The 72,089-nt window shown below is 41.6% G+C and overlaps 1 protein-coding gene across 1 annotated transcript; it reads left to right on the forward strand.

Annotated features, from left to right (window-relative positions):
* The first annotated feature begins 5,150 nt into the window (after positions 1 to 5,150).
* On the forward strand, positions 5,151 to 50,718 carry LOC145409614 (uncharacterized). The gene is made up of 14 exons (XM_080279967.1): positions 5,151 to 5,163; positions 5,731 to 5,954; positions 8,167 to 8,338; positions 9,493 to 9,606; positions 13,601 to 13,744; positions 16,845 to 16,966; positions 19,434 to 19,675; positions 24,701 to 24,862; positions 31,268 to 31,424; positions 33,320 to 33,514; positions 43,990 to 44,045; positions 45,478 to 45,697; positions 49,471 to 49,723; positions 50,493 to 50,718. The coding sequence occupies exons 1-14, from the start codon at positions 5,151 to 5,153 to the stop codon at positions 50,693 to 50,695; spliced, it is 2,277 nt and encodes a 758-aa protein (XP_080136093.1). The 3' UTR covers positions 50,696 to 50,718.
* Positions 50,719 to 72,089: the final 21,371 nt, after the last annotated feature.

Below are 72,089 nucleotides of genomic sequence, written 5' to 3' on the forward strand. Positions count from 1 at the left end.
TTTTTTTTCAATAACAGAACGGAGGAAGGGAGAACACATAAATAAAAATAAATATATACACCATTACTGGTGTCCTTCATTATAAAAAATCTAATGGATTTGAACAGCTGTAGGTTGAAGTTTGGGGTGATACAACTTTGGGGAAGTGAGTTCCAAAGAGATGCAGTTCGGAGAATAAAAGAATTCTGATAAGCAGTTGAAATACCCACCCCAAGGGGAGGCCAAGGACATGGTGACGAAACACCCACCGCAAGGATGGACCACGGACGGGGTGGTGAAACACCAACCCCAAGGAGTGACCACGGGGAGGCGCGCAGAGCACGTAGAGGGTCCGGACCAGACGGTCCTATGTCCCCTGCCACCATGCACCCCTCTTCCCATCAAGCAGACCAAACGAGAGGTATGCCGTGCTGGTACACTACTCTCCAGCCAGACCAGCACTTGCCAGGATCGGGGGTAGGACTTGTACTCATACAGTCCCAGGTAGCACCGTGACGACGGCCACCGTCCACGTTGGGGAGAAGTCAGCCACTGTACGCTTCTCAGTTACTACCTCCTGCAGGACTGCGGTGACAGCCACCATCCGCGCTGGAGAAGGGTCGGCCACCATACGTCCTTCACCTGTAGCCTCCACTGGGAACAGCACCGTGGTGATGGCCACTGTCTGCACCAGGGGGAGATTGGCCACCGTACGTCTCTCCGCTGTGACCCCAGAGAAGGCAGAACCACGGCGACGGCCACCATCCGCACCAGGGAAGAATCGGCCACTTTACGCCCTTCACCTGCAGCCTCCGCTGGGAACAGCACCGCGGTGACGGTCACTGTCCACACCGGGGAGAGATTGGCCACCGTCCGTCTCTGCTGTGATCCCAGAGAAGGGCAGAACCACGGCGACGGCCACCGTCCGCACTGGAGGAAGGATCAGCCACCATACATCCTTCACCTGCAGCCTCCGCTGGGAACAGCACTGCGGTGACGGCCACCGTCCACACCGGGGAGAGATTGGCCACCGTACATCTCTTTGCTGTGACCCCAGAGAAGGGCAGAACCGCGACAGTGGCCACCGGCTGAGCCGGGGAAGGATCGACCACCGTCCATCCTTCGTCTGCCACCTCCGCAGGGAGTAGGACCGTGGAGACAGCCACTGTCCGCGATGGGGAGGGTCAGCCACTGTATGCCCTTCACCCGCTGTCCCAGGGGTTAGTGGAACCGCAGTGACCACCACCGTCCGCGCCGGGGAGGGATCGGCCACTGTACGTCCCTCGTCTGCTATCGTGATGTCCCTCACGGAGGACGTCCCTTGCTTGCCTCACCCATCCAGAGGCTGAGTGAGACACTATTCTCTCTCTCCCCACAGAGGCAGTTCCCCGGCGGAGTTGCAGCTGGAGGAGATCTGGCGAGGCCCCATGGTGAGTCTGGGGATCCGTGCCCTGCAGCCAGCACCCTGATGATGCCCCTCACTGTTGGACTCCTGGAGGAAGGGACACCTCAGGCAGCCCCTGACGGCGGCTCAGCCCAAGTGAGACCGTAGCCCTCAGTCACTCAGGGGTGCCCCGAGGACTCTGGGGCATGACCTTTCCAGCCCCATCAGCAAGCAGTCCTCCTCCAGGAGCAGGTGCAGACAAGCGCGCCTGCTCATCCTGTTCGGCCCCAGTCCCGAGGGCCGACCTTCGCAATGAGGCCCCACCAGGAAAGGGCCCCCCTCCACACCGCCCAGCAGCCCACTCTAGATGACCTGGCCCCTGGCAGTAGTCCCGTGTCTCCTGCAGGAAGGCATACCTGACAGGACCCCTCCCACACCTTGACAACACCTGAGATAAGCCCAATTCCCCCAGCAGCCCAACCAAAGTCCTCCTGTCTTATTGTGTGGTTAATCTGTACAGTGTGTTTTATTGATATTGTATTAAGTACAGTATCAACTTTAAGGCATTATATGTATAAGGTTGGTCTACCTGAGTTTTTATGCCCTGTTCCTCTAGTTGCATGCTCTAGACCTGGTCTCGAAGGGAACCCCAGATCAGTCGCTCATGTTCAGAGGACAAAAAGTTGACCTCTGAACACGGAGTGGGCTGCTGAGAGGCGTGGAGGGAGGCCCTTCCCTAGTGGGGCCTTATTGGGGAGGGCGGGCCTCGGGTCTGGGACCGAGCAGGCATGCTTGCTTGCGTCTGCTCCTGGAGGAGGACTGCTTGCCGATGGGGCTGGGGAGGTCATGCCCCGGGGTCGTGGGGGCGCCCCTGGGTGACTGGGGGCTGCGTTCTCGCTCGGGTTGAATCGTTGTCAGGAGCTGCCTGCAGCGTCCCTTCCTCTTGGAGTCCGACAGCGAGGGGCGTCGTCAGGGCGTTAGCTGCAGGGCATGGATCCCCATGCTCACCACGGGGCCTTGCCAGATTTCCTCCAGTTGCAACTCTGTTGGGGAACTGCCTCTGTGGGGAGAGAGAGAGAAGGGTGTCCCACTCGGCCTCTGGATGGGTGAGGCAAGCAAGGGACATCCTCTGTGAGGGATCTCACAGGGGTAGCAGGTGAGGGACCTACAGTGGCTGATCCCTCCCCGGCGCAGACGGTGGCCATCACTGCAGTTCCACTAATCCCTGGGACAGCAGATGAAGGACGTACAGTGGCCGACCCTTCCCCGGTGCAGACGGTGGCCATCACCCGCAGTCCTGCAGGAGGTAGTAACTGAGAAGCATACGGTGGCCGACTTCTCCCCAATACAGATGGTGGCAGATGGTGGCTGTTGTCACAGTTCTACCTGGGACTGTATTGCTTCAAGTCCTATCCCGATCCTGGCGAGTGCCGGTCTGGCTGGAGAGTAGTGTACCAGCATGGCGTACCTCTTATTGGGTCTGCTTCAGGGGAAGAGGGGCGCAAGGTGGCAGGGGACATAGAACTGTCCGGCCTGGCCCATCTAAGTGCTCTATGCGCCTCCCCATGGTCTCTCCTTGGGGTTGGTGTTTCACCATCCTGTCCATGGTCCCTCCTTGGGGTGAGCGTTTCATCACCCTGTCCGTGGCCTCCCTTTGGTGTGGGTATTTCAGCAGTAGTTCTGCTATATGGTTGTGTGACATTCCAGTCATGAGATGCCTGTGTAGCACGGGGGAAGGCATGAAGAGATGGCACAGTGGATGCAACTTCATCCAAGCATTTGTCATAAAAGTATCTGTAAAATAATGTAAGGGAGGCAACATTCCTTCTTACTTGTAGGGGTGGTAGTTTATTTGTAATAGTAGGGTTATTGATAATTCTGACAGATTTGTTCTAAGTTTTGTCTTGTTGTTTTAGTGCAACCTCACCAGTCACCACATCCTTTCCACAAGGATGAGCAATACTATATTCCAGCTGAGAGCGCACATGACTCTTAGAGCTAACCACCCGCCAGTGAAGTACAGACTGTGTACAATAATCCAAGTATCTTTGAGGCAGTTTAGACAATCATTCCCTTGACATAACCGTTTCCTGTAGTTACAGTCATGCTCCCACATCTTCTGGGCTGGTCAGTTTACAACTTTACACAAGGTTTTATGTGGCCAGGTCAGGGTAATCAGCAGCCAGCCAACTACATAGTCAAGCGGTCAGTCAGCCTGGTTGTTTTGCACTTAGTCGGTTGTCATGCTGTTAATCTGTAGTTCATTCTTTCAGCCTATTTCTTTAGCTCACTGGCAGAATAAGACATTGCTATGACCTTACTGCATCCTTTCCATAGTATTTCTTCATGACTGGCACCATTTTTTAGTATTAATGTCTTTAGCTCAGCATTTAAGATGGTGAGATAGCAATTTCATGCCTAGTTAAAGCTAGCAGGATGTAGTAATAGCCAGACTCTCAACCAGATCCTAAATGTTTATATGATGATGATTTACAATCTGCCAAGTGCTTTCATGTATGTACTGTACTCAGTTTATCAGAGGATACGTCAGCAGCGTTCCTTGGTTTATGTACTTCGTCTAAGGCAAAATTGGAAGTGCCTAACTCCAGCAAACAAGAGCAGCACACACACACACATATACAGTGTGTGTGTGTGTGTGTGTGTGTGTGTGTGTGTGTGTGTGTGTGTGTGTGTGAGTGAGTGAATAACTGTTTGGTGACAACAACCATAATGTACAGTCCAATATGCACAAGAAAATACCACAGCCCTGTTGCGCTGTCCGTTAATAAACCAACATAAAGTCTACTGAATGCTGAAGGAAAATATGAGATGATAATATGTAAATAGATACTGTAAATAAATATAAGTAGATAAATAAATAAAGGTTCACAGTGCAGTATGCCATGCATAAATCAAAATGAAGTAATAAATTTTAAGAAAATAAAAGCAATCGACATTGGCACTGAAGCATTTTAATTAAATTGTATGGTACTGTGTAACTTCAGTTGGGTGACAGACTCCCATATTTCCCAGTCTTTTAAAATTATTTGTGCATATAGAGTAGTTAATGTAATTTCTTTGGTAGGAGGGCTTATGTCTTTGGTAGTACAGTTACCGTGGCAGTGTTTTCCTATACCCTAGCATATGTGCTTGTCAGTTACTTCAGCCCACAGTGGTGTTCTCAGGGCTGGAAAATATCACATGCCTTGATGCAACATAAAGTATGTATAATGTATCCATTACCATACAGTCTTCAGCTGTTACCACTGTTGTTTATGCCTATTTTTCTTACTTCCTTGGGATTAGGGTTATTACTGTAGGTTAGGTATTTTACCATTTTCATGCAAAAAATTACTGTCATTCAAATCTGCATCCAAAAGGGTTTATCATTTACTGTAGTCTCCATAAGGATTGGATTATGTCAGTTCTGTGGGAGGTCATTTGATATTGAAGTCGAGGGTCATATTTTCAGCAAGAGAAGGGTCAGTGCTCCCAGAGATGGCCTAGATTTTTTTAATGTAATGTTAATTTTCTCAGAGTTTCTCTAGATTAGATATCAATTAATGTTTTAAAATGAATAGCACTGGTATATTAAGTATACAAAGAAGCATATTTCCCATAGCTTAATGGCAGAAAAAGACAATGCTTTGGATCTGCATCCATTCTATAGCTCTCCCACCTGACTAGCATCATAATGTGGTGTTGATTTCTTTCAATAGCTCAGCATTCAAAATGGAGAGCCAGCAGTTTTACACGTATACTCATTTTTTTTTTTATCGGGGCGAAGATGGACTTGGCAGGTTGGTGATGATTGGCTGAATGCAACCTGTCTGAATAACATCATTGTATTTCAGATAATTACCAGTAATTATCAGTAATTATTTGAAATTCAGTGATGTTATTCTGGCATGTTGCATTCAGCCAGTCATCACCAACCTGTCAAATGGATCTTTGCCTTGATAAAAAAAAACTTAGTGTTAAAATGAAGAGTATACATAAAAGTGTTTGTAGTGGCTGAGTACAGCATCCATTATGGGGTCTATAAAAAATGAAAGCACATAGTGACATCAGCAGCAATTCCTCAAGCACAGGTCACCTACACTTGTACGCTCTGCATTACGTTAGCTTAGCCATGGTTTGAGACAGTTATAGAAAGATAATGTAGGGAAAAACGAGGTAGGGACAAGTATTCATTATTAGTGATAGGGTTTACCAATGCATTCTTCAGAGGAATGAGTCTCCAAAGTAACTAACTGACAAAAACTGGTTAGATATTAAAATTAAATGTCCATAACCTAAGCTTCCTTACACCATTCATCTAAAATTAGAGTTTGTACAGGGCTTCTCATTGTGCTTGTCCTTTCCAGGTGCCACCATTACCACCACTGCATCAATAAATAACAGAGAAATGGGAGTGTTGGCATATGAAGATGACCCTGTGACCTCCCCCTTGTGTGGGGAGCCAAGCCTTCCTCTTGGCACTATAGTTGAAGCAAGAGAAGGCTCCACAGGGGATGAAAGTGAAACAGAGACGCTTCCAGATCCATCTGTGTCACATACCTCTGTGCCATGCAACTCCATGTTGAAAAAGGTAAAATCTAGTGGTAAAGCAATAAGGAAATAATGAAGCGTAAAACAAAGGATAGATTGAAGTAACTGCTACCACTGAACAGAGAATATTGTAGCTGGAAAATTGCAGACGTGGTATATTATCCTTTTGAATATGAGATCATCATTCTTTTGATATTCCTGTTAGCTTTCCTTAATCCTTCCACTGAAAGGTCATTCCAAACTTATTAAACTTGTGTGAAAGCAGCAAGAATAAAATACAAAAATATTTTGTTGTGTTAAAGACATAAAGATAATTGTAATACTGCTACAACATATGATTTGTTACATTTGATATGGTAGTATTCAGTATCCCACTTTCCTTCTTCTGAACTACGGTATTGTATATGGCAGTTCATAGTGAAAAAGGAATGTTGCCAGCATTGTAACTAAGAAAGTAACTTTGGGAAGTGAAATATAGGCTGAAGGCAGGGTGCAGCCAGGATTTTGTTATGTGGGGGGGGGGGGGACTGGTCATTATTCTTTAGATTTTGCTGCTTGCAGAGTATTATAACAGTATCTAGATTAATTTTAAAACACATATCTAGTATTAATAGTAAAGGACAGAACCCAGGATGCAGTGATTACTGGAATGAATTATTAAATACATAAATAAATTACTGAATGACTACCTTGCCATTCAGTTTATTCTGTTAGGAAGGGGGACCTCTCCTTCCCCACACCCCCATAGCTGCAGGGTGGCTGTAGTCCATGGCTACAATGTCTTGTTACCACCCAAGCAACTTATCCTGTTACAAGAATGAAGGACCACATTATAGCCACTCATCCATTGGACAGGCAACAGTTTTAGTACGGATGCTGTTTTATGCATTGCATCATATTAAAGCATGCAGTACATTGCAGTATATTATGTCATATGAATCATTGACTGGTATGAGCCCCCCCTGCCCTCTCCTTTTCTTGTATTGTGTAGGGCAGTAGGGGTAAAGCCATGGTAATGTATAATTATATAAGTCTTTTATCATCCACTTAGGGCAACCGATGTTACCATTCTCTCTCTCTCTCTCTCTCTCTCTCTCTCTCAGAAACAATGTGGTTGTTTTGTTCTGTGTTTCTTATTGTTGTTTTGGTTCTTTCCAGTGCTTTTTGCCACCATCTTGCACCTTTAATTATGATCCAGCTGGCCTAGTGAATCTGAGTGCCTGGTGTGATTGTATCGTCAGGACATAGAGAATGTGAGTGCCTTGAAATATTGGGCAGTGTGATGAGCAAGGATGTGCAAGAAATGGCACTGAATGGAAGGAAGGTTGCAGATACACCAAAACCAATGATAAGGAATAGGGAGGTGAACATGGAAGTAAAGAAGCCATTGCACAACAGTATTATGTTTGTGATCCCTGAATAATTCTAACATATGACCAGGTTGGACTTTGTTGGAAGGACACAAGTCAAAAGTGAGTGGAGTGGAAATCAGTTATCTGAGAGTTAAATGGAAAGACAGACTGAAAAATTAGGAAGTTAAGGAGCATTATGATGATGTGGATGTGCTGGTAGGTGTTAGGAGAAATATCCTGAAAAAGATTCAGAAATACAAGCAGATACATGCACAGTATTTATGTATAAGAAGCAGATTGGAAAATTTTAGCATTTGCTCACAGATGATGCCTTTCTTTTGTATTTTTTCTGCCACACTCACAGAGGTGGCCAAATACAAATTTTGTCCATAACTGTGTCACTCACTCACTGAGAGAGTTACTGTACCATTTTACAGGATGGGATCCAGGCCGTATGGGAGGATGTTGCTCTAGCTAGGAAAATTATTTCTTTTTTCACAGTGGGAGACCTCTTCCCAGACCAGGTTCCACTCACGCTGTGATCTGAATTATATGGTTACCATCCTGCATTGAAACTGATTTCTTGAGCTACAGGAAGTCATTAGACTTGTCACTTAGTGTAGAGCCACCTGAAATGGAAAGAAGATTAATAGAAAATGGCAGGAAGGAAAAGGAGAATCAGGAAGAGAGGTGGTCAGAGACAGAAATAGAATGATAAAGGCAAAGAAAGAAGTAAGCAGCACTGCATCAAGTGAGTGGATGATGGTCATCACCACCTACCACTATAGTCATAAAACTTGAACAGGATAAAAGAGCTGTGACCTTTGACACCCACATCTGGGTTAGGATGATGATGGTGATGATGATGTACTGTACTGCATACACTGCTCTTTATTTCAGGATAAGACTGTGGAAATAAACTTGGGTGGATTAGACGAGAGGGATGAGGATGATGAAGAAACTGATAAGGATGGAGAAGTGGAGGATATTTGGAAAAATCACCCTGATGTGGATGGAGGCTGGGCATGGATTGTGCTAATTTCTAGTTTTTGCATCTTCATCATTAGTTCAGGTATTGTATCACCACCAAGATGTGATGTTTAGCCAGTCTTTACATAAAATTTGGGTTCTGTATGTACTAAATGTTACTTTCACAGAATTAGATGTAAGGGAGAGAGGTTTCTGCTTTATGATCAAAGAGTTTAAAGCAGGAAAAAAAAAAATCTAATTCAGAGTGTACTGTATAGTAACTTTACGTTTAATCATGAACAAGTTTAAGTGAAAAAGCAGTGTTAATTCATCAGTGACTTGATTATGAAGCAGTCTGTTGCAGCCTAAGCATCTGGAATACTTTTTTCTTCATTGTTTTTGTTACCATAACTATAACTGCATACCATGGGTGCCAGGGAGACACCTGTATCTGGTGGTGCTGATATACCTGAGTGTTTGTGTCGCTTCATTGTACAAATGTCTCTCAGTTCCCTCCCAGTCCCCTGAAAGGACAATAGTGAACTGCAGAAGGGTAACTTCAGCCTGTAGTCAAGTGGGTTCTCATTCAAGTGAGTCGGATGTCATAGCAGCAACAATGGGGATATTGTGAAATCCTCATCTCTGCCTTCCTTTATGTCCATTCACATCACCACCAAGCACAACACTGTACTCATTATTCACTCCAGCCACAACACCCACAGGTTTATCTCCTCACTCAGTCCACACTGAAGAGTACAGTATATGCAGAGGTCATAACCACAGTATTCCCAACACCCACCTTCAACAGCATCAACTTTGGATTGCATCTGAAGAGTATATGCAGAGGTCATAACCACAGTGTTCCCAACACCCATCTTCAACAGCATCATCCTTGGATTGTATCTCTTCCCTTCACGGACACCCCATCCACTCATTTCTCAGCCAATAACAATCCCACACCACCAGTATTTGTATCATTCCCACTTTAGAAAAGATTATATAATTCCTCTGTGTCCTTAAATACTTACTGTTCTGTGACTGGCAGTTCAAAACATTCTGTTTGATAAACATACATCAGAATCATAGCAATGATGAATGTTAAAATGATTGTTTTACAGTCCTGTAGAGTAAAACATGCTTTGCAAATTTCAAAAGTTTTATTCATGATTTTCTTGCATTTGACATGTTAGGCTAACTTGCAAAAGTTTATCAGTCCTACTTGGCATATATTTATCCCATGCCCTGTTGATATTGCAGGTATGTTGTCAACAAATGGGATGTACTATGCACAAATGCTGGAAGAATACAAACATTCACGCTCCTACACTGCATGGATGGGTTCACTTCTTAATGCATTTTATATGCTTGGAGGTAAGTATCATCATCATCTCATCATCTTGCAAATGGAAATATAGCACCATAACTGAATCGCAAAGTAGTGGATACTGTACACAAATGGACTTCAATAATCTAGATGTCATCATTCTAGTATTTTCTACATTTGCATGGTTTCAAGACATCAGGGTTTATAAGATTTCAATGTGTATGCAAGGTTTTTGGTAAGCAGATACTGTTTACTTTCCATGGTTTTGTAATACACCACAGTTGTTTTTGGTTTTGGTGTTGCTTAACCCCAAGTTGTCTGACCAAGCAGACCCTTCAACCACAAGTAAGAAACTACATCTGTGGGGCCATCCTGGTGGAACAGTACAGTACATACTCAATGGAGGGATCCAGTACCCCATATATGGTAGACAGCATCTCTTCAGGGTCAGACCAGGGTCCTTCCTACAGCAAGGTGCTGGGAAATATGAGGAGATTTGGCTCTAGGCTTGATGCCACAGCTGCTCCTACCGGGGTGAACAGCACCACCTTATGTAGCCTGCTATGGTTTCCAGAATAGTGAATAATTATTTTTTAGATTAAGAAACAGTGGGATAAATATTTTTTACTATTGTGGTCTTCACCAGATGTCTTACTATGTTAAGGATGGTTTTCAGTGTCTCTCTTTATATGATATAAATATCGTGACTTATGTCGCAACGTTGGGTTTGAAGTATGTCCAGGGTAGGTTTGAAGGATGTCAGGGTTAAATTTTTACATTAGTCTCTCTCTCTCTCTCTCTCTCTCTCTCTCTCTCTCGTGTCAAGGATACCCTATTATATACAAAGGATAATAAATGTTAGGGGTAATGAGCACTGAGGTTTGGTCGGAAAGATGCTAAGGTTGGGGCTGGAGGCAGTATATTGTGCTTTGAGGTAAACAACTTACTAAAAAGATGAACAAGAAGCCTCAGACAAGGACTGACCAAAAGATGACGACCAAGGACCAGACAAAGGACATTGTAATCGCAACATGGAATGTAAGAGGTGCGAATGATGAGGTGAAAGAGAGATTGTCCAGGTGCTTGAGGGTGCGAAAGTTGATGTATGTGGAGTAACTGAAACTAAATGGAGAGGTGAGAGTGTGAGAGAATGGGAGTAAGGATGGGGTATATGTGCAGGAGTAGGTGAGAATGAGAGGGCAAAAGAAGGAGTGTGTATAGTTGTGACTAAAAGATAGAAGAAGAATGCAAGAGAGTATGGATCAGTTGGGTCAAGGATTGTGTGGGTAAGATTGAAAGTTGGAATACAAATGTGGGCGAGTGTGTGCATGTATGCGCGAACACAAGATCGTGCAAGCAGAGTGAGGGAAGAGTTCTGGACAAATATGGAAGTGTGCATGGAAAAGTTTGGAAGGAATGAGAGAGTGTTTTTGATTGGTGATATGAATGGTAAAGTAGGGGATGTGAAGGTGGATGGAATAGTTGATGAGTGGAGTGTGCCTGCTGAAATAGATGAGAATGGCAGTGTGTTACTGGACATTTGTGCTGGGAGGGGGTTGGTGATAGTCAGTACGCTCTTCAGGCACAAAATGATCCACAGGTATACATGGCGAGTGATGAGAAAGGTGGGTGGTGAACTGAATGAAAGGAAGGCAATGATTGATTATGTGTGTGTGGATGAAAGGATGCGAAGATGTGTAATGGATGCAAGAGCTTATAGAGGTTGGGGGAGTGTACTTTCTGACCACTACTTGGTGGTGGCCAGAATAAAGATCCAAATAAGATGGAGAAATAGAAGAAGGGAAGGACTGGAAGAAGGAGTATTTGCAAGGGGAGTGGAAAGGTTACAAGAGGATGAGAAAAAGGCAGAATATAAGAGAGAAGTGGAAGAACGATTGGGCAAATATGAACTGGAGCGGATGGGGGACGTGGAAGGTGTGTGCAGGATATTCACAGAAGAAATATGTGCATCATGTGATGTGGTATGTGGGATGAAGAGAAGACGGAGGGTGGTGCAAGGAACAGCGTGGTGAAATGAAGAGGTGAGACAGACTGTGGCACAAAAGAAGAAAGCATGCAATGAATGGATGAGAAATAGGGGCGTGGAGGAAGTTGAGAGGCGGAAGAGAGAGTTATATGTAGAAAGGAAGAGAGAGGTGAAAAGATTAGTAAGAGAGAGTAAGAAGAGAGTGGATGAGGAATTTGGAAGGAATTTGAGTGTAAAGTGGAGGGACTGTAAGAAAATGTTCTGGAAAGAGGTGAAGAGAGTAAGACAGGGTGGAAGTGAAGTTAGCAGGGGAGTGAAAGATAAAAATGGTAGATTACTAGTGGAGAAGGAAGAAAAAGTGAGCAGATGGAGAGAACACTTTAAGGAATTGTTGAACATAGAGGATGGAAGTAATGTGAGTATAAGTGGCTGGGGAATGGCTGGGAGAAGAAGGGAGGTGAGAAGACAGGAAGAAATCAGTAGGATAGAAGTTGTGGAAGCAATGAAGAAAGTTAAATTGGGGAAAGCCTCAGGAATTGACGGAGTGTGTGGTGAAATGCTGAAACATGGGGGAGAGATAGTAGTAGAATGGATGTGGAAGATGTGCAGATTGGCCGGGAGGAAGATAGAGTCGCGGAGGATTGGAAGTCAGGTATAAATATTCCCTTGTACAAAGGAAAAGGGGAAAAAGAAGTGTGTGGTAATCATAGGGGCATTTGTCTTCTTAGTATAACAGGAAAAGTGTATGGTAGGATACTTATTGACAGAGTTAGAGAAAGAACAGAGGAATTAGTTGGAGAAGAACAGGAAAGCTTTAGGAAGGGAAGAGGTTGTGTAGATCAGATATTCATTCTTAGATCTTTAGTGGAAAAGTTTCTAGAGAAGGGAAAGAAGTTGTTTGCGGCTTTCATGGATTTGGAGAAAGCATATGACAGGATCGATAGACAAGGATTGTGGAAAGTATTAAGAATATGTGGAGTAGATGGGAAGTTGTTGAATGCTGTGAAGAATATGTATGATGGTGCTAAGGCTGCAGTGCATGTGGATGGTGAACTGAGTGAATTTTTCTCTTTGATGGTTGGGTTGAAAGAGGGATGTGTCATGTCTCCATGGTTGTTCAATCTGTACATGGATGGGGTAATAAAAGAGGTACAAGGTAGGGTAGCGGATGTTGGAGTGGCCCTGGTTTGGAAACTCCCTGTATTGTTGTTTGCAGATGATACTGTGTTGTTGAGTGAAGACGAAGGGGAGCTGCAAGGCTTGGTGGATGAGTTTGGGAGAGTGTGTAAGAAATGGAATCTAAAGGTGAATGTAGGGAAGAGTAAAGTGATGGTCTTTGAGAGAGGTGAAGTCAGTGAATGTACAGCGAGGTTGGATGGTGAGGAATTGGAAAATGTGAGTACGTTTAAGTTCTTGGGTAGTGTGATGAGTAAGGATGGAGGTTTGGAGGGTGAAGTGCTTGAAAGGGTACAGCAGGGAAGAAAGGTTGCTTGTTCCTTGAAAGCAGTGATAAGAAACAGGGAAGTGACATGGAAGTGAAAAAGTTACTATATGACAGTATTGTGATACCAACTCTAACGGATGGAAGTGAAGCTTGGACGTTGTTGGAAGGACACACGTCAAGAGTGAGAGCAGTGGAAATGAATTATTTAAGAGGAGCCTGTGGAGTCACATGGAGAGACAGGCTGACAAATGAGGATATAAAGGAGTGTTGTGGTGTGGATGTAGATGTGATAGGAAGCATTAGGAGGAACACACTGAGGTGGTTTGGCCATGTGGAGAGGATGGAGGGTGAAAGACTGACGAAGAGAGTGTATATGAGTGAGGTGGAGGGGGGGAGAGGGAGGGGGAGGCCGAGGATGAGATGGAGGGATGGGGTGGAGAGGTATATGAGAGAGGGGGGTGTGAGTTGGGAGCAGGGCAGTGAAATGGCGGGGGACAGGACGACATGGAGGTGATTTGTTTGTGGCCACCCCGAACGGGATTGAGGCGTCTGGCAATAGATAGATAGATAGATAGATTTCTATTTCTCCTTATCATGTTGTTATTTCCAGGACCTATCAGTGCGGCATTCATCAAACGATATGGATGCCGTCCTGCACTTGTGGTTGGTGCTGTCCTCATGTCCATTGGCTACCTCCTTTCTGCCTTCACCACATCATTAGAGGCTTTGTTCTTCACCTATGGTGTCATTGTGGGTAAGGCAAACTTTATTTTTTTTTATTCCAAGGAAAAAACAGCAGTGGGCAGAGGACAGAGCAGATTGGGCAGGATGAAGTACCAAACTTTTAGTTATTCATTGTGGGTTTGTTTCTTGTCTGGTTCATATATTGTGCTTGTTCAACCCTGTCCTCTGCCCAGTCCCCTCATTCTGTCACCTTCCTGCTTGTTTTTCCCCTATGTATCATGTGCTCTTGTTTGTTTGTGTTATGCCATTTTTGTACCATACATGTGCAATAGGCATGGATAAGTGACTTATGTAATAACAGATCCGCTTCCTCCCCACTGTATGAATTATCCGTTCTTTCCATTTTTTTTGACGCTTGCCCCCCTGCAGTCTTTCGTTGCAGAGGCCAAAAATGGTTGAAGACTTTGACGTAGAAACCCTGGCAGGCAGAACAGCTAACGGGTTGTGTGAGAGTGGAGGCTGAGGCGACACCCACGAAAACAAATTATATTTACTTCGGAGGGACACCCATTTGCACTGCAGCACAGCATCTGAAGCACCTGCACTCCTTGCAGCTTATTTCTTCCCTTCCCCATTTTTTGTTTTCTACCCATGATATTACAGCAGACCAGCAGCCCAAAGGAAGATGTGAAGCAGTGAGACAGGCAACAGCAGTGGCAGTGGCAGTAGAGAAGGGTAAACAAAGGACCTGGGAGAAGAAAATGATGTGCCTCTCCCTGGTTGGTGATGCTAGTGATATGATATTGATGATGGGAATGAGAAGCGAGAAGTAATGATGATGATTCTCCCACACCTCCCTTTCTACTTCCACTCCCTCACACATCTTCACGGGGTAATGAGTGACTTTCAGGAGAGGAAAGGCGAACGTGGTTGCCTCTAGGTACGTATTTACCTGCCAGTTGAAACAAACGGCTCAAGGGAGCAAGAGAGTTATAAGGACTCTCCTTCCCCTGTTTACCTTAATTTTTATTTTCCTGTGATAGTGGCATATATGCTATAATATTTCACGATATATATGTATATTATGTTCCCAATTATCATTTCTGTGATATACGGTTATATTGTTTATATACAACGTGTTGTGGAATTACCCTTGTGGTGTATACTCTTGACACTGAATATAAACCAATTATTTATCATTATAGTATTTACCTTTCATCCTCTACTTTCTTTCCCCATTTTCACTCGCCCAATACACTGTACAGTTTTCTCTAAGGGAATTTACAAAGAAAACATCATAAATCATCTCAGCAACACATTCCCTTCTCCATTCCTTCATATACTATCCAAATCAAGTATCTGAGTCATATTTCCTATGCTGATGAGCCACGTGACAAAATATAGAGAAAATGATGTTTCATAATCCCATGGCTCTGATGTTTCATAATCTCATGGCTTTAATATTTCATAATCTCATGGCCCTTTTACTTTGGAGAACATAGGTAATACTGTACATTATATTGTACTTTAATTCACCAGAGTTGTGGAAATATGGTTGTTACTGGTTTGAATTATAATAAGATGAAAATATTTCTTAGTGTTATGTTACCTGTGTGATGGTAGACAGTTTAGTGTGCCGGCATTCTTAAATGATGTTTTCAGTGTTCTCAGCTCTTTCCACAGCCATATATTATGAAGGTTATCTAGTTTATGTGTACAGTACCGAATATTATGTATCACCTGTAGACATATAATGGTCAAATTTTAAAAAGAAAATAGAAGTACTGTAGATTAAGAATGCAGAAAATGCAGATTTATTGGAATGTGTACAGTATTATAATGATAGTATCAACATTGGTTTTCAGCTGTTTATATTTTATGTTGGGGAAATTTCTTGTTAATATATGAATTGTATTTCCTTACACAAGATAACTGAGTGTGTATGTTACCATGTGTAACATTTTTTCATGCATAATTACAGCATCTCGTGTTCAAATATTTGTACACAGTCACTTTGTATTATATACTAAATTTACCCCTTACTAAAAGTCTGATTTAAACTATTAACATAATGACTAAGTACACTGTCATCCTCATGGTCACTTACCATCTGTTTTTTTTTTTTTTTTTTTTTTTTTCCACATTTTGTCCCATGTTTTTTCATGTATCTTTATACCATACCTCTTCTGTCCTTGTTATCTTTGTGGATGTTTGATCTGTCCTTTGTCTTCAGTAGCATGATATGTTTGTAACTGGTCTTCATCTTTTATTCTTGTAATGGATCATCTCTGCTATCCTATGGCTGTGTTCCTTTCCTGCTTGAGTTTGGTTATTCCAAGGCACTTTTGCATTCAGCACTACTCAACACTTGTATTTGACAACTTTCATGAATGTATTAAATGTACATATAGTACATAATTCTTTTAATATATTTCATAATGGTAACTGTGTTGTGTTCAGATACAGCATTATGTTTCTTTTTTCTCCCTCACTTTCCATTTACTTAATTCTACAGTTGTCGTGCATCAGTTTTTCTTAAAACAGTTTTGCCGAGGCATATTTTACTAATGCATTAACATTGATAATTCCAGTTTCCCCGCTCAATTTTGATCCTCAGTCATAAATGTTTCTGTACACATTATCTGTTGTCTTAAGCATTACCTTATACCTGCTTTCCATTAATAAATCTCTTCTCATTTAGCATGTGCAATTATTGACTGTACGTTTATATATATCTACAATCTGTAGACATATATATATATATATATATATATATATATATATATATACATATATATATATATACTGTATATATATATATATATATATATATATATATATATATATATATATATATATATATATATATATATATACATATATATATATATATATATGTATATATATATATATATATATATATATATATATATATATATATATATGGATCATCCTCTCCATATACAATACCTCTAGTTACATCTCTTTTGTTTCTAGAATATAAAATCTTTCCATCTCATAACCATTTAGCTACATCTTCATATATTCACTAAGCCCACCCCATTCTCTCTTATTATCTGTTTCACAAATCTTTATGAACTCTTTCCTTTCTTTGGCTTTTTCGGCTCCTTTAATGCCCACTGTTTGACACTGGATTGTTTACATTGCAGCATGTGGGATGAACTTTTCGTACTCTGGCCAGATAATTGCCTTGGCCCAGTACTTTGACCGCAAACACTCCATTGTCACTTCTGTAGCCATGATTGGAATTGGAGTTGGCATGCTGTTATTGGTAATTCTTCCATGTTTCAGTGTTTTACATTGATGATTATATTGAGAAATAGACAGGAGGAAATATACACACACACTGTGTACTTACTCCTCTGTAATTATATATACGTTGCTTGCGTAACTTACATCCTAACATCTGTAGACCTGAGAATAAAGCTAGCATCCAACAGTGGTGATATCATCATAACGTCCATCCACATAAACACTGTCTTCAGACATGCTTGAACACAATACAGCTGTGGATTACAAATAATATTACCTCTCATTGTATCAGCAGTTCCATTTCACACCAGTCAGAGCAGTGAACACCAAATATTACTTCAGAAACACACTAATGTGGTGTGGGCATGTGGAAATTATACAGAGATAAATAAAGTAAGGTGAGATTTTGTTGCTTTGTCATTGGTGATATTGCAGGAGGATGACTTCTACTTGTGTGGGAGAAACAAATTGAACAGTTTATTGGTGAAAGAGTTGTCAAAGGAAGAAGTACTGAATGGTTGAAAGAGCAGAGAAGATGTGTAATGACTGACCAGGATTCACTTATGTTATAGTTCCTGGGACGGAATGAGGCATCAGGAATATTAATTAGAAATATACCTGTATAATAGCAAATGCCCTCCAAGACTCTTTGATCTTGACACATTCACAGACACTAACTTTGGACATGAGAGAATAACAACCCTGGTACAGTATATATACAAAAAGTACATGGGATCAGTAAAACTACAGTATACCAGCCCCACATGGTCACCAAACTTGTCCAACACAAATCACAATATTTCCCGAGCCATATGGAACAAGATATTGTACTGTATATCATCCTTGGAGGCACAGAGAATATACATGAAAATTCTGATAATCAAGGACCTTAGTTAATTGCACCAGTACATATCTGCCAACACCCGTACCACCATAATAGTCTGCACAACTAATCACACCCCAATAAATATACTCTACCCCAGCAAATTACTACAACACCTCCTGCATATGAAAGGACTTACAAACAACAGATATACATATCACCAATCAGGCAGTTAACACCTTCAGTATAGGGATGTTTTTAGTATATTCATGCTACCTCCAGATTATTTTATTCAACTTTAGAATGATCTTTTGTTTTGAAGTGTTATGTAATGCTGTGTTTAAACCCTCCATTTCCTAAAGTCTCTTCTAAGCTGAATAGTCATTTGATGTCTTTGTAGCAGGAATGAAATAAATAATATGTCCTTGGGTTAAAGAGGTTAACAGCCGGGGTTCCAACTCCAAGTCCCTACCAGAGTAATTACAGATAGGAATTACAGCATATCCATGTTTTACTATTGGGGTGTATCTTTGAAAACCGATAGTATAATGATTGATCGGGGGAAGGATCATTTAATGAGAAATCTGGCATCAGATATTGTTTAAGCAAAATATCATAACAAATGGTCCCAGGTTCTTATTGACCTTATAAGTGATTGATTGTTTACTGAGCAGTCGTATAATGCAATCCCTTTGACTGCTTAGAGATCTCCCATCTCAACAAGATCACCTGGTGCTAGTTTGAATAAGGTACCTACACATGCCCATAGTCATGAAAGGATCAGTTGAGATAGTTTGTAACTATTTGACAGCTAAGAGTTATCACAAGTGAATACCTGTCTGATATTAGCCAGAAGACTGGATGATGATGATGAAAAAAATGAAAATATATTAGTGCTCCTACAGTAGTGAATGGGTTTAAAACATTTTACAGTTGAAATTTTTGACCTTATAGATTAAATATAGGGGAAATCAACCCTCCTTTAGTGAATCTTTGGGACATGGTGATTTATACAAAATACTGTGTTTATTGTATGTTATCATGACTGTTTGGACAGACAGAAGACAACAAAAGCACAACATTAGAATGAGGAGACAACAATGTAACATTAGGCCATTATGTCACCCTCAGTGTGTTTTATTGTTCAGTATTTATGTGCTGTCTTTATCATCATCATCATCGTTTAATCCTGAGTTGCCCTATGAGGAACATAGGAGTCTAGGGCTAGGCAAGTTGGTCCTGACATTCAGGATGAGATTGACCAGCCTTGCACATCCCTGAGTGGCAATACATGAACAATAAACCCTAACCACCCCTTGGATATGGAAACCTGCTCAGGCTCAGTCCAGTTGGAGCACTGTAATTACCCACTGTGTTTTAAAAATGGATTATTGTAATTAATGGTCATTTAATTTTTGGTACTTGATTCTATTCCTAAAATGTTCGTACCAGTTTAGTACTGTAAGTTAAATACCACCCAGATGCAGAATTAAATATGTAGTACCTGATTATTCAGTGTGTGTTGCAATCATCCTTTATATTGTACTTTCAGCAGAACTTCTTTTGTATGTTTGACATGCATTTTTAAGCTTCATTGCACCTGTCACATATTCACAGTTTGTACTGTAGTGTTGTTCAGTGAGTATTATGTTTACCTTCACAGGGCCCATGGATTGAGTATAATATCCAGGAGTATGGATGGCGTGGGTCCTTCATCTGGAATGCAGGGATCAGCTTAAACATTGCTGTCTTTGGCTTTCTCATATTCCCCCTCAGTCAGCTGGAGGCCAACAGTCTGGAAGGAGATGAAAAAATAGACAGTGGCCATCAGACTTCAGTCATCAACATCAGAGGCATACACACCTCCAAAAGCAGATATCCCTTTGAAAAAAGCTTGAATGACAGGTATAGTACATGTAAAATGTATTGATAGTTTTGATAAGTTGTGTATATAAGTCTTGTTCATGTACTGTACTTTAGTGAAATCAAGGAAGACAGAGCTAGGGTCAGCAGTTCACATACTGTTCCACTGTGTCTGCCTCACTCTTAGGGCATTTTTTCATCTTCCTTTGTAATACATCATATCAGAAAGAATCAGCTTAGGGCAAAGAAACATACCAAGCCACACTCAGTATGGGAATATCATCCAGCAGAGGAAAGTGAGATGTACAGTACAAGTGAAATATAAGACAAACTTTTGTCCCTGACTGTACTTTGCATTTTTTTTTTTATATGGATCATCATAATCATCATAGTACTGTACACTGAAGGAATTATGTAAGAATAACAAGTCTGGACAATTTTTACCATTTATGCAGAGAGTGACTTTCCTGCTGATATCCACAGTGTTGCTGTGAATACACAAAAGCACATAGGATGTTTTTGTGTTTCCTTTTTCCCCATGGTTATCAGCAAGCCTGTGAATCACATATAACCCAGTACACCTCTCCTTTGCTATTTGACAGGGATGCATTCCATAAAAAGTGGTTGAATAACGAATTGGTCGAATAACGAACCTGTTTTTTCCACAAGATTGTTAAGGAATAGGGGGTTAGGTTCCTGACCACCTTTGTCATCCAAAAAATATTCAACAAAGATGGAAAAACTACCGGTAAATATGTACAAAGTGGCACAGGGATTAGAGCTATTTTTACTTATAGACCTACATTCTCAGGGAAAATTATTTTAGTACTACATACTTCTCAGATGATTGACATTTGATTTTCGAAAAAAAAATATTGAAGAACAAATGAAATATACTTACTTAACAGTATCACAAAAGGCTGCCTGAACGCCTCTGATAGCATGGTTGCTGCTGATCCTGCTGACTGGACATGGCATCAGCACACCAAAACAAACTCAAATGAATACAAGTTAAAACCATAAATAGCAGTAGAAACCTAACTGGAAGCACTGAAACCTAACTGGGGGACATCACCCCCTGGATCCCCCAAGGATTATAACCTACCTAACCCAGTGCAAACTAAGATGTGCATTACGTAAAACTGGCACCAAAACAGTGTCGTGCGTTAAGAGCATTTGTTAATCATTAGCACAATCATCACTTGACCATGCAATGATGATACTCTCACTCAGGTTGGTGAGCACTTGCCTGTGCTTGAGAGGGGTAGTAGTAGGGGTTTTGGGTAGAGCCATGGTGGTGCCATAGTATTCCATGTGGTCAAACAGAAATGCAGACCAATCAGCAGGGCGGAGCGCAGGAGACTGAGGCAGCTCAGGTGGTCTGTCTGGCGGAGCGCAGTATGAATTGTCAAAATGGCGGGGATAACCATGTCAAACAGTGAAAAAGGGTATAGATATATAAATGTCGAAACAATGAATTGTCAAATAATGATCGGTCGAGAAATGAGAGCTCAGTGTAATGTATTTGCACAGTATCATCATCATCATATTCTGGACCTCCTTTCCCACCCTAGGGCAGGATGAGGAGTAACAGCATCCAAACAGCTAAAGTTTGCCCACTTCAATGGGCCATGCATCCATTCACTCATCATTCAAGCCCTCGAAATCCTTGCTTCATCTGATAGGCCAAAAAAATTTCACCACATTCTGTAGCTTCACATATAACTATCTGTTAGAGCCAATCTGACTGCTGTCACGTTAAAAAGGGGTAGCAAATCCCTGGTCATGCACGTCTTTGAACAAAATGCATCCAGCCAGCTCGATCTCTTGTCAGTCTCCTAGCCTTACCAACTTCCATACCTCTCTTCCTCGCATTCTCATCCATCATATCCCTCCACCTTCTTGGCCTGCTTCACCTCCTCACTCCTTCAAATTTGCTCAGATATACCTTTTTCACTACTCTTTTGTCATCCATTCTCTCCACATGACCATACCATCTCAGTACACGCTCTTTGATTCTAGTGTCCACAGACTTCCTCACTCTCCATCTTTTACGAACAGGAAGATGTGGATGGAAGTGCTAATGAACAGTACAGAACCTTCAAGACCAACCTCTTGAGAGTTACTGATTCAGTATATGGATGGACAAGAGACCCACCAAGACTTAAAGTGACTTGGTGGTGGGATGAGGGTAGAAGCTGCAGTTAAGGAGAAAAGAAAGGTTTTCTGGGGATGGAAGAAGGGTGTTAACGAAGAGGAATATTGGCTGCCAAGCATAGGGCTGGAAAAGAGGTTTACAGCTCAAAATCTGAGTCATAGACCCTTTTACTTGATAACCCAAAGCATGTGGAAGGGAAGAATATGATTTTGAAGGTGACAAATCAGATGAAGAGGGAGAATAGGGATAACATAGGTGAGCAGTGTGTGACGAATGTTGAAGGAAGGATTGTGGTGAACAGTGGGGATATTAAAGATGCATGGAGAGAGCATACAGCTGGTTGTTGAATGAGGAGTTTGACTTGGACAGGGAAGGTTTGGAGCCAGCAGATCCAGTGTCTGGCCCTTGGCCTTTGATTGACTCTTCTACTGCGAGCGGGACGATAGGCGGGATGCAGGTGGGAAAGACAGCAGATGTGTCAGGGTTGACTGTTGAAATGTTGAAAGTCTCAGGAGATACAGGAGTAAGGTTAGTTACTAACCTGATAAATACAATTTTAGATGAGTGTGTTTTCCTAGGTGATTGGCTGAAGATTGTAATTGTAAATGTGTACAAGGGGAAGGGTGATGCCCTGGAAAGAGGAAATTATAGAGACATACAGCTTTTAGACCAGATAATGAAGGTGATGGAGAGAGTTCTAGAAGGTATGCTTAGAGAAACGTGAATATTGATGAGATGCATTTTGGGTTTATGCCAGGCAAAGGGACCACTGATGCCATATTCACTGTTTGACTGCTTCAGGAAAAATATATAGGAAAGAAAAGTGAATTGTACTTTGTTTTTGTTGATTTGCTGTGTGGTAGGTGGGGGCGCTCACCATCCACTCACTCAGTGTAGTCCTGCTCTCAGGTGTCTGCCTTGTCTTCTCCTCCCTCCTTCTTTCCTTCCATCTTCTTCTGTCTTTCTTTCCTTCATTCTTTCCTCGTCATTCTGCCTGCGGGTGACTTTACACTCCCTCTTCTGTCTTTCATTCCTTCATTCTTTCCTCTTCCTTCTGCCTGTGGGTGACTCTACACTGAGTGACAAGCCAAATGGTTTCCTCTACACCAGGAAACCATTTACTATGCTGGGTGGTAACCATATAACCAAATTTTGGTGCCTGGTGGTTTAGTGGATAATTATTGTGCTGCAATCGGATTGAGCTGTTGAAGGTTTATATCCAAGGGGTGATTGGGGTTTATTGCTCACGTAATGCCACTCAAAGGATGATTGAGGTAGATCACTTTCATCTTAAATGTCAGGATCAACTGCCTAGCCCCGGGCTCCTACGCTTCTCGTGGGGCATCGTAGGATTGGATGATGGATGGATGGATGAAGAAGGCTTTTGACAGAGTCCCTATAGAGGTGGTAAGGTGGGCTATGAGAAAGCTTGGGATTGAGGAGTGGCTGGTTAAGGTCGTAGCAGCCATGTATGTGGGTGCTTACACCCAGGTAAGGGTGAATGGAGATTTGAGTGATGAGTTTTTGGTGAATGTTAGCCTGCATCAGGGGTCAGTCTTGAGCCTCTTGTTGTTTATCATGGTACTTGAAGTCCTCTCACATGACTTCAGAAAAGGACTCTCATTGGAGTTGTTGTATGTTGATGATTGGTGTGGTTGCAGAGAATGAAAAGGAGGTGGAGGAAAGATTTAGGAAGTGGAGAGATGGTCTAGGGCAGGGGACGGTACTGTCAAAGAAGAGGAAGTGTGGCCACGTGCAATTTGTCACAAGGGCGTGGAAAGTAATTCCATCTTGTCCAGTGTTTGTGATAAGTGGATGCATAAGAGATGTAATGGTATTAGAAGTGGACTGCATGATAATGCTGATTTCATGTGTGCGGTCTGTCAGGGAGAGCATGTGGATATTGCCAGGCATAAAAAGATTGAATTTGCTGGTGATTCTCTTGGGTATGTGGAAGAGTTTTGTTATTTGGGAGACATGTTATGTGCTGGAGGTGGGGCAGGAGCTAGCTCTGTGGCTACAGTGAGGAGTGATTGGAAGAAGTTCAGGGAGCTGTTGCCTCTCCTGACATTGAGAAGGCTCTCCCTCCATGCTTAGGGATCTTTGTATGCATTATGTGTTGGGAGTGTAATACTTTTTGGTAATGAGACCTGGGCAGTAAAGGAGGAGGATATTTGCAGGTTCAGATGTACAGAAATGGCAATGATTAAATGAATGTGCAGTGTGTCTTGAGTGCAAGAGCTGGGGGGTTAGGTTTACAGTGGAAGAGTTGAGAGGTAAGATGGGGCTGGAGTGTATTGGTGTTGGAGTGAGGAGAGGTAGATTGAGATGGTTTGGGCATGTGGAGAGGATTGGGGATGATAATTGGGTGTAGAAAGTGAGAAGTATTAATGTAGGGGGTAGGGTAGTGAGAGGTAGACCGAAAAATACCTGGGACAAGGTCATTGACTGTGACTTCAGGGTTAAGGGACTAAATAGGGAACTGCCAGAGATCGAGCAGCATGGAGAGCTGCCATTAGGTGACCATGGCCGATGCATACAAGCATGTTGGAGCCTTCAAAAATGAAAACAAAAACGAAATGAAAACTGAAACATTAATCCATTTCCTATCTACACTCTGTACTCCACATACATTCCTCAGCAGTCCTATCTCCACTGCTCTTGCTCTTGACTTTTCATTTTCTTGCCACACCATAGTCTCACATCCATATGTTAAAGTTGGCACTAACACTCCATCATGTAAGCCTCATGCAGTTGCACCACTCAAGCCTCTATTTCTTATCCAGGCCTTCATAGCACCAGCTACATTCCTTAATTGTGTCATTCTACTTTCCACTTCTTTTGCACATTTTCCTCTCTTTTTTGTCACTGTACCCAGGTATTTGAACTTTATAATTTTATCCTCACAGATCATTCTCCAGTCTGCGCTTGTCCCTCGGTGCTGGATACCTCTCACACTCGCTCCTCAGCCTTTCTGATCGTCGAAGCAGCCACCACTATGACCCAAGCATCAGATCCAACATGCACAGCTTCTGTTCCCGGGGTTCACATTTTGCTATTGGCAGTATCAGGTATGCTGTGTCATGTACTGTTTTGTGTTGTTGTACAGTACTCATTTCACCGTCACTTGGGCTTGATTTTCATCACAATGCTGCCTGTTTCACATTACTCTGTATCAGAAAAAGACAATACAATGGCTCTGCTTCCTTTCAGTCATGATTAGTACCATATTTGGTGTTAACCTATTGATACGACTTGGCATTTAAGATGGAGTAATGGCAGACCAGGAAGTGAAAAGAGTATTGTTTAGTTCTTTTTTTAAGTCACCTTTTTTATGTTTATTTTTTTTTTAGACTCTAGTACATTACAGAAACATTACTGTGTAGAAACATTCTCTGTATTGTCATTTACAGAGGTGACATGACACTTTGCCCAAATTTACAGTACAAATTATGTACAAAAACTTGTGAATTTTGAATCACATCTCTGGCATATTTAGGACTGCCTGTACTGTGTATGGATCCATGAGAGAAAGTTGAGGGTGAATGGATTTTGAGCTATAGAAATATAACAGAGAACTTTTAAAACTATCTGTAGTTTGTAAATATAATCTCTATTGTATTTTTGTTTTTCTCTTGGAGGGAACTGTTATTGCGGGCTCATGGCCTTTGGTTCCTTCTTCCTCACCAAAAAAAAAAAAAAAAAAAATCTGTATAATAAAACTTGACTTCTGGACTGTTTGAGGAAGATCAGTCAAATAAAAGCATAAGTCTGCTATAATTGAGCTTTCTTGATGCTGGATTTTTTTTTTTTTTTCCTATTAAGTATATTCCATTATGACTGCAAAAGTGTCTAGTGAGTCTTGAGAGTCTGAGACCTTGTATAGAAGACATACTAATATGAAAGATTGATTAAATAAGAAAAGAAACATACTTTTAAAAGTCAACAGTAGATTCAAGAATGTACCTTAAATCCTCTACTGTAATTTGCTGCAGTTTTAATTGTAGTGTCATTTCATGTTGTACAGAGGAAATATTTTGACTGTCATATGAATTGCGTGACATTTTAATATAGCCTCCTAGACAGGTGGAATTTGTTATGAACTTAGTGAGAGACAGTGAAAGGATTACAGTGCTGAAACTGTTGTTTAGAAAACTCCTGGTTACAATAATATTGGCATGTGTTCCACAGGTTGGTTTAGATGACGAAGAAAATGACAGATTCTGGAATGATTTTATAAGTGTGGTTGGTGTTATAGGGGATGATGAGATTGTAGTTTTGGGAGGGGATATAAATGGTTATGCAGGTGCAGCATGACAGGGATTGGAAGGGGTGCACGGGGCATGTGTGTATGGTATGAGGAATGCAGAAGGTGAAAGGATGCTAGAGTTCAGAGAAGCAATGAACATGACTGTATGCAACTCAGTTTTTAGGAAAAGAGAAAGACTGATTCCGTATAAGTCTGGGGGTAAAAGTAACCAGATTGATTATTTCCTGGTTAGGAGGACTGCTAAGAGGTTTACTAAAGGATGTGAAAATTATAGGGGGTGAAGAGCATGTCCAGCAACACAAATTACTGATGTGTTACATGGTACTAAAGAATCAGGTACTGAAGAAAAGGACCTATGCAACTAGGAGGAAACTATGGAAGTTAAAAAGCCAAGAAACAAGGATGGCTTCTATTGTGAGATGAATGAGAGTGGTAGCTGAACAAGGAGCTGTTGACAGAAATGTTAATGAGCTGTACAGAGCTCTCAAGAATAATTTTATAAGAGTTACTGATTCAGTGTGTGGATGAACAAGGGGCCCACCAAGACATAAGGTAACGTGGCCGTGAGATGGTGTAGCAGCTGTAGTTAAGGAGAAAAGAATACTTCTCCTGGAATGCAGAAAAGGTGGTAGTGGTAAGAAATTCCTTACTTGGCAGCCAAATGTAGGCCTCAAAGGAGGTATACAGGGCAAAATGTGAGTTTCAGAGACCTTTGCTGGATAGCCTTAATAATGCTTAAAGGAGCATTGCTGTATTTAAGGTGGCAAAACAGATGAAGAGAGAAAACCGGGATGTCATAGGTGAGCATTGTGTGAAGAATGATGAAGGAAAGGTAGTGGTGGACAGTGAGGAAATATTATTAAGGATGCATGGAGAAATCTTTGTAAACAGTTGCTGAGTGAGGAGTTTAACTGGAACAAGGAAGGTTTGGAGTCAGTGGATCCAGTGTTTAGCCCTTATTTTTTGATTGATGTTGATATTTTGTGCAGGGCACTCGGCAGGATGCAGTTGAAGAAGGTGACAGTTGTCTGAGCTGACTGCTGAAGTGATGAAAACCTTAGGAGATATAGGAGTGGGTTTCACTTATGATTTCAGAAATTTGAATATATAGGAGTGTATTGAACAGATGACTGGTTTCAGTGCATGATTGTAAATACATATACATACGGCATAAGGGGAAGGGTGATGCCTTGGAGAAAGGAAACTATGGATGCATAAAATTTTTGGATCAGATAACGAAGGTAATGGAGTTCTGGAAGATATGATAAGGGAAAGAGTGAATATTGGTAAGATTCAGTTTGGGCTTATGCCAGGCAACAGGACCACTGATGCAATATTCATTATCCAACAGGTTCAGGAAAAACATATATGAGAAAAAAAGAGAACTGTACTTTGTTAATTTGGAGAATGTCTTTGGCAGAGTTCCTTGGGAGGTTGTGAAGTAGGCAATGAGTAAACCTGGGATCAAAGAGTGATTGGTTAGACCAATTATGGCAATGTAAGGGTGCTCACACCTTGGTGAGAGTGAATGGAGGTTTGAGTGATGAGTTTTCTGTGAATGTTGGCATGCATCATGGGGGTAGGGGGGTTTGTCAAGAATACTCCCCCAGTATCCCTGCTTGTCGTAAAAGGCGACTAAAAGGGTTGGCGGAGGGTTAGTGCCCCTCCCCGGAAAACAACTAACTAAAAAAACAAACAATAAGCCTCGGACAAGGACTGACCAAACGTTGACGACCAAGGACCGGACAAAGGACATTGCAATTGGAACGTGGAATGTAAGGGGAGCAAATGATGAGGTGAAAGAGAGAGAGATTGTCCAGGTGCTTGAGGATGCGAAAGTGGATGTATGTGGAATAACTGAAACAAAATGGAGAGGAGAAAGTGTGAGAGAATGGGAGTATGGATGGGGTATATGTGCTGGAGTAGGTGAGAATGAGAGGGCAAAGGAAGGAGTATGTATAGTTGTGAGTAAAAGATGGAAGAGGAGCATAAGACAGTATGGATCAGTTGGATCAAGGATTGTGTGGGTAAAGTTGAAAGTTGGAATACAAATGTGGGCGATTGTCTGTGTGTATGCGCCAACGCAAGATCGTGCTAGAAGAGTGAGAGAAGAGTTCTGGACAAATGTAGAAGTGTGCATGGAAAAGTTTGGAAGGAATGATAGAGTGTTTTTGATTGGTGATATGAATGGTAAAGTTGGGAATGTGAAGGTGGATGGAATAGTTGGTGAGTGGGGTGTGCCTGCTGAGATAGATGAGAATGGGAGTGCGTTAGTGGACATTTGTGCTGGGAGGGGGTTGGTGATAGCCAATACCCTCTTCAGGCATAAAATGATCCACAGGTATACATGGCGAGTGGTGAGAAGGGTGGGTGGTGAATTGAGTGAAAGGAAGGCAATGATTGATTATGTGTGTGTGGATGAAAGGATGCGAAGATGTATATTGGATACAAGAGTTTATAGAGGTTGGGGGAGTGGACTTTCTGACCACTACTTAGTGGTGGCCAGAGTTAAAGTTCAAGTAAGATGGAGGAATAGAAGAAGGGAAAGACGAGAGGAAGGAGTAGTTGCAAGGAGAGTGGAAAGGTTACAAGAGGATGAGAAAAAGGCAGAGTATAAGAGAGAAGTGGAGGAACGATTGGGCAAATATGAGTTGGAGCAGATGGGGACGGGGAAGGTGTGTGTAGAATATTTTAAGAATATATTTGTGCAGCATGTGATGTGGTGTGTGGAAGGAAGAGAAGACGGAGGGGGTGCAAGGAACAGCGTGGTGGACTGAAGAGGTGAAACGGGCTGTGGCACAAAAGAAGAAAGCATATAATGAATGGATGAGAAATAGGGCGTGGAAGAAGTTGAGAGCGGAAGAGAGAGCTATATGTAGAAAAAAAGAGAGGTGAATAGATTAGTAAGAGAGAGTAAGAAGAGAGCGGATGAGGAATTTGGAAGGAACTTGAATGTAAAGTGGAGGGACTGTAAGAAAATGTTCTGGAAAAAGATGAAGAGAGTAAGACAGGGTGGAAGTGAAGATAGCAGGGGAGTGAAAGATAAAAATGGTAGATTACTAGTGGAGAAGGGAGAAAAAAGTGAGCAGATGGAAAGAACACTTTAAGGAATTGTTGAACATAGAGGATGGAAGTAATGCGAGTATAAGTGGCTGGGGAATGGCTGGAAGAAGAAGGAGGTGAGAAGACAGGAAGAAATCAGTAGGATAGAAGTTGTGGAAGCAATGAAGAAAGTTAAATCAGGAAAGCCCCAGGAATTGATGGAGTGTGTGGTGAAATGCTGAAGCATGGGAGAGATAGTAGTAGAATGGATGTGGAAGATGTGCAGATTGGCCTGGGAGGAAGGTAGAGTCCCGGAGGATTGGAAGTCAGGTATAATTATTCCCTTGTACAAAGGAAAAGGGGAAAAAGAAGTGTGTGGTAATCACAGGGGCATTTGTCTTCTTGGTATAATAGGAAAAGTGTATGGTAGGATACTTATTGACAGAGTTAGAGAAAGAACAGAGAAATTAGTTGGAGAAGAACAGGGAGGCTTTAGGAAGGGAAGAGGTTGTGTAGATCAGATATTCATTCTCAGATCTTTAGTGGAAAAGCTTCTAGAGAAGGGAAAGAAGTTGTATGCGGCATTCATGGATTTGGAGAAAGCATATGACAGGGTGGATAGACTAGGATTGTGGAAAGTGTTAAGAATATATGGAATAGATGGGAAGTTGTTGAATGCTGTGAAGAGTATGTACGATGGTGCGAAGGCTGCAGTGCGTGTGGATGGTGAACTAAGTGAATTTTTCTCTTTGAAAGTTGGGTTGAAACAGGGATGTGTCATGTCTCCGTGGTTGTTCAATCTGTACATGGATGGGGTAATAAAAGAGGTACAAGGTAGGGTAGTGGATGTTGGAGTGGCCCTGGTGAGAGAGGATAATGTTTGGAAACTCCCTGTACTGTTGTTTGCAGATGATACCGTGTTGTTGAGTGAAGACGAAGGGGAGCTGCAAGGCTTGGTGGATGAGTTTGAGAGAGTGTGTAAGAAACGGAATCTAAAGGTGAATGTAGGGAAGAGAAAAGTGATGGTCTTTGAGAGAGGTGAAGTCAGTGAATGTTCAGCGAGGTTGGATGGTGAGGAATTGGAAAATGTGAGTACGTTTAAGTACTTGGGTAGTGTGATGAGTAAGGATGGAGGTTTGGAGGGTGAAGTGCTTGAAAGGGTACAGCAGGGAAGAAAGGTTGCTGGTTCTTTGAAAGCAGTGATAAGAAACAGGGAAGTGAGCATGGAAGTGAAAAAGTTACTACATGACAGTATTGTGATACCAACTCTAACGTACGGAAGTGAAGCTTGGACGTTGTTGGAAGGACACAAGTCAAGAGTGAGAGCCGTGGAAATGAGTTATTTAAGAGGAGCCTGTGGAGTCACATGGAGAGACAGGCTGACGAATGAGGATATAAAGGAGTGTTGTGGTGTTGATGTGGATGTGATAGGAAGCGTTATGAGGAACACACTGAGGTGGTTTGGCCATGTGGAGAGGATGGAGGGTCAAAGACTGACGAAGAGAGTGTATGTGAGTGAGGTGGAGGGGGAAAGAGGGAGGGGGAGGCCGAGGATGAGGTGGAGAGATGGGGTGGAGAGGTATATGAGAGAGGGGGGTGTGAGTTGGGAGCAGGGGAGTGAAATGGCGGGGGACAGGGCGACTTGGAGGCGATTTGTTTGTGGCCACCCCAAACGGGATTGAGGCGTCTGGCAATAGATAGATAGATAGATAGAATCTGTCTCACATGACTTCAGAACTGGACATCCATGGAAAGTGTTGCATGCTGATGACTTGGTGTTGATTGTGACGAATTAGAGGGCGACAGAGGAAAGGTTTAGAAATTGGAGAGATGGAATGGGGTACAAGGTTTTGAGAGTATGGTAAATGCAGATAAAACTAAAGTGATGATATCTAGGGCTAGTGGCAGCACTGTCAAAGCAGAGAGAGCTTGCTTTAGAGTCTCTTGAGTGTGTAGAGGAATTTTGTTATTTGGGGAACATGATATGTGCTGGAGGTGCAGCTGAATGGAGCTCTGTGGCTAGGCTATGGAGTGGTTGGGAAAAAAGCTCTGGGACAAGGTCACAGAAAGTGACCTCAGGGATTAGGGGCCGAATCGCCAAACCCCTTTCTTGGCCAGTTGAAACTTGTTCAGATATTTTTGTCTATAATGTTGCCTGTTTCAGATCAAATGGTCCAAGTTTGTGTGCGAGAGACTCCCATGCCGAGCTGAACCACTGTGATCTTCCTCACCATTATCGTCACCAGCACTACAATCCCCTCAACACTGACCCTGGCCTTACCTCCAATACTCACAGCTTTTCCTCTCGCCGTGACTCTCAGGTGGGCAGTCTCAGAGTGGTATACTAAATTAACACTCATGGTCAGGAGAGACATCATGGGCTCTGGTGATAAGAAATGTTACTGGACTCTGATCCCTCACCCATACTTATAGTTCCCTCCTCCCCATGAAACGAAAGAAGTGCTAATACTAGTGATATATTGTATTCCCTGTGTGGATGATAGATGATTAAATATTAGATGTAGATGAGATAATATTGAAGAATGTTTACTAAATGTTAGTAAGATCCAGGTATTGACGTCTTCACTGGACCACCTCTAGGCCCACGTCCTAATGTTTTGGTACCATTAACACCCACCCACCCCACCCCTCCCAGTCCCTGATCAGGACAAGTCTAGTATTCTGTTTCAACTGCTGCCAGATGATTTGATTCAGCAGAAAATGAGTAAAGGAGCCTGAGATTGCTAAGACTGGTAACAGCTTTCTCTATTCCTTTTAATACCAGACAGTTTTATTCAGCTGAGTGACACATAGGAACATGAGTGTTACCATGATGGTTTTAACAGATATTTGTAAGTCCCCTTTTAGGTGACAGGAGCCGTACATACAAAATGAGTTTTCATACAACAGTATGATGAATGCAAAAACTTGTACAGTAGTCTTAACACTTGAAAATATTGGCCTTTAATAATACAGTAAGAATCTGATTAAGTTGTTTGTATTCAAATGTACATGACATCAAGTATCAGATGGACTAGTCATTTCTAAGATGTCACTTGGAACACAGGTCTTGCCATGTGCATGGCTTCATAACTCCCAGAGGTAATTTAAGGGTTTTCATTCATTTGATGTTGTCATGGGCATACACTAGCCTTGCCTCAGGCCTTTGCACCTCATTTGGAGTACTGTACTGTAATATGGGATTGGCTGTCACCTGTGAACATTACTTGCCATGTCAGTTTGTTGTTGGACCTGCAGTCAAATAGTACAGAATATTGGAACAAGATATCATTGAAAAGGTTGCATTGCCTTAAGCAGTGTGTAAGAAGGGAGTTGGGAGGAAGTCTGATCTGTGTACAGTTTGTAATAAATGGGTTCACAAGAGGGATAATGATATTGGAGGTTTACTTCATTATGAAAGAAATTTTCTGAGTGCAATATGTGGAGGTGTAAATATTGTTTGGGATGACACCTGCTTGGAATGTGTGAAGGAGTTCTGCCACCAAGGAGGTATATATACTGAGTGCAGGAGGTGGAACAGAGCCAGGTTCCATAGCTAGAATGGACAGTAGATGGAAGAAGTTTAGGAAACTTGCCTCTCCTGATGATGGAGAGACTTCCTTTCATGCAAAGTGTACTCTCGACAATATGTGTGTGAGAAGTGTTATAGTGTTTGGCAGTGAGACTTTGTTACTGAAAAAAAGAGGATAAACAGAGATTGCAGTGTACTGGATGAGAATGTTAAGATGGGTGAGTAGGGCATTCCTGAATGATAGAACTGAGAATAAGGTGCTATGAGAAATAGATGGCATAGGTGTTATATAAAAAGTGATGTAAACTGGTAGGTTAAGATGATTTGGACATGTTGAGAGAAATGGGAGGGTAACTGGCTGACGAGGGTCACATGAAAGAAGCATGCCTAGAGGTAGACTAAGGAAGATTTGGAATGAGGTATGCATGGAGACCCTTGGAATACGGTAAAGGTTTAATAAGGGAAATGGCTCAAGATTGTTAAACATGTAAAGCTGCCAGGGGTGAAAAGATGTACACATGCTAACATGGTCCATGACCTTCAAACTTAATACAAAGAGAATTTCCTGATGAGAATAGTTGTTATGTGATTGTATGGGCATTAGTACAATATGCATAATGGCAAGTTCATATATGCAGTTATATGATTAATGTCATAATAACAGTGCCAATATTTTTTCCACAGCTGGGCATAGCTGGAATCAAATCGAACCCTCAGAGCTTTTGTCGAGCATCTCAGATGGACTTCCCGTATCCCTTCCATGCTGACCGAGAGGTGGATAGTCTCAAGAGTGGGGGACGACCCAGGTTTATGTTGCGGGAGGGTGAATGTGATCTTAGTTGCTGTGTAGAAGAGGAGGATCCATTCTCTACTGGAGGAGTAAGATGACAAGTTTTTTTCAGGAACAGCAAGGACAAGTGTTAAAAACCTTCTGTTTCGTGATCACAAGGCATTTTGTTAAATTCCAATAGAGTCATCTAAACCAAAGCCTAGGCAGTGGATGCTATAGCTCCAGAAATCACCCTAAGCATCAGAGACACCCCTCCCAAGGATTCTATTGAAATGTCTGCTCTTTGAAGGAATCACCTGATGTAGCTTTTGTGCAAAGGACTGGCTCCATAGGTTGCTCAGCTTTTGCACACTGTCTCTGTCATTGTATGATATGGAGCCTTTTTTTTTTTTTTCTTTCTTTCTTTCTTTTTTCCTATGACTCACACAGGGTGATGTGGAGATTGAGGGGAAGAATTACTCCAAGCTGATTGTCTCCTTTCCTCGTAGTACTGTACAAAGGAAAAATCAGATGTGGGCTGTTCTGCATGTTGAGCGTCTGTAATAATTTATATTGCATAACTTGTTTCCTTGGTTCCAATCAGCCATGTAAAGTAGACTCTGTACACAGAACGTGTATGAAAACACCCATTTTTTTTGTCTGGGAGTAGGTTGAGTAAGTCTGTCCCTCAGGTATCAAAAAAAAAAAAAAAAAAAGTAGGAATGGGTTTTTTCTTGTGTGGTCGAGCCAAGATTTTGAAGGCTTAAATGATTTGTGGGTGAATATATGGCCCATTTCACTGGACATTCTGTTAAAAGTTCCATTATGCTTGTGTTTTTATTTCGTTTTTAGGCACATCCACTCTTTTATTGTAGTGGGAATTTTTAATGTTGGTAAGTCTAACTATTGTTACTTTGATAATGACTTATATATGTGTTTTACACTTTAAAGTCCTTTGTCTAACTGTGCCTTTTCTTCAGTATGGAGAGCATCGATCCACATGCCAACTGATAGCAGAGAGAGTGAAATTGTATGTTCATTCCTGCAGGAATATTTTCACAAGGTAATTATAAAATTTATGTTTCCCTCTTGTAAATAAGCCAGATATTATTGATACAAATCAGAGTTGATTATGGTCATGTCATTTCCAGTATTTTATCCAGTTAACACCAGATTTGATTCAATATTGAGTAGTAGTAGGAGGCTGAGAGCATTGGTATGATCCAGAAGCATCTGCACAGGATATAGCCAACTCATCTCACCCTGCTGCACAACCATCATACTCTCTTTCAACCAGCCTTACCCTTCCCCCCCCTCCCCAAACAGAGGCTTGAGTGTTGCTGCTGCACGAGACTTACATGAAGGAGTGTTAGTGCCAGCTTTAACATATGGGTGTGAGACTATGGTGTGGCATGAAAATTAGAAGTCAAGAATGAGAGCAGCGGAGATGGGACTGCTGAGGAATGTATGTGGAGTTCAGAGGGTGGATAGGATACGAAATAATGTGATTCATGAAAGATGCAGCGTGAGGAAGTCTGTGGACACCAGAATCAAAGAGAGTGTACTGAGGTGGTATGGTCACATGGAGAGAATGGATGGCAATAGAGTGGTGAAAAAGGTATATCTGAGTGAATCTGAAGGAGGGAGGAGGCGAGGTAGGCCAAGGAGAAGGTGGAAGGATTATGATGGATGAGAGTTTGAAGAAGAGAGGTATGGAAGTCGGTGAGGCTCGGGGACTGACAGGAGATCAAGCTGGCTGGATGAATGTTGTGAGAAGTGCATGATCAGGGATTTGGCACCCCTTTTTAAATGTGGCAGCGTTTGGATTGACTCTGTTGGATACGTTTATGTGAAGCCACAGAATGTAGTGAAAGTTTTTGGCATATTAATAGAGCCAGGATTCTGGGGGCTTTAGTGATGAGTGAATGGAAGCATGGCCCATTGGATTGGGCAAGCATGGGCTGTCTGGACACAGCTACTCCTCACCCTGCCCTATGGTGGGAAAGGAGGTCCGGATGATGATGATTTTTTTTTTTTTTTTTTTTTTTTTTTCCACTGAACTAATTTAATTGCATTTTTTGCTTATGGTATCAGGCACTGTTTCACCATACAGATTGCTCACCTAATTCATATTGGCAGATTTCTTTGGTTTACGTAGCATATTTTATTTTAAAAAAAAATCATTTCACAAAAAATCTTTGAACTGATAGTGGCTGATGTTTGCCACATGACTTCATATGCATGACTTGAGTTGATGAATTAATCTGGTGGACCTGATGAGACATGAAAGGTCCTAAACTTCCTGAACTGTCTTTTCTCAAAAACCTATTACAGTACAGGAAGTGAACATGGAAGTGAAAATGTTATTACATGACAGTACTATGATACCAACTCTAGTGTATGGAAGTGAAGCTTGGACGTTGTCGGAGGGACGCAAGTCAAGAGTGAGAGCAGTGGCAATTAGTTATTTGAGAGGAGCCTATGGAGTCACATGGAGAGACAGACTGACAAATAAGGATGTGAAGGAGCGCTGTGGTGTGGATGTGGATGTGATAGGAAGTGTTAGGAGAAACACATTGAGGTGGTTTGGCCATGTGGAGAGGATGGAGAGTGAAAGACTGATGAGGAGAGTGTATGTGAGTGAGGTGGAGGGGGAAAGAGGGAGGGGAAGGCCAAAGATGAGATGGGGGGATGGAGTGGAGAGGTATATGAGAGAGGATGGTGTGAATTGGGAGCAGGGCAGTGAAATGGTGGGGGATAGGGTGATATGGAGGCGATTTGTTTGTGGCCATCCTGTATAAAGGATTGAGGCATCTGGCAGTAGATAGATAGAAAGAAGAAGCTGATGCCTTTATCGATATGACCATAATGAATGTATGTTGATATGAAAGGATGACTATAATGAATGTATGTTGATATGAAACGATGTGAATTAATCTAAATATATGTATGCCTGATTCTGATGTACATTGAGTGACGAGCCAAAAATAAAAATGGTTTTGATTTCAGGGCAGTATATACTCTACTGCCATGGTGGCTGAGTGTTTAGCATTGCTGACTATGAAGCTGCACCAGAATTCAATTCCTGGTGTGTTCAACTGGCATCACGGGACTTAGATGTCTATCCACCCATTGTGGGTTGGTAGTTAAAATAAGTACGTTGAATAACTCCTAGGGGAGGTAACTGTGGCAACCTGGATGGTGCAGTGGCCTTGTATCTCAGGATAGTTGGGAAAATAACCTGCCACAGGCCTAAGACCTACATTATGGAGATGAGCACCATATCTAAGCTCCTAATGGTGTCTACCCTCATGTTTTAGATATGGTACCACATTGGATGGTAACCATATAACCAACAAATGGATACATGGTGGTCTCATGGGTTATGGCATTCCAACTGGGTGTGGCCCATAAGTATTTATATCCAAGGGAAGGTTGGGGTTTAATGCCCACAGTGCCACTTACAAGTTAGCAGCTGATCCACTTGCCTTAACCCGTACGTGCCGGGTGACAGCATAGGCCACTGCGAAAGGGGTGGATGGAGACTGCTGGGTGACAGGAGGAGTCACAAATGCTATCCTGCCACAGTTTGAACTGGCTGCCATTTGATCTCGTCACCAAAGGGTAGGGAGAGACTCCCGCCACCAGACGCAAGTGTATCTCAGTCTTCTCTGTTACTGAGCTAGGTGCTGAACGATGTTTTCTGAAGTCTCCTCTTCTGAGTCCATTCCCGCCTCATGCGGATCCCTTGCCTTATCCACCTTTGCCAAGCCTGTGCCTAAAGATGCCAGAAAGGACTCAGTGATTGTGCCATAGGGCATGCCTTGGACACCACTGTGTCTGGCTTATCTGGTAGTGGAGAAGTTATCACGTTGAGAATGAAGCCAAAGTTGGGGCTGTACACACATGTATGAAGACATTGTGCTTTAAGAACCAAAAGTTACTCTCCTTCCCATCCTTAATCATCGATGCGACCACCTGCAAACCTGGGGATGCTTTCATTCACAAGAAGAAGAGTTGATGAGTAATATGTTCTTTAATTTGTTTCCTTAACTGCTATACTTTCTCAGATATGAAGGTTTGAAACAAGGCTATTTTGGGAAATACTGCCATAGGGAGAGGGCTGTTGTGCCTAAAACATTCCCATTGTCTAGGGGTTAAACACATCAACTGAATTGCATAGTCCTGGGCCCTTATGCTCCTGAAGGAGAAATCCATCCATCCATCCATCATCCAAACCTACATTGTCCTATGAGGAGCGTAGGAGCCCGGGGCTAAGTGGTTGGTCCCGACATTTAAGATGAGAGTGACTAGCCTCACTCATCCCTGAGTGGCATTACATGAGCAATCAACCTCAACCACCCCTTGGATATAAACCTTCACCGGCTTAGTCCGATTGGAGTGCAATAATTACAGTACAGTAATCACTCCAATATCCGGATCAATAGAGCCATCGGTAGGTTCGGATATTGGTTTTGTCCGGATATTGGGCCCCAGCTTATGGACTTGTACTTACGGACCCTAACACAGAGAAACACCTATACAACTCCCTCCAGACATGCATAGCACCTATTTAACACCCAAATCACACCAATAAGGCACATAAATGACTGAAATAAATGCAATAGACACATAAAATGTGGGTTTAGAAGTATGTTCATACATTAATAAACATTCTGGTACTTATGGACTCTAACCGAACCTAACCTAACCGAACCTAACCGAACTCTGAAAAACACATTCCTACTGCACATGCATGAGGTAAGTTTAGTATGGAAAGAAGTACAGTATGACACTTTCTGGTAAGTATAGTATGGAAAAAATACAATATGAAACATTCTGGTAAATATAGTATGGAAAATAGTACAACATGAAACATTTTGGCTACTTACAGCAAGTCCCTGGCCACCTCGATGAATAACCGCCTCCTCTCGGACTCTGACAGTAAGAACGATTTCCTGAAGCACTTGCACTACACTCTTCCTGAAGTTTTGCACTGAACTTAGTCACTAACACACAGAAGTCCGTTCTTTTCACAGTGTTCACTTTAGTCCAAATAATGTTCCATTAAATTTAAGTGTTGCACATTAACTTTTCCCAAGTTTTTTTAAGTTTCCAAAGCCAAAACAAAGAAGGTTAGTTACGTTAAATTTCTTTTCTACTTAGTCTTTTCTCCCAACTTGAAAACCTTAACACAACACACCGTTTTTTTCACTGCACAACACTCAAAATTCCCGTGTGGTCTAGTGGAGAAGTTCTTGCTGTTTATTCACTGTCAGAGCCCGAGAGTATCACTGGCAGGCGTCCAAGGGGTGCATCGGTGGGTCGTGGTGATGGCGTACCGACTACAGAAGACTCTGAAGACAGCCGCAAACTCACGTCGAGCGGTGACTCCACTGTAGCTGATGTGCTGGGCTGTGGCTCGGAGCATGAGGGCCTGTCTTGGGGAGGCAACGGAGTGGAACCAGGGCTTGGCACAGCGGGGGTCACGGGCCTGAAAAAACTGTCAATCGTTTACTGACGCAAGGACCGACGATTCTGGCGATTGATGATGCGCTGCCGGAAAGCACGCACTTCCTCCACGAGTCCCAAGGGCCCCATCTCCCTGTCGCAGTCCGGGTGTTCCAGGTAGTCTAGGACGAACTCTAGATGTTCCCAGAGTGCGCTCAGCTTGGGGATGGCTGGAGTAGTGTCCTGCTGGGCGGAGTCTGCATCATCATCGCCTTCGTCGTCGGAATCTTCAAGTTCGGGACTGACACCAGCAACCGAAGACGCGATCTCGATATCAGACAACGTCTGATACCCAGGATCGCCCTCGTCGTCGTCCAACCACTCACGAACATCGTCCACATCAACATCGTCGCCGTGCGTACGTAGCCGTGCATGGAAGTCATCCATGTCAAACCCTAGGAAATCGTACTCCACATCTGTTCCGAGAAGCAGACGAGACCAACCATTTTCAAGAGTTTTCACAGGGACTTCCTTCCATGCACTAGCCCAGTTGTACAGCGCAGACTTGATGTTGTAGCGGCGAAGGTTTTCCAAAGTCCGCTTGCCTCGAGTGTCACGTCCTTCCCTGCGCTCGTCCTCGTCCTCGAGAACCACCATCACCTCGTCCAGGAACTTCCGACGGTACAGGCGCTTTGTTGCCACGATCACTCCTTGGTCCATTGGTTGAATGAGAGCAGTCGTATTAGGTGGCAGAAACATGCACCTAATACGGCCATTCTCAGCAACCAAGTCCTTGTCGCACGGGTGGGCAGGTGCATTGTCGAGGAGAAGGAGAGCCTTTACCTGGTCGCGAGGAATTCCCAGTGTCTTCGTCTGGTAATGTATGACCTCCTTGACGAAGTGATGGTGAAACCAGTCTTTGAAAATCACAGCTGTGAACCATGCTTTCAAAGAATGGTACCATACGACAGGAAGGACATCCATCACCCCACGAAGGCACCGAGGCTGCTTTGCACGGCCAACAATAACGGGCTTAAGCCGGTGCATGCCGTTAGCATTGGCACAACACAAAGCAGATATCCGTTCCTTAGAAAGCTTGCGGCCAGGTACACGCTTCTCCGTCTCATCGCGGCGAGAGTGTTCGTTGGCACCGAGCGATAGAATAGGCCAGTTTCTTCATCTTTATAGACTTGACAGAGAGTGAGTACCTACCTGTCGATCAATACTTTCACCTTGTGCCGAAACTCGTCCTATACATACTCTTTAGAGTCCTATGATTCGACATGTGCTTTACGTTTATTAAGTCCATGTCGCAACGAACGCGAAGAGCCAACCCTCGGATGCCTTGAAGTCTAGGCGTCGTGAAGCCTTGCAAACTTCTCAGCAGCAGCCTTCAGCTCCGTTCCACGTACCATCACACCAGCTGCACGTTGCTGTCGATACCAAATCAACGTGGAGCGGTCGATCTCTGCATACTTGGGAGTAAACATAACCTTCCTCTCCACGTTGCGTTTGCTTCTCGACGAGAAGTCAGCCGTGTACTGCATGAGCTTGTCTCAGGAACGCTTGATATCAAACAAAGTCGACCGGGCCAGGTTGAACTCGCGGAGAATGCGAGAGGAAGACCAACCCGCATCAACCTTCTCCAATATCTCCTGTTTCTTCTCCAGAGTCAACACCACTCTCTTCCTTTTCTCAGGAGGCGGGGCCATCATCACACACACTAAGAGTAGGGCAGAGAGCAGCAGGAGGCCTTGCAGCAAGTACGGCACCACCACAAAAGCGAGCACGTGGGCAGCCATGACGAAGAGCGTAGGTCTTGTCGCGGTGAGAGACAGGCGGGAAGTGGGGAGGATGCAGCGGCGCTCTATCGGACGTCGGAGGAATGACGAACCAAAATAATGCTCTCACGCGGCGCGCGCAGCAAGTTCAAATTACGGACGGCAAAAAATCGATTTTTTTTTTCCAATTTTTTTGGATTTTCGGACCATTTTGGGAATGTTTGATCCCAGGACGATAAGGTTCGGTTAGTGGGGATGTTCGGTTATTGGGCGTCCGGATATTAGAGGGATTACTGTACTCACTAAACCACCAGGCGCCAAAATTTGGGTATATGGTTACCACCCAGCGTAGTAAATGGTTTCCTGGTGTACAGGAAGCCATTTGACTTGTCACTCAGTGTAGAGTCACCCACAGGCAGAAGGAAGAGGAAAGAATGAAGGAAAGAAAGACGGAAGAGGAAGTGTAAATACCCGTAGGCAGAAGAACAAGGAAAGAATGAAGTAAAGGAAGACAGAAGAGGATGAAAGGAAAGAAGGATGGAGGACAGGAAAGGGCAGACACCCGAGAGCAGCACCACATCAAGTGAGTGGATGGTATAAAAGGATTGAATGATGGATGCCTGGATAGATTTCGCTTTAGTTTGTACATGACTGAGAGGAACACATGTAGAATGAAAGGGATGGATCTAAGTCAGTGTGAATGGACCTGATGTTACCTGAAGTAGCCCAGTGTGAACTGAATGGCCCTAGACTGACCTGAATGGGTGTGAAGGGCCTGAATGAGCCTAAGTGAGCTTAGGTTGATAGGATCAGATGTACTTGAACCTACCTGCCCAGAATTTACCTGACTGATCTGAAATGGATTTGTTTTTGTGGCCTAAGGCTCATCTTGATGTGAACCTGGTGGACTGTAGGCTGAAGTTGTTCTGCAATCTAGTTTAAATTTGACTAGTCCAGAATGAATATGAAATGCATGAATGGATCTTAATGCCTTTGATGGACCAAATTGAGCCTGAATTAACCTAGTTGCGTTTGAAAGGCCCTGACTTGGCCTGACCTAGTTTGAGTGGATGTGAAGGCCATGAAGTGACCATAAATGGCCTTATTGGACCCATCATGATCTATGTTAACATAATTGCACCAAAACAGGCTTAATTTCTCCTGATTGAGACCTGAAGTAGCACTTAATTTGCCTAATGGGTTTAAATGACTGAAACAGTACGTTAGTGACCTGAAATGACTTGATTGTGCCTAAATTGGTGTGAAGTGGTCTGAAATGATCAATAGGCTTATTCATTGTAGATTAGCTAATGACATTTGACTGTTGATGTTACATTTATATTATATCGGTGAATGGTTTTGGTGGCATGACAGACATGTGTCCAACTATATATATATATATATATATATATATATATATATATATATATATATATATATAGATATATATATATATATATATATATATATATATGTATGTATATATATATATATATGTATGTATATATATATATATATATATATATATATATATATATATATATATATATATATATATGTACACACACACACACACACACACGTGAGCCCCTCTGCATCCTGCAGAACACCGCATCAGTCTTTGGGTGACCAGCATCATGCGAGGAGCCATAAATAGAGCATTTCTTGAGAAAAAGAGCCAGTTAGACCTAGGTGTATGTTACTGTATATGACCGTACAGCTGAACGACACTCTATATTCAATGGCATTTGTTCGGTCAAAGCCACAGTTCCTAGGAAATTACCGAACAGCATGGTGTTCAGCTTTAACGAACTATCGGCTTTAGCGTTGAGGGTCTGGTACCAATTATTTCGTTATATCAAGGGTGTACTGTGTGTGTGTGTGTGTATTTACTTAGTTGTGATAGACGGGAAATGAGCTACACATGTGGGGTCCCATCTCCTTTTCTCAATAAGTCAGATTTTGCTTTGAACTCGTTTAAGTTTTTAGACTGGATGAGCTCTTTGTCCAGGCTATTCCACAGGTCTGTGCATCTATATGGAAAACTGTATTTCTTGATATCCCTCAAGCAACTTGGCTTTCTCAGTCTCATTCTGTGTCCTCTTGTTACTCTCCCATCCCATACAAACAGATCTGTCAATTTTTTCTACTCCCATCATGGCCCTGAACACTGCAATCATGTTGCCCCTCTCTCTTCTTTCTTTTAAGGTAGGCAGATTTAGCTTTTCCAGCCTTTCCCTGTATGACAGATCTGCCAGGCATCTGGATTGCGGTTCTTTGTATTCTCTTGATCTTGTTTATATCTTTCTTTTTATGTGGGGCCCACACAACTGTCGCATATTCCAGCCTGGGGTGGATGATGGCCACTATCAATTTTTTCATCATCTCACTCATGTAATGAAGTGGTAATCTTATATTAATCAAGAGATTGCTGGTATACTTCTCTCTAACTGTCTTGGTAATGTGTTTTTCAGGTGACAAATTATCTTGGACCAGCACTCCCAAGTCCTTCTCTTCTCTTGCTTTTGTGGTTGATTCATTACCTATTAAATAATTCAGTGACGGTCTCTTGGTATTTTTACCCAGTTCCAATGTTTTACTTTTTTTTTTTTTTTTTCCCCATTGAATTCCCACATCCGGCTCCACTCATGAATCCTGTCCAGGTCCTCCTGCAGCGTTTTACAGTCTTCTTCAACTTCTGCTTTCCTCGTGATCTTTGCATCATCAGCAAACGGCCTTGCACAACTGTTCACTCCATCTGCCATGTCGTTTATATAAATCAGGAACATTATGGTCACTAACATCAAGCCCCGTGGGACTCCACTTGTTACTTCTCTCCATCCAGATATCCTGTCTTTTATTACTGTCCTCATTTGCCTGTCTCTCAGGAAATCTTTCATCCACTCCAAGAGTCTCCCCTTTGGTCCTCCTATGTGTTGCAATTTCCACATTAGTCGCTTGTGGGGTACCATATCATAGACTTTCTCCAGATCTAACTACACACAGTGCACCCAACTATCTTTCATTTGTAGCACATCACTCGCCCTTGAATAGAAGCCCAACAAGTTGGAAATACACGACCTTCCACATCTGAATCCAAACTGACTTTTTGCTAAAATGTCCATATCGTCCAGATGTTTTTTCCATCTGTCTTTCAGGATTCTCATGCACAATTTTGCAACCAAGCTAGTCAGGGATGCTGGTCTATAATTCAGGGATTCTTCCTTGTTCCCTCCCTTATAAAGTGGTACCACATTGGCCCTCTTCCATTCCTGAGGCACTTTCCCTTCTTCCAAAGAACACACAATTAAACTGTGAATCTTATCCCCCAGTTGTTTTCTGCATTCCTGTAGTATCCAATTAGAGATCCCATCTGGTCCAGGGGCCATCCTCACATCTCAGAATTCCAGTAATTTGTACACTTCTTGCACTTCGGCATTTACATCTGTTAACACTACATTTCCAGTCACTCCCTCCTCCACAAAATCACTTTCTCCAGTGAAGACTGATTGGAAACATTTGTTCATTATTTCAGTTTGTGTAACCTCATCTTTGTAGACCATTCCTTCTACTTTCAGGTTACTGATTCCTTCCTTTTGTTTCAATTTACAGTTTAGGTTCTTCCTTACATTTGTCAGTTGTACTGTACCTTTCTCAAAGTTTCATTCTTCCTCTCTCCGTATTCATATACTGTATATTCATTTCTAGTTCTTTTATATTCTTTCATTGTTCTGTTGTTACCTCTCTTTCTTCATTTGTTCCAAGCCTTATTCCTTTCCATTTTGCTACCATACACAATTCATTGAACGTCATTTCTCCAGTTCTCTTTCTCACTAACATTTGGCATATGCTTTTCCACATCTATATCATAGAAGTCTAGAAAGATATCCCACTTCTTCTGTATCTCTCTTGTTTCCCTGAATTCTCCTCAATCTGCTTCTTTGAAAAATTTTCTCAATCCTGTAAAATTTGCTTTCCAAAAGTTGTATATTCCATGCCTGTATGGCTCATCTCTTGTCTCCCTGTTTCCTTCAATCGTTTGGAACTCTGTCACGATCACTTTTTCTATAGGACACACATATTTCAGAGATTGAGTTACATCAGGGTCCTTGGTTAAAATTAAATCTAGTCTTGTTGGTGTATCATCACCTCTAAATCTTTTCTTTTATTTGACCCACTGGGTCATTTCATTATCCATTGCTATATTTAACAGTTTACTCTTCCACAAATCTTCATTACTTCCTGAGTCCCACTCCTCCCAGTTTACCTCTTTACAGTTAAAGTCACTCATCAGGATTATGTTGTTGCTTTTCTCAGTCAATTTCTGTAGGTATCTAGCCATGCCCGACAGCATCTCACTGTAGTCCTACCCTCTCCCAGTTCCACATTATCCACATTTTTGTTATTCTTCAGTGCTATCATAACTCCTCCTCACATTTTTTCTTTTTTATCTCTTCACCATAGTTTGTGTTTCCCATCTTCCATTTGGATTTCAGTATTCTCTCTTAGCTTGGTCTCTACAAGGCACATAATATCAGGCCCATTTACTCTCAAGAAGTCATCTATATCCAGCCTTTCTGAGATCAGACCATCTACATTAGTGTGCACCATTGTGTGTGTGTGTGTGTGTGTGTGTGTGTGTGTGTGTGTTTATGTGTGTATGTAATGTGTATATATATACACACTGTGCTTTCTCAGTCTCATATTTTGTCATCATCATCATCTAACCCAGTGTTACCCCATGAGGAGTGTAGGAGTCCGGGGCTAGGCAGGTTGGTTCTGACATTTAAGATGAGAGTATTCTATGTAATATTATCTCACTGACTTTCTTTCTCTCACAGCCTCAGGGAACAAGATGATCACCCTCTTCTTGACTGCCGATTCTGGCTTGTTGATTTTGCCATCTTTTTTGCAATGCTGTCAACTCTCTGCATTTTCATAATCTACAAAGACTTTGCAAACTCTAAGGAACTTGGGGACCATTATTCTACTGCTCTGTCAAGCCTGGGAATTGGTGATGTTTGTGGCCGACTATCCATGGGACTTCTTTTGTCACTGTGGGTGAGTTGTACAGTGTTGTTGCCTGTGCATTTTTTTTCCCTGTTGTACCACAAAGTTTGTATTGTTTAAATTGTAATAGCCCATAAGTGCTTCACAGTATAATGGTATTTGAAATCTCTTGCATTACTTATTAGAAACAGAAACTAATGCATACATATAGCTGGCTTCAGTTTATGCAAACCTGTATTATGGAGCCCCCCCTTTTTTTTTTTTTTTTTTTTTTTTTTTTTTTTAACTCCAGGCATTTTGATGCTTTTAGTGTCAAAAGTTCATGCTACACTAGCTCTTCAGCAACTGCATACCTTTTAAAATACATTTCTATAGTAGTACTCGCGTAAATTTGCGGCTGTGGTGTGGCCCGCACCTGTGTACAGTGTTGCCACGTTTTCTATACCGTCATCTCTCTCTCTCTCTCTCTCTCTCTCTCTCTCTCTCTCTCTCTCTCTCTCTCTCCTGGCGGGAGATGTGAGCCACCCTGAGTACTTTTGATTCTTTTATAAGTTATTTATAATTGTGCCTTCATTTGTTAATTTGGTTTTGTTATATTTAGTGATATTTATCATTTTTTGTATACAGCGACAGATGACCCGTTATTGCAGTACCATGATTGATTTTCATTCATTCATTTTCTTTCCCCTTCCTCCATCTCTCTGTCAGCCTGACAATGCCTCCACCACCACCACCCCCCGTCATGCCAACAATTCATTAAACCTTGCCCCTCTCCTGCCTCTCTCTCTCTCTCTCTCTCTCTCTCTCTCTCTCTCTCATTGCAAGAGACATTTTGGATATTTTCTTTTACATAATATTGTATATATTGTAAATTTGACATTATTTCCACACCACCCTTGAGGTCAAGGCCACCGACTGGGTGTGGAAGTGTTGCCACGTGCGAGTTTTTTTTTTTTTTTTTTTTTTTTTTTATAGTATTGGCATATGCCTACTATTTTGTCCTACATATTAGCTTGTGATTATAAATGTGATTATTCCTCGCCCTTAAAATTACAGTAAAAGCCAGTAAATGTGAGCATTTTTCCCTAGCAACACCTGTACAAGCTATGCTTGGGTCTATGGAGGGGTACGTACTTTACCTTAGGCCAGACTGGGTGTGTCAGTGTTGCCACTCACAAGAATTATATGAATTATTTCTTTTACTTTGGATATTGGCATATTTCTTCTTTTTTCAGGCTCATAATCTTATATCCGTAACTGTGATATTATTATCCACCCTAAAACTACGCTAAAAACCATTAAAAGCGACTACAATTTCCATTAGCAACACTGTACAATATGTATGCCATGTTTCTGTGTTACTATAAATAGTTTATGCATAATAAGATTACTGTTGATTCATCCATCAAAATACACAAGTGTAAGTTTTATTCATCTGAATTTATCGTATTTGTGATGCCTTGTACATAAATAGCTTCTGTTTCACATCGCAAGTTGGGGAAATGTGGCACCATTGTACACAGGTGAGGGCCACACCACAGCCGCAAATTTACGCGAGTCCTACTATAGTTGCCTGCACTATGCATTTCAATATTTTTCTCAGTATTTCAAATTCTCCCAGTTTCTATATGGTGTGAAGCAGATATTTCTGGCTGATAATTAGCTAGACAGGATGACTCACACTTTATCTCACTTGGCGGTCATTATTGACTGATTACTACCCTTCTGGATATTAGTTGGGCCAAATGTGATCCAGCCACACAAATGAGTCCAAAACATGATTCCTTCAACTCATCCCTGTGTTTGTGACTGGGGTTATCCAAAACCAGCCATTTTGATTCATTTGCAAGTAGAAAGATTTATTTAAAAGTGTATGCATTCTACTAATATATGGAAAATGTTTCTACAAAGTTCTTGAAGTGAAAAAGATAAGTTTATCCCAAGTCTTCTGCATCATGAACATCTTGTTAGACAGGCATCCACAGCTTACCATAGGGAATGAGGAATGTGATTTGCAGGTGCTTGCAGTCTTTTCGTTTTGGTCACCAAATGGCAGAGATCCATGCTGCCTGGTGTCTGGTAGCCTTCGTATTCAGTCACTTATCTCTGAGGTCACATTGTATGACCTCGTCCCACATCTTTTTTCAGTCTGCCTCTTGTAACTCCACTCTCAGTGTTCACACTTCTCACTTTCTGCATCCATTTGTCATCCCCCATCCTCTCCACATACCCAGACAATCTCAATCTATCCCTCTTCATCACAGTACCAATACACTCCAGTCCTATCCTTCCTCTCAACTTGTCCATCGTAAACCTAGCCCCTCCAGGCTTCACTTTTAAGGATGCACTGCATGTTCACCTAATCCTTGTCATTTCTCTACATTTGAGTCTTAGAATATCCTCTTCCTTTACTTCCAAGGTCTCACTACCATACAGCATTACACTTACAACACACCGCATACAAAGATCTCTTAGCATGGAGGGAGAGCCCTCTCAGTGTTAGGATAGGCAGCACCTCCCTGAACTTCTTCCCACAACATCTCACTCTAGACACAGAGCTCCAGCCCCACCTCCAGCACATAACATCTCCCAAGTAACACTCATCCACACATTCAAGAGACTCACCAGCAAGATCATTCCTTTCATGTCTGACAATCTCCACATGCTCTCCCCAACACACTGTACACATGAAATCAGCATTATCTCACAGTCTTCCTCTAATACAAACTCCATCTCTTATGCACCCACTTATCACAAACACCATAAGATAGAATTACTTTCCACACCCGTGTGATAAACTGCACATGGCCACTCTCCCTTTTCATTGACAGTACCACCACCAACCCTAGATACCATCACCTTTGTCTTATCTGCATTTACTCTCAAACACTTGTGCCCCATACCATCTCTCCACATCCTAAATTTTTCCTCTGCCTCCCTTTCATTCTCTACCATCATCAAATCTTTAAGCTTAGAAAATCATGCAGTCTTGATCATTGTCTGTACAATAATGTGCTTGCACATTTCTGGAGGAGTTAAGCATTAAGCTCAGTTCTTTTGTAGTGACTGAGCTTAGTTAAGGACAACTTGTAGTCAACATTATATGGCTGTATCACTTCCTTGAATAATACAGGGATAGCATTCTGACATTTTGAATTGGCTTGCTCTGTACAAATCCATCAATACTTAAGCTGTATAGCTGTGAATATACAGATGTATGTTAGTGATAAGAAATAGGGAAGTGAGCATGGAAGTAAATTAGTCACTGCGTGATATTATTGTGATACCAACTCTAACATAAGCAAGTGAAGCTTGGACCTTGTTGGAAGGACACATATCAAGAGTGAGAGCAGTGGAAATGAGTTATTTGAGAGGAGCATGTGGAGTTACATGGAGAGACAGACTGACAATTGAGGAAGAGAAGGAGCATTGTGGCGTGGATGTGGAATATGATAGAAAGTGTTTGGAGAAATATTTTGAGGTGGTTTGGCCATGTGAAGAGAATGGAGAGTGAGAGACTAATGAGTAGAGTGTATGTGAGTGAGGTGGAAGGGGGGAGAGGGAGGGGGAGGCCGAGGATGAGACGGAGGGATGGAGTAGAGAGGTACTCACATATGAGAGAGGGGTGTGTGAGCTGGGAGGAGGACAGTGAAATGGCAGGGGACAGGACGATGTGGAGGCAATTTGTTTGTGGCCACCCCTTACAGGATTGAGGTGTCTGGCAATAGACAAATAGATAGATGTCAATGTGTTCTATATATAAATGATACTTTTTTATATCTTCTTGTATCGTAAAACATCCCCTTCTTTTCTTTCCAATGCAGGCCCTGGACTCTGTTCTCGTATACACACTGGCAATGCTGTTCTGTGCTTTGGACATTCTTTTCCACATCTTTGTGTGTACCAATGCACAGTTCATTGCTGTAGCATACCTGTTTGGAGTGATGTATGGAGCACAGAACATTCTCATCGCAGTCATGCCATCGCAAGTGTTTGGAAAGGAGAAGCTGCCCACTGTCTTTGGCCACATTCTTTTTCTGGGTGGAGTTGGAGCATTGATTGGTGCACCTCTGGCAGGTATGTTTTGTTTTAAAAGCAAACCGTTCAATCTTGTGACTTTCCCCCCCCTTGACTATACGACCAGTGAATTTGATTTAGTTTAGGAGAACCTTTTACTAGTGGAGAGGTTTATGTTGTTGTTGGGGTCCAGGATCATCTGAAACATGTGCCCAGTGGACTGCAGGCTTAATCTACCTTTCTTCTGCAGTCCACCTTCCTCCTCTTAGGAGTTAGGGAGTTGATGGACATTTGTAAATCAAGTAGTGGAGTCATGCAGATATATCAGTGCCACCACATGAAGGTCTCCCTCTCCAGCACCTAGAGTTAATGAAGGCTAATTTTAACTTTCGTTTTGAAAAGTTTCTTCTGCCCTAATATAAACTAATCTGGCTGTAGGAAGAATTAACATAAAGTACTGTAGGTGGATTAAGTGGTTAATGCAGTACCTGTATACAGGTGCAGTATAGGAAAAGGTTTGCAGTGATACTGAATGTCATATTAATGTAAATCTTAAGTTTTCATCGCGTAAGAACTAAATATATAACTGTTTATCATAGTCAATGGATTTGCATTAATATGTACATGAACCACCTCTGCATTTTGTGGATTTAATATTAAGCAGATATTATAAGCATTTATCTGAAAGCTTGCATTAACTGTACTGTAGTAGCTTGGAATCCATAATAGTCAACATAAAACTCCATGACAACAATGACTTATTGAATAACTCCATTTACTTATACTGATGCATATCTAACATTCTTAACCAAGTGTCTCTCTCTTCCAGGTTTCATTGTGGATCAGACCAGAAGCTACAATGGCCTTATGCTGTTCTCTGTGATAACACTCTTCCTTGGTACCTGTCTTATGTTTGCCTGTTATCTTGTCAATAGAAACATTAGAAACAAAGAGCAGCAGAAGCAACAGGCTGTGGTAGAGGGTTCAGAAAAATCTTCAGAGAAAATGCAATGTGCGGAGGTAGATGTGTAAACAAGTAATTAGTGAAGGAGAGCAATTGTGTGGAGTATTATGGTGAAAAGAGTATGCAGCACTGGTAAGAACAGAGTATATGGTGAAGTGTGGACTTGGAAATGATGATACATAAAAATTAAAGGAAGCATTTCACTTATAAAATGCAGCCTCCAAATGCCACAAATGGTATGGACTTTGAAAATACCATATGCTGTGATCAGCAGATTATTTATTAAAAAGCATGTTGATGGTATGGTAAAATAAGAAACCATAATTGTGGAATGAAAGGAAGAGTGGAAACAATTTTGATTTAACCCATTCACTTTGGTTGGCTTGAGATATTTCGGCATAGTTGAACTGGTTATCAGAAAACAGAGTACTGATCTTATACCTGTTCAGAGAAATATTTCATTGATTTAAAAGCTTTTCTTAACACTGCTTTTACATAATCCAAATGTGTGCATGTATCATCCTTGTGGACTTATCATTCAGTACCTTCATTTTTCTTGATTTTGTCATTTAGTTGCAATGGTATTTATAGTTTTTACTCCAGTGTGCAGCATTCTTGTGGACTTATCATTCAGTGCCTTCAATTTTTCTCAATTTTATCATTTAGTTGCAGTGGTGTTTATAACTTTTACTTCAGCGCACAGAGGTGATGCACCCCCAAACTCAGTGTACTCAGGGCACCTACAGGACCTGACTTTGGGCAACAAAAAGAAACACTGTCCATACTCTATAAATAATAGATTAGATCAGTGATGTTCTTTGCCTCCCTGGCATGGACTCCCATCTTTTCTTATAGCCACAGTAACACCTTGCAAATCATACAGAACAACACCTTGCGCATCATCACTGGCTGCACCAAAACCGTTCTCACAGCTCACATTCACTCTGAAACTAAAGTTCCCTTTGTCACAGACTACCTTGGTATGAGGAGCACACAGTTCCATGCAGCAGCCTGTGCCTTTACAAAACACCCCTGCCATTGCATGACAGAGACCCACAGCACACCCAGGCACATAAAAGAATCACCACACACACATCAAATTCCATCTATCTGTCTATTGCCAGACGCCTTAATCCGATAAGGGATGTCCAAAAACAAAGCGCCTCCATATCGTCCTTTCCTCTGCCATTTCACTGCCCTGCTTCCAGCTCACATTCCCCTCTCTCATATACCTCTCCACTCCATTCCTCCATCTCATCCTTGGCCTCCCCCTCCCTTTCCCCCCCACCACCTCACTCACACTCCTCATCAGTCTTTCACCTTCCATTCTCACCACATGGCAAACATATCAAACCCACAGCAACAATATCCCACCTCCAGATATTCCAACACTAGTAGTGAGGAAACACCCACACACTCACTTCACACACAGGACAATACAACCACTCAGTCACAGCACCATACTACAAACCCGTCCCCCCTGACATCCACCCATCGGATGTGTCCTTAACCCATTAACTGCGGCATTAGGTTTCGTGGTCAATACTCCGATGCACAAAAAAACGTTTTTTTTTTCCCCCTCAAATTAATTTTTGCTCTTATAAATGAAAGAGTGCATGCAAAAGAACAGGAAAACCAAATGTGAGTTCATTATTTACCTTAGTTTGGCTGTGGCACGCTATTTATGGACATTTGGGTGAAAAATGTAGTGCACCTTTAAAAAAAAAAAAAAAAAAAAAAAAAAAAAAAAAAAGCTTGATCATATGATGTACGTAGCAGTCGCACGCTATTCTTCATATGATGTATGTAGCAGCTGTCGGGTTAAATAGACACAAATGAATTCACCTAGCTAGATTTAGAAAATAACATCACCCAGCCCTCCTCAGTTTAGATTCAGGTTGGATGGAATCACAGATGACATGTGCCCACACAATATAACACATAATGAGCACAGTACATACCCGCACTAAGATACAGACACATCAGCAGTGTAGGGAACCGATGGAACAGTCCCATAAAGGTGGTTGCCTACCTGCACTCAACAGGTCTACTCAGTCATACAGACTGGGTTTGAGCAACAACAACTTTAGTGCACAGGAATACCTGTATGTAGTATAGTATATATTTATGAAAAGCTGAATATGCCTTTATTTGAGGCAGTTATTTTAACATTGTTGCATTTCTAACCAGAACTTTAGACTGTATTAGATATTAACTTAATACTGTCCCCTTTAGAAAGAACATGGTTCAGGTTTGTTTCATACACTTAATAGTACAGTATTGTACACCACACTGACATATGGTATATTCCTCATGGTTTACATTCTTGTTCATTATCTTTTGCTTCTCTTTCAGTCATTGTTGCCATTCCAGAGTCTTTGTGAAGAGTCATTTGTTTAGAAGATATGCTTAAATTTCCAACCACATTGAGTGAATTTAGAGAGTAGGGAGGAAAGTTTAGAGTAATAAGATATGAGTTACCAGTGATGCTTCTTGGGAAGAAGTAAAGTGGCAGAAGAACTTGGTGATATTATCTAATGCTAGATATTCCAAAGAATTAGTCTGGGGAAGGAAGAAAATAAGGATCCAGATTGTCATATACAATATGATAATAATGTGTCCAGAAGTGATTAATGTTTCATTGTTATATAAACTTTATATTTACACTTACCGGGTATATAATTTATAATTAGATATATCATGTAAGTTAGCAAAGGTTTAACTGATTGGGCTCAAGAGATAGTTTCTGTGACAAGATGTAGATCTTTCAACCCGTCAGTCCAGTGATTTTATTTCTTGTTGTTATCAAGCCACCACCTGTTTTATTCAACTTTGAAATGACCTCAGGTGGTGATTGGGCTAATGAAGGCTGCTGATACATCTGATCCATTCAGTTTGAAGTCCCAATTAAGTTGAATAAACTGTGGAGGTACAGTAATACGAATAAGATACAAAGTACGTCATCAGATTGGTGGGGTTAAATTTAAGATATGCATACTCCTGTATAAATTGGTTTTGTTCTGAGCTAACCTCTTTAGTCCAACATTTGTTATATTATTGTCATTATTATTATTATTATTATTATTATTATTATTATTTTGTATTCTTGTTATCTTGAGAAGATTTCACTCAGTCTAGGAATGGCCTCTCCTGTTGAAGGGGTTAAGGAAGGCTAAATCCACTCCCTCAAATGTGAAAGGTCACTTTATATAAAATTATCTGAAGGTAGTATGAAAAAAAAAAAAAAAAAAAAATGATGGGGTTACAAGGCAAGAATAATGGACTCTTTAGTCTGGCAGGTAACTGATGTTCCTCTTCGTGCCATATCTATAGCATATGATGTTTTATATTTGACCCATTGTTTCTGGATCCTTGTTTCAGTATTCAGTTTTCCTCAGTACCAGATGAGGCAGTGGTGGAGTTAGCAGCTGGCCATGAGCCTCATTGGTTTATGATTCTCACTATGTTATTGTACAGCTGTGTTTGAATCTTGTGTAACTGAGAAATGTAGTGTGTTAGTTTATGAATTATTTTGGAGGAATGCATGTATTAGGTTACATTTTTCTTGTATGGAGTGCATAGAACTATTACTTCATGACTCTTATGGATGACATATTAGTCAAATAGGAATTAATGAACAGAATGCTGGTGAATAAGCCTGGCAGAATACTCTATAGTTAAGGTACTATGATTTATCAGAATAGTGTTAATGCGTGACACAGTAATATATCAACTGGGCTTTCCTAAGTCTACTTAAAAGATTATTTCTCTTAGTTTGCCTGAATCTGCAATGTTGTGTAAACATGCCTATTGTACTAGAATAGTAGCCAGTGTCTGTTAGAGCCTATCAGGTAATGTAGCTTCATTATGTCTAGGGTAAATTTTTTTTTCCAGTTGAAGAAAGTTGATCAGTAATGGTTTTCCTGCATACCACCAGCTTGGAATGTCATGTAATAGATATTTCTCCACATTTTCTGTTACGATATGTAATCAAGTACACACACATAATCCCACCCATATATGAAGTGATGCAAAGAATTACATGCAGTAGAGTAGTAGAGTTAAAAAACATGTAACCTGCTCAAAGCACAGTATATTCCTAGTTCAGTAATTATAAGCATTGCTTGTGGCAATGTTTATGGTTTAAATAGTAACTCTATATAACTGTGTTGTCATTTTGTCATTTGTACACTGTAGGCTGATGTGAACTGTAAACACTTTAGGTCAAAGGTACACCCATGATCCATAGTTAATGATCACCCTTTGTCTCTCTCCCGCCCTCTGTTCCTGCCATTGGCTGGAAGAAAAAGTTGGCGTGAGTCTCACACCGAACAGTGAGCTATAGCGTAGTGTTAAGGTGGTGGTGCTTTATTTGCCTAAGCTAAGTGAGGAACTATGTCATTATGACCTGTTTCCCATGTACACTAATAGAGCTGTGAACCACCACCTTAGTGCCTACTGTTCAACAATGTATTTGTCTGTTTTATACTTGCTACTGAATTTCTGTATGATTTTATTGATCTCAGGATGGTCCTTTTGAACCAGAGTGGTTTGATGGAGCATTCATTAACCCCCTCACCATTAGATAATTTTTTCTCATACAAAGAGTATAATCATCTGGTGATGGTCTGATTAAAACAGAAAGGACATTGTCAGGAGTTATCATTGGAGATTAGGTTTCTGTTCAATTTGACCTCCAGACTTCACCATCCCTCCTGCTGGTCGTGGGGGAAGAGGGTGATAAAATGTAGATTACAAGTGTTTTTTGTATGTAACCTTTATCCACAGTGTCACAGGCTTATGTAAATTGTATTATCACGTGCTATTTTTATAGCTTGCTCAAAAATTTACATACAGGAAAAAATTAACCTGTAGAAACAAAGCCAAACAACCAAGCTAATGATCTTCCTATGAGTGAGAGTAGAGTATAAAAATATACCTGTACACTTTATGCATAAGACATAAGTATAAAATAAAATACTATCCATATTATGTGATGATAGATACAGTATATAGCAGTTGACTGGCCATCACTTCTTAACACAAAACTCAAAACCAGATGGATACAGTCAGATGGTTTTTAATTTCTTTTGGTAATTGATTTTATGAGTTATTTTTGCTAACAGAAAAATTCTTGATACTTATATATATATATATATATATATATATACAGAATCTTAAGGGTTTTGTTTGTATCCAAGACAATCTATATATTTTCTCTGATACCTGTACAGAGTATATCATTCTTATGGTTTATTTTGTGAACAGTATCTTGAATACATAGTTCATAAACTGGTGCAGAAAAACAGTGAACTGTCCTGTTTTATAGGATTGTACATTAGAGTCTGTTTATTGCTGAAAGATGTTTGTAGGTTAGTAGAATTCTTCAAAAACTTATAAATATGGAATTGTGGTTGAAAATAGCCAAAGCAAAAACCACAGACTAGTTATTAAATGATCCTTGAGAAGATAAAAATCATAGGAGAATTCTCATTCATTGCTGGTAATTGATTTAGGTATTTTGGCTAGTTAGCTAGGCTTAACTTCAAATTTTTTTAAATGCAGCTAAGTTCTTATGGATAACTAGAGAAACAGAAAAGAGTGATTTGTTAATGCTGTCATAGATATAAAATGGAGTCATGCATCATATCTTTTGTTGGGAATGTACCAGTTAAGAATTATAGCACCCATCACCATGTTTCTTGCAGTAAATGTTATTAACAGTGTACAGTACTTCTAGAAACTGATTATATATATATATATATATATATATATATGTATATATATATATATATATATATATATATATATATATATATATATATATATATATGTATATATATAATCATTTATTCATCATCGAATCCTACGTCACCCCATGAGGAGCGTAGGAGCCTGGGGCTAGGCAAGTTGGTCCTGACATTTCAGATGAGAGCGACCAGCCTCACTCATCCCTAAGTGGCATTATGTGAGCAATAAACCCCAACCACCCCTTGGATATAACCTTCACCTGCTCATTCCGATTGGAGCACCATAATTACTCACCAAACCACCAGGCACCAAAATTTGGGTATATGGTTACAACCCAGCAAAGTAAATGGTTTCCTGGTGTACAGGAAACCATTTGGCTAGTCACTTAGTGTAGAGTCAACCACAGGGAGAAGGAAGAGGAAAGATTGAACAAAAGAAAGACAGAAGAGGGAGTGTAAAGTCCCCTGTAGGCAGAAAGACGAGGAAAGAATGAAGGAAAGAAAGACAGAAGAGGATGGAAGGAAAGAAGGATGGAGGAGAGGAAAGGGCAGACACCCAAGAGCTGCATTACATTGAGTGAGTGGATGGTGAGCACCCCTAACTACCACTAAATATATATATATATATATATCCATCCATCCATCCATCCATCATCCAATCCTACACTGCCCCATGAGGAGCTTAGGAGCCCGTGGCTAGGCAGTTGGTCCCGACATGTAAGATGAGAGTGACCAGCCTCATTCATCCCTGAGTGGCATTACATGAGCAAACAACCCCAACCACTCCTTGGATATAAACCTTCACCGGCTCAATCCGATTGGGGCACAATAATTACCCACTAAACCACCAGGTGCCAAAATTTGGTTATGTGGTTACCACCCGGGGTAGTAAATGGTTTCCTGGTGCACTCAAAACCATTTGGCTTGTCACTCAGTGTAGAGTTACCCACAGCCTGAAGGAAGTGGAAAGAATGAAGGAACGAAAGACAGAAGAGGGAGTGTAAAGTCACCCGTAGGCAGAAGGACAAGGAAAGAATATATATATATTTTAGATTTCAATATGCATGCATGCATGTAGGCATGTATGATATCCATGGCTGTTCAGTAGCTGACCACTGATGTTATCATACCTGTAAAATAATAAGACAATAATTAGGGTAATGACTGCATGGTTGTGTTGCATATAGATGCAGCTCCAGAGACAGAAGTATCATTAATGCAAGTTTACCAACACCCTGATCATTTTTTTGGATAATGTTTCCAAACAAAACTACAACTGTACATGAGGTTTGGTGTTGTAAAATTTATATTGTGTCAAATGATAAAGCAGCAGCATGTTTTTCATGGCAAAATTCAGTTGCCACTGTGCATTAACCAGAACAGAGTGGAACATAGGATTTGCACTGTTCACTGAATACTACCTTCCAGACTTTATTGATTATATTTATATACATCTGTGTGTGTGTGTGTGTGTGTGTGTGTGTGTGTGTGTGTATATATATATATATATATATATATATATATATATATAATTCTAGTTCTTATCAATTTAATGCAATCAAAGGTAATAACAGCCAATACATATATCTCCCTTTGTGACTTACGGGATCTGAGGCTAAATTGCTCTAGTCCAGATCATTTAAATGTAGGAGACCAGCCTGTGTCCCTGGAAAAAAAAATAAAAAATACCTTTAGGGTCTTGGAAACACATTCAACCATATAGTATTTTTATATGAAAACAGTCCCAAATGATAATGTCTCCAAGACTAGATAAGGTAGCACAGATGTGTTGAGATTGCCAGTAGTTTACAGCAATCTGTCTAATTCAAGACATCACAAGGGTCTGTACTCATTATTGCATGTTATTTAAGCAGTTTATTTTTAATTAACAAAAAAGACAAGATCTGTCTAGTTAAATTACATTTACTCTTATGAAAACTTGTACTGAGTCACAGTGTTTGCTACAGGTCTGCCCAGGATATTTTGGATGTTAGGCCTATTTTTTCACAGTAAATCATATGCCATACTATATAATACCAATGAACAGTGGTGGATCCAGAGGGAGGATCCAGGAAGTCTGGACTCCTCTCTTTTTCGTCTGTGGCATACTTTTTTAGCAGCAAATACACAGTACAGAATTACTGATTTATAAAACAGCAATACAAGTCTCCAGATAATAGAATTTGACCTTACAATGGAGCTTTATAATTTATGGTTCTGTTATAAACTGTGATAATGCTTATAGTTTTTTGTTTGTACTGCAGATTTTAAATGCAAGATGGATGCCACTGTATACAAAATATATATATATATATATATATATATATATATATATATATATATATATATATGTATATATTTAAAACATGCGGATTTGCCTATGGTGTACAACTGCAGACAGTAATGCCGACCCACTTGGTAGTCAAACAGTTATGAAACTGTTACCCAATCTTCTGTGAAATTTGTTGGACCTGAAGATTGTAATACCTGTACTGGGTGTTGAATCTGATGATTGTAATACTGGGTTTTGAATCTGAAGATATTAATGCTGGATTTTGAATATGAAGATTGTAATATTGGGTTTTGCAAATCTTTGTTCACTGTCTTGGTAGTTACCATAATGAAGTGAATCGGTATTTGTGTCCTCAGTAGAATAAGATAATGCTATTGTATTAGTACTTGTGGGTGTTTCTGATGCCAGTGACTTGTATCAAGTCATCCAGAACACAAAACCACTAGTTTGTATCCTATAGAGACTACTGTAATCCCTTCAGTCAGTGTGGTCTCTGCTGAGTTAAATACAGTAGTAATGTCTGGTTGTAGTAAGAAAAATAATTATGATATAAAGATATTCTGCGAAGCAAGTAATAAATTGAGATACCTGTAGCTTTGAATGCCCTTTGATCTGAGGGGCTTTTTCTCAGTTGAATAAAATTATTTGATAATAGCTAGATAAAATTATCTGGTATAGTAGCCAGAATAAAATTCTTAGGCAATGATTCATTATCTCCTCAGAAAAGAAGTTTCTTATGAAATGAATAAAATTGGTCTTATACTTGTATGTATGTGTATATATATATATATATATATATATATATATATATATATATATATATATATATATATATATATATAAATGGTGAAGGGGTTAATAGAGCTGGTTTCATCACTCCTTCACCAAGGGCCTCTCCTGAACAAAATAAAATTGTCTTGGTAACATAAATGAAGCAGTAATGTACATAAAATGATAAGTCCATGAACTTAAGGAGTTCATGGAAACTGTTTCCATCCTTTCAGCCTGAGAGGCAGCTCCCTGGAGCCAAGTAAAAGTGTTTAGAAGCACAGTAGTCAGAATAAAGTGAAAATTATGTCACAACTGAAGGGATAAGCTGTTGTCATATCAGATACAGGTACCCACATTGGTGCAATTGTCATATCAGGTACAGGTACCCACATTGGCTCAATACATGTAGGCTGTCCCATTTTAACAGGGGTAGTGTATTTATCTTTTTCCTGCTTAAATTTTTTTCAAGTATTAAAATTTTATTAATTGTTAATTAGGCACCATGTATACATACTATGCATATATTATGTACAGTATTTGTTGTATCGTTGTCTTATTGTTTATAAGGGCTCCAACATATTTGAATGCGTTGGCCTAGGTCACCTAACGGTGACTCTCCACGCTGCTCAGTCTCTGGTGGCTTCCCTGTTCAGTCCCTTATCCCTGAAGTCACAGAGTATGACCTCATTTCAGGTCTTTTTCAGTCTGCCTCTCACAGCCCTACTCCTGATGTTCACATTTCTGATAGTATTGTAAATAGATATATAGTTTAACATTCAGTAGTAACTGGTACATAACTATAAATGAGCCATATTTTTTACATCTTGAAATCTCTACAGATGTTTTATATATAAAAATAAGTAAGCTTTGTAATTCTGTAAATAAAGTACACATACAGTAAGTCATAGACTGTAAGTATATAGTCCTTGAAAATCTCACTAATTCTGGTTTTTCCACCTACAGCAGCAGGTTTTGTATTGCCAAAAATCCATTTTTCCTTCTTTGTGAGACTGTAGAGGTACCTTTAGGACAAAGGTGAAAGTCTGCGCTGCCACCTATGCACTAATATGGCGAGTGTGATACAGCTAGAACTCAGGAGGGAGGAGTTGCTGCAGCTCCACTGTGATTGTGTGATTAATTTGAAATGGTAAAAGCCAATCCCATTACCCATTTCAGAGAGTAGGGTCCCAAGGCCCCAGAACATTTAATGGTAGGAGACCGACTCATGTTCCTTGCAGCATTGTGCACTGCATAACATAAAAATCTCTAGCCAACTCCAGGAGTTTGACTGCAATGTTTAAGTCACAGTGCCATCCAGTCCAAGACCTTTACCACCAGACCATCACATGAAGTTTGCAAAAGGCTTGAATAATGTGAGGATGTAGAATGAATCCCAGACACTGGAAGGCATCCTACTGGACCCCAGGAATGAAGTCAACTTCAGGGATCGTCTAAGACAGTGCTCAATATAACTCACCTGATTTCTCTAAATCTCTCTGTCATTTTACAGGAGCAAGCTCATTTTCTCAACACCAAGGATGAACCTATGATTACAAAACTGGCTTCACGCAGCTCTCCAGCCACAGAAGTTCCTGTTTCAGCTGATCCAGTTGGAAAGTATGAGTAGCAGTTTAACTGACATTTTCTCTTATTATCTCAAATATGCAGTATTACTTGACAGTGTTATCATTTTCCAGAATATTGGGATTCATGAGTGAGATTCCGTGTCTGATTGGTTAAAATGTTAAACCAATGAAACCAATGCATTTCTGCAGGAATAACCAACATATCATAAACCCACTCCTCAGGCTGCTTGAGTCTTGTTGATTACTGTTGGTATACTGTAGTATGCTATTGTGGTAGGTCGTGACGACCATCATCCACTCACTTGATGTAGTGCTGTGGCCTACTTCCTTCACCCTTATCATTCTTTTTCTTTGTCTGCCATCCTCTCTTCCTATTTGTCTCATTTTCCCTGTCGCTTTTTATTACTCTTCTTTCCTTTTCAGGTGGCTTTACATTGAGTGACAAGCCTGATGGTTTTCTGTAAGCCGGGAAACCATTTACAAAGCTGGGTGGTAACCATATAACCAACCTACACATATTCCCTACATGTCAGGTAGGTTGCCCCTCTCTGTAAGACAACAAACTCAAAGACAAATGGCCACCCCTTCCGGTATGATGGCATCTGGATAGATAGATAGATAATTTGCTATAATTCTAGTGGAGGTCATTGAGACAGTCTTTTGGGGAAGGTTAGCTCTTTACTCCTAGAGATTGATTCTTATAAAAAAAGGACAGTTAGGAGCACCATAAGCAAAATATGACTCCTATAATAAAAAGAGAAAAACATTTTCTCATACTTAACATTTACTGCAAAAGGTATCACAACTTTACCCAAGTCTACAAAAACTCTGGTATAAATTTATTGTTTATATCTTTCCTGTCACTACTTAATGCTTTTCTTTCCATTACAGGTGGCTTTACATTGAGTGACAAGCCAAATGGTTTCCTGTAAGCCAAGAAATCGTTTACAACGCTGAGTGGTAACCATATAACCAAACCATACGTGCTTCCTACGTGTCAAGTGGGTTGGTGGAGGGTTAGTGCCCCTCCTTGTAAAACAAATAACTCAGAGTCAAATGGCCACCCCGTACGGGATTATGGCGTCTGGCAATAGATAGATAGATAGATAGTTTATATAACGTCTGCACACCATTAAATGTAACTAACCCATGGGGTAGCCACAAAAACAACAGTTTTTCCCAAGTCCACAGAAAATATATGTGACGTCTGCACAAACCATGGGATAACCATGTACATCCAGCCGTTACCTTAAGCTTTGTTGCTATGTGGGTAAGTCCTGCCAGCAGAATGGCTCAGCAAGTTTACACACAGCTGGGCATAGCAGCTTTTATAGTATGGTCCAGAAGCATCCATTTCACTGGTCATACACCCTCTGGGGTAGGGGGATCCCCTTGGTACAGGGGATGTAGAATACTACCCCCGTATTCCCTGCGTGTCGTAAGAGGCGACTAAAAGGGAGGGGATGGTGGAGCCTGGAAGTCCCACTGCTACCTGGATTGGGTCAAACACATACATTGACTCTGCAAAGAACATCAATGCCAGTGTCGGCTCTATCAATGTCAACTCTTTCAAAGCTGACTATCAGTGTCGACTCCTCCAGTGGTGACTATCATGAATTCTGATAACATCAACTCTGCCAACGCTGACCATCAGTATCAGTTCTATCAGTGTTGACTGCCAATGCCGACTCTATCAACGCCTATTCTATCAACAACTACCTTATCAACGCCGACTCTATCAACGTCAGTTCTATAAACGGCAACTCTGCCAATGCCAGTTCCATCAACATCTACCCTATCAATGCCAGTTCCATCAACATCTACCCTATCAACTCCAGCTCTATCAATGTCTGCCTTATCAACGCCGACTCTATCAGCGCCATTTCCATCAATGTCCACCCTATCAACGCCAACTCTATCAATGTCTACCCTGTCAGTGCCAACTCTATCAGCGCCACCTCCAACGTCTCCCCCTTCTTGCAGACTTTCTCCGAGAATCACCATATTTTTCTTTGCATATCATGTCCTTCCGTACCTCTATTGGTCATCTTTCCGACATCTAATTCCGTTCCTTACTTCAGTAACCCCATCTGTGATATGATATATTTCTTCCATTGACCCATTTCTTTTACAGTGTTGTGCCCGTGCTCCCGGCCCACCCAGCGTACACAACTTGTAGCCGATGATCTGGCTCAGTGCTGGATTTTGGCACCATTATATCCTCTTCTTAAATCCTTTGTCACCCAGCAAGAGGTGACAAAAAAAAAAAAAAAGAAAAAAAAGATGGCTTATGATGAAACTGAATAAGTTCAAGGCAAAAGTATCATCATCATCTTCAAAGCCTTGTCTGGCCTGGCACCAGAGGAGGGACCCCCTTTCTTCCCCCCCCCCCACCCGGCAAAACTGTAAGGGTCAGGCAACAAACACCGACCCTGATCCCTCTTCCGTCAATTTTATACCGGTTTTAGTGCCATATAGTCCCCGTGGGCTTGGTGCTAGTTCTTATTACTGATCCCTCTTCCTTTTTTGTCGTGCGAGATGTAAGCTATATGCATGGAGGAAATGCAGCCCCACCCCAACCTTGCAAGTCAAAGGAGGACTCTGCACAAGCCTATGTACTATACAAGGACGTGGGATCCCTGACCAGGGCTATCCAGGTTTGACTATGGGTTTTCCCTGTCCTAGGTGGACTGCCAAACAAGGCTAACAAACCCCATCCATTGTGCTAGATGGTTGTTGGCTCATCTGCCCGTTTTTTTTTTTTTTTTTTTTTTTTTTTTTTTTTTTTTCCCCCACAGGGTGACTAGCCATTTTCCACTGACCAGTGAGGTTTCCAGGTTAGTGCCAATTTTGAAGTGTAAATTAGCGAGTTCAAGTAATTCGCCAACATTTCAGCATAAACTAGAATGTCAATCAGTAGAGCGCATACGTCCGCCAACGCCCTATCTCGCAATGTTAAAGAGTGTGAAAAAAAAAAAAAAAAAAAAATCCTGGATCCGCACCTTTATCCGGATCTGCACCAAAATATAATGAAGTGTATTCTGGGCCATTTCGTGAAAATCCGTCCAGTAGTTTTTGTGTAATCTTGCTTACAAACCAACAAACACAAACGGACAGGGGTGACAACATAACCACCTTGATGGAGGTAATAAATAGCATCGAAGATAATTAAACAAGCAATGTCTTGAAAAATTAACTGTGCCAGCCTGACAAGTGACCTGTGGCAACTTAAACTTGTCTGTCGCAGTATCACCAACCTGTAGGGTGATAGGGTAATTTTACTAAAATATCAAATTGTAGTGTGTGATTTTTTTTTTTTTTTAAGTGGTAAAGGCAATATAATCCAGTACAACAAATAAAACCTTCAGTACATTAAGAATATAAATTTCAATCGCCCTTTTTCTCAAAGAATGTTTCGATGTTAGAGATTCAGTTTGACAAGATGTCTGTACCGTACTTGGTCTCATCTTTAATTATCATCCCTTACTGTTGACCGAAGAGTGGACACTGCTGCACAGGGTATATCAGATATTAGTAAAACATGGTATAGCCATCTGTTATGCTACATGTTCAAATGTCAGCTTCTTATCCTCTGGACATGAGTGACTGATCTCTGGGGTTCCCTTCGAGACCAGGTCTTGAGCATGCAACTAGAGGAACAGGGCATAAAAACTCGGGTCAACCAACCTTACACATATATTGCCTTAGAATCAACTCAGTACTTAACACAATAGTGCAGGTACTATACACTGCATGGGTAAAAGACAATAAAACAGGAGGACTCTGGTTTGGGCTGCTGGGGACTTGGGCTTTTCACAGGTGTTGTCCAGGTGTGAGAGGGGTCTCATCAGGTGTGCTTTCCCGTGGGAGGCACGGGATCACCGCCAGGGGCCAGGTCGTCCGGAGTGGGCTGCTGGGCAGCGTGAAGGGAGGCCCTCGGAACTGGGGCAAAACAGAGCAAGCAGGCGTGCTTGTTTGCACCCACTCCTAGAGGAGGACTGCTTGCCGATGGGGCTGGCGAGGTCACGCCCTGGAGTCCTGGGGGCACCCCTGGGTGAGTGAGGGCTGTGGTCGCGCTCAGGTTGAGCTGCCATCAAGGGCTGGCTGTGGCGTCCCTTCCTCCGGGAGTCCGACAGCGAGGAGCGTCATCCGGGTGCTGGGTGCAGGGCATGGATCCCCAGACTCACCATGGGGCCTCACCAGATCTCCTCCAGCTGAAACTCCACCAGGGAACTGCCTCTGTGGGGGGAGAGAGAAGGGTGTCCCACTCAGCCTCTGGATGGATGGTGAGGCAAGCAAGGGACGTCCTCCTTGATGGGCTTCACAGGGACAGCAGACGAGGGACGTACAGTGGCCGATCCCCCTCTGGCGCGGATGGTGGCCGTCGTCACGGTTCTGCTAACCCCTGGGACAGCAGGTGAAGGGTGAACGGTGACTGACCCTTCCCTGGTGCGGATGGTGGCCATCGCTGCGGTCCTGCTCCCTGTAGAGGTGGCAGATGAAGGACGGATGGTGGCCGATCCTTCCCCGGTGCGGACGGTGGCCATTGCCGCAGTTCTACCCTTCTCTGGGGTCACAGCCAGGAGACATATGGTGGCTGATCTCTCTCTGGTGTGGACGGTGGCCGTCACCATGTTGCTGTTCCCAGCGGAGGCTGCAGATGAAGGGGGTACAGTGACCTACCCTTCCCTGGCGCGGACGGTGGCCGTCGCCGTGGTCCTGTAGGGGGTAGTAGTTGAGAAGCATACGGTGGCTGATTCCTCCCTGATGCAGACAGTGGCCGTCGTCACGATGTTATCTGGGATTGTATGGCTACAAGTTCCACCCCGATCCTGGCGAGTGCTGGCCTGGCTGGAGAGTAGTCTGCCAGGGTGACATTCTTTTGTCAGGCTCCCTTGAGGGGAAGAGGGGCGCAAGGTAGTGGGATTGGGCCCTTCGCGCGCCCTATGCACCTCCCTGTGGCCTCCCCCTGGGATTGGTGTTGGACACCCTGTCCGTGGATCCTCCATGGGGTGGGTGTTGCGCCACCCCTTCCGGCTCTCCTTTTGGGGTGGGTATTTCACCAACTGTTGGCTAGCAATGAGATCTTCTCATATTACCCCTTTCGAGGTGCAGGGTGCCGGAGCTTGAAAATTTCGTAATCGGAACTCTTACCATCCATTTAAAGGAGTTCTAACTTTCGCTCTCAAGATAAGGGCATTGTTGGTTATATTTATCCTCACATCACTAGCCATTTGATAATTATATCTGGAGGGATATTTATTTTTTGCACCAGAACAGCCGTAAGGTATGGTATACAGAATGGTTTGACAAGTGTTTTATTCCTTTGTATGAATGTATAAAAACAGGTTATAGGTGACCAAAAAAAAATTTGATTTTTATCATTATTATTATTATTATTATTTTATTATTATTCTTAGTTTGCGTAGGCCATAGGGTTACGAGGCATCGAGGGGTTCTGGGGTTGGCAACACTGTGGCAGGCACGGCGGGTACGAGTACGTTATGTGGGGAACTTTGTCTAGTCCGCCCTTCCTGTTACCATCAGCAGTTCTTCTAGTTGGCGAAGCTCAAGACCATCATAGTATATAGTAAGTTACTACCTGCGCATGTAATTTAAGATTAACTTAGTATAACAGCACCATAAACGAAAAAAAGTTGGTGGTGGAGTCTGCTCTTCCGCCATTGTTGTGGACATGAGTAGCAGCAGTCGGACCCAAAGTATATAATTTACTGTACTTTGGTCGGACCCTCCTAGGAGGGAAAAAAAATAAGCCTAGCTTGTAATGCAGAAAAATAACATTTCATTAAATTGTTAATCAGTGTGGACAACGTCATTCAAATTTTCCCCGTGGATGTACTGACATGTTTACAATTTTGCTGATTGTGAGGTTTTCCCAAACATGATCATAACCATACCGACCCATCAGGGCCTTGCCTTTCCAGAAACTTCACAGATTTATTATGTTAGAGAGGCAGGTATAAACGGGTAAATTTTTACAAGTTGCCAATACACCACCCAGGTTGTGCAGTATATTTTTCTGGTAGTTTTTGATGAGATTTGGGTGATTTCGACCTTTGCTTTTGTCGGAAATGCTCCATTTTGCCACGTTGTCAGTCATGATCTTTGACTGGATGAGGAGATGAAATGAAGCATTTTCGACAGAAAACGAAGGCAAAAATCACTCCGCATCAAAAACCACTAGAAAAATATACTGCACAACCAGTTAACCTAACCCAATAGATCTAATCTAACCAAACCAGAGACCTGACCTAACCTAACCTAACCAACAGAAAATGAAGGAAAAATCACTCTAATCGCATAAAAGGCCACCAGAAAAATATACTGCACAACTGGTTAACTTAACCGAACGTGCTGCAGTGGAATGCTACCTTAATTAGAGATACGATGGTCCAGGTTGTGCATTATATTTTTATGCGATTTAACCCGCCGCGTGTCAGTGCCATTTTAAAACAGTCTGACAATGCCTCGGCCAGTGCCAGTGCTGTTTTAAAATGGTCTAAAACAAATAACTTCACTGTGACTGCATTTTTCAAGATTTGCGGGTAAAAATTGGCAGGCATGCAAGGTAACTGTTCCTTTACCATACCCCTGGCTGTCAAGGCCATATACTCACTCACTTCCCTCTCATGCACGCTCTGCCTCACTCTGCCTGTGTGCCTCACCCAGTGTCGTACTTAGTGAAGGTCTATCTATCTATCTATTGCCAGACGCCTCAATCCCGTTTGGGGTGGCCACAAACAAATCGCCTCCATGTCGCCCTGTCCCCCGCCATTTCGCTGCCCTGCTCCCAACTCACACCCCCCTCTCTCATATACCTCTCCACCCCGTCCCTCCATCTCATTACATTTTCACGTAAATGTAAGTTGTAAATATTTTCTTGTAAGTGTAAGGACCATATAATGAAGTCAAGTTGTAAATACCTTCCTGTAAGTGCCAGGACTGTAATGGAGTCAGGTTGTACCTGTCTGCAAGTAAGTGTAAGATAATGCATTCACAGTCAGAAAGACACGCAAATTGTGATAGGTGCTGAAGTAATAAATGATCAGAAAAGTGTACTGAACATTGCTATACCTTCCCAGTATAAATACCTGAGTACACCTTACATAGAAAACGGCATTCTCTCACATACGTTGTGAGTGTGAGAGAGTGGCTATACCTGTACATGAGAATGCAGGACTCAATAAAACCGATTTCCAACCCTCAGTGAGCATTTTTAATGGTGAAATTCGTTGTTTCCACAACAAAATCTATCATTTTAGCCAAAAGAAAAAAAAAAAAAAAAATGGCTGGCACTGGGGTGACCCAGAGGGCTAAAAATAGCCGGCACGCAGTGGGTTAAGTGATTTTTGCCTTCGTTTTCTGTCGAAAATGCTTCATTTCACCTCCTCATCCAGCCAAAGTTCATGATTGGAAAGGAAGCAAAATGAAGCATTCCCAACAAAAATGAAGGTCAAAATCACTCAAATCTCATCAAAAACTACCAGAAAAAGTACACTGTGTTTTCCCAGTAACTAAACAGCTTCCTCCGGTTCCGTGGGGAAACACTTAATACCGCGTTAATAGAGATCACGTCTTAATTTTTCAGAACCCATAACGAGAAGGATTTGAATTATCCACCCAGAAGGAATCAAAGACCCCGCTTCAGATTGATTAGTAGAATACCATCACATGACATAAAGTATGCCTATGAGTGGGTGAAACAGACCTAGCAGACGCATGCGCAGTCAGTGAAAAGAGAAATGCACTTACGAACACACGCATTTTTTTACATGGACTGGCCAAGATCCAAGGTATGGTTTTCGGGGAAATTTTATTAAATTCATTATCTCTCTAAATATTGATTTCTGAATGGGGCTATGGGGGTTCATTAGCATTCTTAGGTAATATATTATGTGTTTATGGTGGTAATATCCCTGAACTGCATATTGGCAACTAGTAAAATAATACCTATAAACGTTATGTTGGCTGTCATCCAGAAATTCAATAATTAGTGTTGACTTAATTACAGTAGGCTATTTGAGTATGATATACCGGTATATACTGAAGAATACTAATGAATGTTACTGTGTTCCAGATACTTTGGTGTATTTTTAGGTGATAATTTTTGGGAACAATACTGCCTTTCAGTTAGGATGGTTTATGTAAAATTAGGATTGGTCTGAATGTTAGGTTGCTGTTTCTGAGACAAACCAATATATTACGGTATATGGGTTAGGTTAGCATATAAATGTTGGTAAACTATTTCTCATCTGTTTAGTCAGCATTATGCATTTGTATGGTACCTCTTAAAATGGTTCACTGAATCTGCATCCATAACATATTGAGCTGAGGGATATTTTATCAGGCATCAACAGTTCCCTTTGTGAAGGGGTATTTTGCCAGTATTTAACCATGGTTTGGTATTCTCGTTCTAGCCCATTATCAATCAGATTATTTTGCTGGTGGACTGTAGTTAGATCTTGCCAGTGCAAACATCTGCTCTTCACTAACACTTCCATTAGAAATCAGTGAAAATGGAGATACAGTATTACAGTATTTTTAAAATAGCTAGTTGGTGGCCAGAAAGAGTCATGTAATTTAGGCTTCTCAGCCAATCACCAGCTGATTTGCTGATTGTTAGCTCATTTTTGCCATGGCCTTTGTGAAAGTAAGAGGTGCACTCCCATTCCTGCTCATGCTTCTTCTGGAATATAAGTCTGATAACTAAGGTAAAGTTGGATTTGTTTTGGCTTGGATTGAATTCCTCAGGGTCTAGGTTAGATTAAGTGGCATCAGGGTAGGTTAATGCCTAAAATGCCTTATACAGTAATTCACTTTCTGTGAGGTGGGGGATCTAATCTTAAAAGCATAATTCCTAGTGGAAATGAAGGTAAAAATTGAATCCCATTAAAAAAAAAAAAAAATTCATTATCAAGTTGATTGTGGACTGAAAAAGATTAGGCCCTACCCATGCCAGACAGAGTCCTCAAGCTATAGTGTGTCAGAGGATTTTTTCACATTTAACCTTTTCAGTATTTTTCAAAATCTTAAAACATTTCAATCATGTCTCCATGTTGGTGTCCATCAGTGAGCTTTGGGATGCCTAACCTTGCCGGTCATTCCTCGTAACTTATTCCCTTCAAGACTGGCACCCACCTAATTGCATGACTTTGGATATCTTCAAGAGTTTTCTTGTCTTGCACATGGTGGAGTGACCAGGTCTACACACAGTACTTCAGTTTGGGACGTGTGAAGGTTTTGTGCAGTGATACAAAGCCCTGTTCATCGGTGTAATTGAAAATTTGATGCAAAAGACCCAGCACACCATTTGCTTTTACTGCAGTGGCTATTATGTGTTAGTAGGTCAGAGACTAGAGCACCCAAAGCTTTTTGGTTGCTTTCTACAGTTACCTGTTGTAATTTTTGGTAGTACTGTGCAGTGTTTCATGGGTGTTGCTTATCATAGTGCAGGGCTTTGCATTTGGAGACATTGAGCTCAAGAAGACACTGGTCAGACCAGGCCTTTAGGTTGAAAATATATTCCTGGATCTGATCAAAGTCATCTAGAGAGTTTACAGTTCCATAAATCTTTGTATCTTCAGCAAAGTTCTGGCAGCACAATTGAATGTGTTTTCAGAAATCATTGATGAGAGTTAGTATGAGGACTGGACTAAGAGGAGATCTTCGGGGTACAGGCTACCTAAGAAGTGATGGCAGAGTTTCAGAGTGTTTCAGTCACTGTGGTCTGTCAGATGTTAGATGAAAAATGAGTGAGTGGAAATAATCTTTATATACTTTCATCACATCACATCATCTGATAAAATACATAATTCATCATGCTGGGCATTATTAACCCCTACACGCTGGCATTATTTTGACGCGGCCGTTTTCTCACTCTGGACATACGTGTATATATTTCCCAAAATAGCCAGCTTTCAAACCTTCATATTTGGGATAGTATAGCAGTTAGGGAAACAAAGACCATTTTACTCACCAACTCTTCTGGCGAGTGAAAGCATCCCCATGTCTGCAGGTGGTCGCGTCGATGAGTGAGGATGTGAAGACGAGTAACTTTGGTGCTCGAAGCAGGATGTACAGGCATGATATAAGGGACTTCAATGGACTGGAATTTGCTTTTATAGGAATCAAGGAGCTACCGGATTAAATTCTTATGTATCGGAAGAAGTTTAATAAAGCCAGAAGCAGTCTGGACTGCTTGACCACTTCAGCAATGTTCACCACAATAAGGCAAATAAAGGACATGTTTATTAGTGTACAGCACAGTAATATAGTATACCATCTGATTATTGCAGTGAATGTGTAATATAATACAGTACTGCAGTGGTTGTGAAAACAATTTAAAAACCGTTAGTGCAATCCAGACTAATGATTGATATATCAGAAAAAGTCCAGGTTAGTAGGGGGAAGTTTGGATGTTGCTTTTATCAGAATTTTGCTTTTTATAGAATGGCTTGGACCCCAGTTACTCCATTACAGTGAAGTTTACTATATTCACGCATGTGCGCATGGCCCCGACTCTGGCTTTGTTCTCAATGTGATAAGTTCACCATTACTAGATAAACTAGGCACAATGGCTTCCAGGGCATGCCCTATGACACTATCACTGAGTCCTTTCCTAGTATCCTTGGAAAGTGGCTTGGCAGGGGTGGATGAGGCAAGGGGTACTTATGAGGCAGGAACAGAATCAGACAAGAAATTTCAGAAATTGTCGTTCTTCACTTGGCAAAGTCACAAGGAAGACTGAAGTATGCTTGTGTGAGGTGGCGGGAGTCTCTCCTTACCTTTTGGTGCCGAGATCAAATGGCAGCCAGTTCAAATGATGATGGGAATACATTTGCGCTCCTCCCGTCACCTGGCGGTCCCTGTCCACCCATTTGCCGCGGCATATGTCACTTCCCGGTGCAAAGGGGTTAAGAATAGACAATATAAGGCAGTGATATATTAGGATTTAAGTGTCTGACATGTCTTCCCAATTTTAATATGTGAATTACCCAGGACAGTATTCCAACACTGTTTCTGAGGTAGTAGCCCAATACAG

This window comes from Coenobita brevimanus, chromosome 82, assembly GCF_032717465.1.
Source record: "Coenobita brevimanus isolate Jiangsu-jjx chromosome 82, ASM3271746v2, whole genome shotgun sequence".
Lineage (NCBI taxonomy): Eukaryota > Metazoa > Arthropoda > Malacostraca > Decapoda > Coenobitidae > Coenobita > Coenobita brevimanus.

Coding starts and splice junctions, on each gene's coding strand:
- LOC145409614 (XM_080279967.1), top strand. Junction 8,339..9,492: donor CATCTTCATCATTAGTTCAG/GTATTGTATCAC, acceptor TTGATATTGCAG/GTATGTTGTCAACAAATGGG. Junction 13,745..16,844: donor CACCTATGGTGTCATTGTGG/GTAAGGCAAACT, acceptor TTTACATTGCAG/CATGTGGGATGAACTTTTCG.